This window comes from Phasianus colchicus, chromosome 1 (assembly GCF_987193195.1).
Source record: "Phasianus colchicus chromosome 1, bPhaCol1.hap1.1, whole genome shotgun sequence".
Lineage (NCBI taxonomy): Eukaryota > Metazoa > Chordata > Aves > Galliformes > Phasianidae > Phasianus > Phasianus colchicus.
The window spans coordinates 67,445,985-67,510,723 of record NC_143436.1 but is presented as its reverse complement, the minus strand read 5'-3'; the positions used below and the strand labels follow the sequence as shown (position 1 = coordinate 67,510,723).

At 38.4% G+C, this 64,739-nt stretch overlaps 1 protein-coding gene across 2 annotated transcripts; it reads left to right on the top strand.

Moving 5' to 3' along the window:
• The first annotated feature begins 19,815 nt into the window (after positions 1–19,815).
• ETNK1 (ethanolamine kinase 1) lies at positions 19,816–54,934 on the top strand. Of its 2 annotated transcripts, none has more exons than XM_031597135.2 (9): positions 19,816–19,979; positions 20,400–20,622; positions 34,558–34,817; positions 35,624–35,764; positions 36,575–36,717; positions 42,595–42,678; positions 44,638–44,798; positions 46,908–46,981; positions 48,192–54,934. In XM_031597135.2, exons 2-9 carry the CDS (start codon positions 20,467–20,469, stop codon positions 48,262–48,264), a joined length of 1,092 nt encoding a protein of 363 aa, XP_031452995.1. In that variant the 5' UTR covers positions 19,816–19,979; positions 20,400–20,466; the 3' UTR covers positions 48,265–54,934. The 2 variants fall into 2 exon arrangements, with proteins under 2 accessions (XP_031452995.1, XP_090002395.1); XM_090146269.1 differs by lacking the exon at positions 19,816–19,979 and adding an exon at positions 20,254–20,270.
• Positions 54,935–64,739: the final 9,805 nt, after the last annotated feature.

Below are 64,739 nucleotides of genomic sequence, written 5' to 3'. Positions count from 1 at the left end.
AAGCAACTTCTCTCAATAATACTTTTTAATCTTGATACTATAGTATGAAAAAATGAGGGTATCATAATGAGTTATCTCCCTGATGGAGTTAAACTGCCAATGTAAACTATTAATTGTATCACATACCTTACTTTTGTCCTGAATCTATTTAAAATAGTTCTCAAGCTAAGGGAATTAATTTGAGCTGACACTGGTGATATATGATAATATAGTCTATTCCTTTGTATTACACAGGGCTGAATGCAGAACTCATTTGATCTTTCAACGGTGACAGTATCTTGGAGTTGATTTTTAAAGTTAAAGATTGCCAAGAAATAAAAATACCATACTATTGATAGAACAGATAGTTGGATCCAGACAAATGTGCTAATATTATGTATGAGAAAAAGCTTACCCAATGAAAACTCTTTTCTCTAATTCCTGCAATTTCTAAAATATTATTCCTATTTATAGACCTAGTGAATTGAGTAAAACCTCTGTGTCCTTTGAGGACAAACAGATGCCAAGAATTATTTTCAAGACTTACTTTAAAAGGGTAAACATAAGTTCAATTATGCCTCAGACCAAAAATTGTATTTCCAAGTAGTTTATGTACGTTTGTTTCCTGGATATTAAATGAAAGTATTTCCTTTGGAAGAAAAATCTCAACTTTTTTTTTTTTTTTTTTTTTTTTAACATGACATTTTTTCATCAGTCAAATCAGTAACAATTTCCTGTTGAATTTAGCAGTTTGGGATTTGGTCCATATCCAGGAGTTTGTAACAACATTAAAATAATCTAACAATGTTAAAATTTTCCATTTCACGCTATTATTGCTGTGTGAAGCTTTCAATTTTCAGATAGACTTGAAAGAAATTGGATAAAATAAATATTCACTAACATGAGAATGCATGCAATTACCTACGGGGAGAATCAAACAACTGGAGCTGATGTCATATTCTCAGCTAGTAATTGGATATCATTTATCTTTCTTCTACTTCTGTAAGAGAAATAACATTGCACAGAGCTTTGTGCATTTTATGAGCAATGAGTGGCAATGGCATAACTGGGATATCAGTTCACAGAGATTGCAGCAGAGCCCTGTGTACACATGCTCTAGGAAAGATATTTAGTTACAAGCAGTACAATAATAACAGCTATTCAAAGTACTTCAAATGTACAAAGCTCTAGTTAATTAGTCAACACCTAGTTAATAATTTAATTAAGTGTAATTGTTAGCAGTAGCATTTATATCATTAGAAGATAATTAGTCCTTCAGTGACTTCCTCCTCATAAAGGTTGAGTCAAATAAATGTTTAATGCTTGTAATTTGTGTTAGACTTTCACAGTTATTAGAATTGTTAGATTTGCTGATTTTTTCTTGTCTTTAACATTGCTGGTATTTTGTCTTCTTTTTTCCTGTATGAATATAATAGATTTTTTTGGATGGGACCTGAACAGATAGAATGAAATACTAATGGACAGGTATATTTATATATTGAAATTGCTGTCAGGATCAAAGTTGATGGTCCTGAAAGGTTGGTTAATGCTTATTAGAGCTATGGTCCTTTCAGTAGCTATGGTCCTTGCAGTTTGTCTTGCCAACAGCTGTCCAGCAAGAAAGAGTCCACACATCCTCATCAAATCCTCCTGTCTTGGTGGAGGATATTTTAAGGACAGTAACCACTCAACTATCTGTAGTCTTCAAGATCCTTCACAAGATATGCAAGCTATTTCCTGGTGCATTAAAGAGATTAAATTGGATTACGAGTAAAACAGTAAATCTTTGTATTCTAAAACTTGGAGTGCATGCAGTTCTTAATAACCATGTGATGCTTTTGCTTCTTGTGTTCCATTTGGAATAGACATGATGTTGTGAGCTATTAAACATTAAAGTTTCTAACATATAAACAATAAAAACACAAATTCATGGAACAAACTTGCCAAGTTTTGTTTTCAGTAGCATGCAACATTCAGCTTCTTACAAAATTGAAGAATGCAGCCCTGTGCCTACACCTTGGTGTTGTTAATTTACTGTCAAAACAACTGACAGCAGCTTTCACCTTGTTTATTTTAAGAGAGTTTTAATTTTCGTGCCAAGCCAAAGGAGACAGGCAGGCTCCTGATCTGAATTCTCTCTCCCCTATTAGTACATAGGAAGTATAAAAACTAGGCTCCTAACTCAGGCTGGTGGAGTTAGAAGCTTAAACTGTAACATCCTTATAATTCACTTTCTACCAGCATCCAATTTGTTGTGAAAAGTATGTTCTACTGCTGTAGAAAATGTCGCTGAAGCTCAGCTTCACAAAGTGCTCATGACACATCATGTGAATGAGGAAGAGGGAACTGTGACCACTAAGAGATGGAGTACTTCACAAGCTAGACAGAAAACTTCTCTTCAGACTCGCTGTAATAAAGGATGAACAAACAGAATAAACCATCTCCTCTTTATTCAGAGCAGGCAGACAGCCACAACTAGAAGTTCCAAGTTCATTTTGTGTTTCCTACTGGAAACGGGTGCTGTATCTTTTGTGATATGGCAAGAGAATGGTGCTGTTGGTTCAGGAAGCAGAGCTGTATGGGCTTAGTGATAAAATCTTATGCTGTATATATAGTTACACAGAAGTTCAGCGCAGAAAAGATTGTTATCTGTGGCTGATGGATTATTGGAGTGGCCAAGAAGAATGCTCCTAAAAAAGCAATTTTCTGATTTATTTATCAGAATCTTGATTCCTATGTACATTCGTGCACCCCTCTGGGATGAGAAGGGAGAATCATAGATTCATAGAATCACCAAGGTTGGAAAAGACCTAAAAGATCATCCAGTCCAACTGTTCACCTGTTACCAATAGCTCCCACTAAACCATGTCCCTCAACATCCAGTCTTTCCTTGAACACCCCCAGGGTCGGTGACTCCACCACCTCCCTGGGCAGTTCATTCCAGTGCCTGACCACCCTTTTTGAAAAGTAATACTTCCTAATGTCCAGCTTGAATCTCCCCTGCCGTAGCTTAAAACCATTCCCTCTGGTCCTATCACTAATGACTCGAGAAAAGAGGCCGACCCCCAGCTCACTACAACCTCCCTTCAGGAAGTTATAGAGAGCAATAAGGTCTCCCCTGAGCCTCCTCTTCTCCAGGCTGAACATTCCCAGCTCCTTCAGCCTTTCCTCATATGGCCTGTGTTCCAGACCCCTCACCAGCTTTGTTTCTCTCCTCTGAACATGTTCCGGGGCCTCGATGTCTTTCTTGCAGTGAGGGGCCCAAAACTGGACACAGTATTTGAGGTGCAGCCTCACTAGTGCTGAGTACAGGGGAACAATCACCTCTCTGCTCCTGCTGGCAACGCTGTTTCTGATGCAAGCCAGGATGCCATTGGCCTTCTTGGCCACCTGGGCACACTTTCAGATTGATGTTCAGCTGAGCATCAATCAATACCCCCAGGTCCATTTCCTCTACGCAGTCCTCCAGCCACTCCGCCCCAAGCCTGTAACGTCGCCTGGGGTTGTTGTAGCCGAAGTGCAGGACCCTGCATTTGGTCTTGTTGAACCTCACCCCATTGGCTTCAGCCCAGCTCTCCAGCCTGTCCAGATCCCTCTGTATGGCCTCACTACCCCCAGGCAGATCCACACTTCCAGCCAACTTGGTGTCATCTGCAAATTTACTGAGGGTACACTCGATGCCCTCATCCAGGTCATCAATAAAGATATTGAAGAGGACAGGCCTCAGCACCGACCCCTGGGGAACACCACTCATGACTGGTTGCCAGCTGTATTTAACTCCATTCACCACTCTCTGAGCCCGGCCCTCCAGCCAGCTCCTTACCCAGCCAAGAGTGTACCCATCCAAGCCTCGGGCTGCCAGCTTCTGCAGGAGAATACTGTGGGAGACAGCGTCAAAGGCTTTGCTGAAGTCTAGGTAGACCACATCAACAGCCTTTCCCTCATCCACCAGATGGGTCACTAGATCATAGGAGATCAGGTTGGTCAAACAGGACCTGCCCTTTATGAACCCACGCTGGTTAGGCATCCCGCACATGCTGCATGATCTCCCTCAAGACAATACCCGGGTCTCAAGATTGGGAATCTTGGGAGTCTCCCTTCACAGAAAAATCGTAGAAGTGCAAGAGTTGCAGGATAACTGAAGCCCCACAAAGCACTCTTTTCAAAAATAAAAACAAATATCTGATGCAATCTTAGTGCTCGTAACTGTATTATGTGGTGCAGAAAAGAGAGAAGATCAATGGTCTCAGTACAGGCTTGTTATGTAACTGTGAATTAATCCAACTCATGCTCTTGATGACTAGCCATTGAAGCAAACACTTCATATTTGTTACTTAGCACCTGATTTCTTTAAGTAAAAACTTGTGTTGAGTAAAACCTGGCTAACTAAAAGTAGGATCCTGATCCCTGTCATCTGCGCTTGTTCTGAGTACCATCTTAATTCATTCTTGACAAGGTTGTGGCCAATGCAGCATTTGACCCTGTTAAAAACAATTTATGGAGCTTTTGATATATGAAGACAGAGTCTTGAAACTCCTTTCAAAGTACAAAAAAATTCACATTTGTCAAGCTTGTTCTGTACTTTTGCTCCTTTTATGTACAGGAGAATTATGATCATCACACTGGACTGTGTTGTTAGTTGAGGAAAGTACTGCTTTGATTTTATCAAGATGATTATGAACAACACAACCTGTGAAATATTGATAATTACATGTAATGATTTTTATAGAATCACGGAATATAATATCCTGAGCTGGAAGGAACACATAGTGATCATCAAGACTAGCTCATGGCTCTGCAAAGGAGTATGCAAAATCCAGCATGTGTCTGAGGGTGTTGTCCAAACATTCCTTAATTCTGACAGACTGGGGCCTTGGGGAACCTTTTCCATGCCTGACCACCCTCTGATGAAGAACATTTTCCTAACATGCAGCCTGACCCTCCCGTGACACATCTCCATGCCATTTGTCTCTTCAGTTCTACGACACAACTCAGCACAAAAGGAGACTAACGTCACTTTAAAACTACTGAATATTTTCCAGCGTGTGAAGGTTGAATACAGACCTTACTTAGGCATGCCAGGAGGTAAGGGTAACAACAAGGCAGGCAAAGACAGTGACACTACCCATCAGTGTGAAATCCCACAGCACCCAAGTGAGAATTGCTGAGTCCATGGGGTGCTGGTCTACATTAGCTAGGCAGGTCAAAAGTCGAGACAAGGCAGCAGGGTGGGGTCATGAGGTATGCACTGCAAGGCTGGATGCAGTCAGTTTACCACTGCTCTCAGGTGAAGGGCTAAGGGCCTGAGCCCAAGCCTAGCCCAGCTCCCAGACCATGGGCAGAAGCTGCAGAGACCCCAGGAGTTATTTTCAAGGAATCTCCATTTATATTAATGCTGGTCTTGAAGACTGGCAGCTAAACTTTGGAAAGGGAGGTGGAAAGGCCTGCACTGGGAGTTGACCACCCTGGGGAGGAACCTTCATAACCATCCTGCAGAGTAAAGTTACAGGCCGGTGAGTACAGTTCCATGGAGTCCATGGAACATAGAACAGAATCACAGAATGGCTTAGGTTGGAAGGGAATTGAAAGATTATATGGTTCCAACCCCCTGCTGTGGGCAGGGTTGCCAACCACCAGATCAGGCTAAATCTCCATCCTTTTAATTTAAAACTGTTTCCCTTTGTCCCATTACTATTAGACCATAAAAAGTCTGTCTCCTTGTTTATAAGCTCCCCTCAAGTAGTGGAAGACCACAATGAGGTCCTCCTGGAGCTTTCTCTTCTCTAAGATGAACAAACCCAGCTCCCACAGCCTTTCCTCATAAGAGAGGAGCTCTAGCCCTCTGATCATCTTTGTGGTTTCCTCTGAACCAGTTCCAGAAGCTATGGGTCTTTGTTGTGCTGGGGGCACAAGGCCTAGATGCAGTACTGCAGATGGGGCCTCATGAGGGCAGATTGGAGGGGGACAATCACCTTCCTTACCATCCTGGCCACCCCTCTTTGCAGCCTTCAGGCTGCAAGCACAATGCTGGCGCATACAGAGCTTTTCATGTACCAGAACCCCCAAGTCCTTTGCAAGACTGCTCTCAAAGAGTTCTCCCAGTCTGTACACATACCTGAGATTGTCACAATCAAAGTGCAACTTGCACTTGGCCTTGTTGAACCTCATTTGGTTCACATGGGCCTATTTCTCAAGCTTTTCCAGGTCTCTCTGAATGGCATCCCTTCCTTCTGGTATATCAACTGCACTCAGCTTGATGTCGTCCACAAACATGCTGAAGGTGCATTCAATACCACTGTCATTGATAAAGATGTTAAAGAGCAGCATTCTCAACGCTCATGACTGGCATCCACCCGGACTTAGAGCCACTGACCACAATCTGGATGATCTGCGACCATCCAGCCAATTCTTTATCCACTGAATAGTCCACCCTTCAAATCTGTCTTTTTCCAATTTAAAGATAAGGATGTGGTGCGGGACCATGACATAAGCCTTGCAGAAATCCAGGTCAGTGACTTGAAGAGTCTCTTGCAAAACATAGCTGTGATCTGTATGAAGATGAGGCCTTGAATTTTTGAAGGCCTAATTCTAGCAGTTTCTGATGGTGAAGAGTTAACTGCTATCACCTTTGCATCATATTTTATCTGTGGCCTTCCTTTCCAGTGATTTTCCGCTTATGTCTGAGATTATCTCAATATACTATGTAACTTTCAGTGCTTTAAGTCAACAGATAAATCATTGCAGCCATCACTTCATGTTGGAAGATTGTTTTGAAATTAAGACAGAACTAACGTTGTTTTAACCTTGTTATTGTTTGGATGTGTGGAGAAGAAGCATGATAGCATTGATTTCCAACTTTAAAAAAGCACAATCTGTCTCAGATAGTGTTTGAAACGTTTTTCTTGCGCAGGTAGTGCTTGTTTTTTTTTTTTTGTTTTTTTTTTTTAGGCATTCCTGAGATAAGGCAATGCAGAAACTATCGCAGTAGATTAGTTACACCACAGATCACATATTACAGCCCTGATATGGTGTTTGAAGTCAATGTGGTTAGAATACTTGTAGTCTGAAAGCACAGACGGTGGCCTGGAGTGAAGCTGTTGGAAGTATGCTGCTTGTTCTCCACAGGCGGTAATCCTGATGCATACATCATTAAGTGTTTGAGATGCACGCGTGCTGTGTGATGTACTCCAATATTCACTCGAGCCATATAGTGTTCATGAGTTCTTAGCTTGGTGTCTTGAACTTGTGGATGAGAACTAAAACGCTGAGGCAAAACTGAATGAAAAGTGATGCTGTTAAGCTAAGGAAACTACTAGAAATGTGTGCAAAGGATCTTGACTCCGTGTGAAATTTTAGATACTAGCCCATACTTTATAATTCACTTGGCATGAAATTTTTGAATATTTGGCAACTGTTAGATAAGCATACAAAACCATGCTTATGGAACTCTTTTGTCATGCATCAAAGGCATACCAGATCTGTCTCTCAGATGCATCCTTTGCAGCTATTAGCTCTTCCAGCACTGGATTGAGGCTTTATTGTCAGAGCTTGCTGTTATGAAAGTTTTGTTTTAAATCTATCTGTGATATTGAATGACTCCTAGAGGAAAAGGATCCTTTAGCTCATAAACCAGATATGCCTCACAGTTTCATTTTCTATTCTTGGTAGCTATATGCATTTTTTTTCAAGGAGTCATATAAAAGAACTTTGGTATGAGATAAAATGCAGTCCTCCCTCCCAGCTGTTACCTTCAGATAGATACATAGCGATGAACTGAATTAGATAGCTGAACTTTGTGCAGTTGAAAAGTAAGCTGGAAAAAGAATAATTCTATTTTAGCCATCTCAGAAGACCACATGCTCAGATGTGCAGAAGTACTAAAACTCATAACTAGTATTGGACTGGACCTCGAATGGGTTATGCTTCTGCACATCTTTTCTCACTCCAATCTGCCATGACTCCAAACAGCATGACACAGAATTCTAAGTACAGTTAACAAGCTGCTGTTTTCCAATTCTCACTCTGATCAGAATAAACCAGCAGGCAAATGCCTGGAATTTCTTAGAAATAATATGCTAATCTATATTTAAAGCAAAGAGCAAACAAACACACGCATACACACACAGAGTCACCACTGTTTTTGATCTGAGTGTCTAAGACAACAGATACCAAGCTTCTTGTGATTTAACTGTGTCTGGGTATGAAGGTTTCCTTGGCTGTTTTCAGATAATGTGTAGCTAGTTAACTTGTGAGTTAATTATTTATTTTATTATTATTACTTTTCTCCTGGTTAAAGAAGATCCAGTTAAGTATGTGTATAGAATACACTTAATCTTTGAAAAGCAACCACTGTGAAACATTCTTCTTACTTAGATTCAGGAGAGGAAAAATAAATCAGATACTTTGTCTTAATAGTAAAGTCAAGCTTAGCCTTAACTTCAAGACATTTCTTGTCCCCATTACTCATTTTTGAAGGCTTTTTCAGAGCATCAATACATAGTCAGAAATTTCTATCTGGAACACCAGTAGCAGCTTATACCTATTTTGTGCATACTAACATTGTCTTTTATCTTAAATAGGTATCCTAAAGGGAAAAGACTTCTACCCCAATACTTTTGTAGAATGTGACTCTACCCACATACAGACTTTATTGTACTAGATGGAACTTGCTAAGATCCAGACTCTTCTTACAAGGGAGTAGGGGTCTCCATTTACCTTGTCATGTTTTTATTCCTTATCCATACTTGTTTTAGTTTTTAACATGGAATCAGCACTGTACGTGGTCTTTCTGATGAGGTCTCAACAGAAACTAAAAGCTAATATATGTGTGTTCTATACATGCAGCACCTGTTGATACACGGCTATGCTTGTCTATGGGAAAACAAAACAACAAACAATTAAACAAACAAAACAAAAACAAAAACAAAAAAACAACCTCTGAAAGTTATGCAGAACTCTCTAAGGACCTGCATTTCCTCAGCAGCCCGTGAAGGCTCATTAGGAGAGAAGAAAGGCTCCATGGCAGAACTCCCTCTTTCTGTCAGATCTCTGTGCTGACGTGTGGGAGGATGTGTCCTGAATGTTCAATGTAGAAATGGTGAATAATTCTTACAATGCACCAGGCTAAAAAAATCAAAGCATACTAGAACTAGAATTTATGTAGGACTATGTGAATACTTGAATACAATCACTACGTATTTCTACATACATTTTAACATAAACACGATTCTCTCAGTTATGAGTGTCTGCTTGTGTGTTTGTAGAACACCAAAACTAATCTGATACCACATGGTATGGGCGATCCACCCTCCTGCACTCAATGCTATGCAAGAACCAGAGACTTTTAAAAAAAAAAAAAAAAGGTGAACATATTTCTAATAATCCATTAAAAAATATGCAGTGCATACTAAGATTTGAAAAATTCTTTCCTGACTTCTGACAATTTAGTTTATACCTGACAAGAATAAGATTTAATTACTCTTATCTTTATTATTCTTGAATTAGCATGTGCAGTAACTGCAGATATTATTATCAGTCATAAAATTAGTCAGCCACAACATTTAGGTAAAGCGCCCAAAGCACTGTTTTCCTTACTCCTATGACAGTTAAGAATGCTTTTCTTTTATTTATTCTAAATTCTTTTGACCTAAGTTTTATTGGAGTAAATTCCACGCTTTCCCGATAAGGGACATAAAAGTTGTGATTAGTTTTTCAAACATAGCCTATGGAAACATTTTATCTTGTTTTTGAACTGTTTGTACTGATTTTATTCACTTTGTGTCCACACAGAAACATCTTTTGCTCACGTAAAACTGCAATTAACTTCAGGGTTTTGTCAAATTGGGTCAAAGTCATACGAATTGCCTCTCCACAGCTACAGCCATGGCTATTTCAGCTGCTTCTTGAACTTCGAGTCTAAACCTCTCCACTATGTAGCTTTCTTATATTTCTTTCTGTTTCTTCTTAAAATTGTTTCCTGATACAGTATTCAACACACCCACCTCCAAAGAAAAGAAAAGAAAGGAAAAGAAAGGAAAAGAAAGGAAAAGAAAGGAAAAGAAAGGAAAAGAAAGGAAAAGAAAAGAAAAGAAAAGAAAAGAAAAGAAAAGAAAAGAAAAGAAAAGAAAAGAAAAGAAAAGAAAAGAAAAGAAAAGAAAAGAAAAGAAGCACACCACAGCTTACTACACATTATTTTCTAACCTTTTTCTGCAGCTTTCAGTAAATACATCAAAAATGTGCTTTGTTCTTCTTTTTGTGTTCTGCTCTGTGATCCTTCTGCTATGAAATTCAGATTTTGCCAAACTCCATTGCAAGGTACAACCTTTTAATTATGAGCTTTTCTTTATAAAAGAAGCCTCGCTCTTTTTATGAAAACATCTAGTGAATTATTACAATCAGATTCGAACAACAGGGTGAGGAAGGAATACTGAAAAACACCACAAAGATTTTCTTTCTGCTTTTTTGGGGAGTTTTTCTTTTGTGTTTTCTTTCTTTTTCTTTTTTCTTTTTTTTTTCAAAGGAAAGAAAAGTTAAAATACATCAGAGAAGAGCAGAAACACATAATATTTCTGGAAACAATTAAAGTTTGCTTTATAAAAAAGTAAGCAAAGGAAATGTTATTGTAGGAGAAAATATTTTCTGCCAGATGTTTGGTTTCTGGCACCAACTCTCATGTACACACAAGATTTAGAAGAACTTTTCCTTAAATACCATGAAAGTTACAGTAGATGAAAGGAAGGGAAAGAAAGAAAGAAAGAAAGAAAGAAAGAAAGAAAGAAAGAAAGAAAGAAAGAAAGAAAGAAAGAAAGAAACCCACCAGAACTACAAATATGTTGTGACCTCAAATTCATCGAAGTGTTTTAAAGTTAATTGCTTTTAAGTGTTCTGAAAGTTCAGACATTTGGGTTTATTCCATTTTCCTCCTTACAGGTCCATGTGTGGTTCTGGCTTTAAGATAGGCTGTGGCTGTGGTGAAGCTGTTCTGGGAACACTTAGGGATCACACAGAGGTTGACCTCGAGCCAATGATTTTGTGCAATTAAATTGAGCGAAGTAAAGCAAGACAATGATTTACTGAACTATAACTGACCGCCACAGAAGAGCTGTCTCATGACTTCTGCTTTTCCACTGTTAAGGATCTATGAAGGATGTTGCATACATATCTAAATTCTGAGCAGTTAATCCATGCAATTGCAGGATTGGCCAATCTACCTTGCAATCGTTCCTTCAGTATTTCTGCTTATGTATGCTTGTGTTTTTCTGCAGATTAAAGCTTCCTGTTCCAAAAGACAGTGGGAAACAGTTGTAAAGATAACCAGGGTCTTTAACAGTCATGGTAGAATAAGATTTTAGAAATGTTTTTGCAATTTACTCATCATAAAATGGCTGTAAGTGGTACATTTGATTAAATGATCAATAACAGCACAGTAATGGCTTCCCACTGTTTCCTTTCCAATGGAGGTATTTGATGTTGTTTCCAGAAAGATGCTCATAAAGCACAGACAGGAAGATACCTACCAGGAAAATCTATTAGAATGTAAACTATTTCAAGAGAAACTCCCCAGATATCTCTACTTTTTTATGTATTACAATATTACTTGTAAAATACATTCTGAAAAACCTGCTGAATTGCTGCTTTGCTTATTGCAAGCATTCTTTTAATTCTGCAGATTAAATACACTGTTACAAAACATGAGAAAAATGAAAAAGTGCTTTTTTATTATACAAATGTGAGTTGGATCAGGAAAAAAAAACATTCCCCTGAGAAGTATCACTTCCAAAATGCAGGGGAAAAAGAAAAAAAAAGCATCTCAAAATTAGTGATAATTAACAGAGCTCTCTGACGTGCAGTTCTTTAAAACTTAAAGATGTACAGCAGACGGAGACAGGATATCGAATATCAGTAGCAGAGCAGCGGGAAACTTTTTCCACTGGATGAAAGGGATAAAAAGAAGAAAAACAAGTCTTGGCCTCTCGCTGCTCTAACTGCTGACTAAGCTGCCGACATACCCAAAGCCAACTGTAATGAAAACCAGGGAAAACAATATCTTCTAAACAAAACAAAACAAAAATAAAACCTGCAACTAAGGTAGAAGCTTAAAGTCAACGCAAAAACGCAAATCTCGAGTAATATTGATGCAGGGGAAAGGTGTATCACAGAATGGGAGCAGAAGGTTGCAGTTGCAACCTGCCCGTGAAAGATGATCTGCGGTGCTTCAGGCTAACCGCAGCCTATGCGGTTTGGGGCTGGGAGGACCGGCTGACATAGAAATGCAAAATTCCAGCGTGTAGGGAAAAAACAAAGTCATTGCTCCTCTCCAGCGGTGATTTGCAGAGAGGGGGATGAGGCCGGAATGAATATTCGTTCCTTTTCACATGTTAAAAGTTCTGCTGATTGGAACGAACCAGAAAATTTGTCACATTTTCAAGCGTAAGGACTGCGGAGTCAAACCTGTTGTGCCAGCTAAGATACTTTGAGGCAAGACGGGAAAGAAACAATTCAGGAAAGCTGGTGATCATTAGGAATGTGTTTGTTTATCCGGCAATGAGGTTTCCGGTTCTCTTTCAAGGTGACTTGATAGAACTCAGAATGCTGCTTGTGAGACGCGATATTCTCCCAATAGCAACTTCTGTTACACTTCTCCTTGTTGCTCACCCTCCTGCCTGCTGCTGGTTGTCTGATCTGGCAGGAACCGGCGAGCCGTCCTCCTCTTCAGTCCTCTCTGCTGCTGCGATTGAATTCTGCAGCCCTACAGAGCAGAGCACAGACTTCCTCAGAAGTTGGCTGTGTACACTCAGCAAATCTTTTGTAGCTTCATTCCTTACTCTTCCTACTGCAAACATGTAGCTTTATTGTCTCTAAACTTGAGACTTTATGTTCCAAGCTCTCCCTTACCAAAGACATAAACAAAGCTGACTAACTTGACGATGTGCCATGCATAGCAGCAGATGTAGATAGGGAAGTTCATAAAAGACATTTACAACCTGTGATTAAATATCAGCCGATTCTGAGGTGCTCTTCCATCTACCGTTCTTCTTTGGCAAGCCCTCTAAGGAGTAAAAGCAATCTGTAAGTTTGTAATAGGCGATACTAAAAACCAGAAATCTTCAGGACTTCCAAAAGCATGTTAAGGTGGTGGCCTACAGCCTGTAGTTTCAGAATAAAAATTTGAGTCTGCCTCTGTGAAAGTCACATTTGCTTTCCTAGGTGCATGAATGGTCCTTTGTGGTCCCCTTGGCCAGGGCCTCACCTCCATCAGTCTCTGTGCAGGCTTTGGGTGCAGGGCCCTGGATGGCCCAATTGCCCCCAGGCAGCTGCCAGCCCCTGCTGCCCCCCACCAGGCCACAGAGGTGGAATTTGCACCCTCTTTGGTGGGGTGAGGGCAATGAGAGAGCAGAACTGTGAACTTTAATCAAAGTACATGTGACAGTACAGATGTACCAGTACACCTGCTCTGCTTCATTTGGCTCCCAGTGAGGTAAATGGTTGTTTTCCTGGTGACTGCGATGGGCACTGAAATTGGCTGTGCAAAGTTCTTCTCCTTGCACATAACTGATTTTAACCAGACTGTGCTAATCCCTATTGTGTTGGCATGCAACAAATGAAAACTGCTCAAAGGAGAAGACTAAAAGCAGAAAGGAATCTGGGAAAAAGCTGAGACAGTGAAAAGCAAACACAAGTAGCAAATGCAGAGATTGCAGGAAGAAAAAGAGGAGTTCCGGAGAAGGAAAATTACTATAGCACCACAGACTAATTTTGGGTGTTGATGTTTCCAAATCCATTAAGAATCCATTCAAATATGCATTATATTCTAGTAGATTATATAATGTACTAGAAAAACTTGTGGGGGGATCAATATAAAGGCAAAAGAAGCAAAGTCTGAAGAGGGGATACTAAATTAGATTACAGAATCTGATTTTATTCCAGAGTAACTGGGATTATGCACCATTCAAAAATGAAGAGAACTCTCCCTTCTACCCACTTGAGAAGTGGTAAAAATAAGAAGAGGAAAGTAAAGAGATGATTAAAAAAAAGGGGTATTTCATAAATTATCTCTCTTTCAGTGAGAAATAAATCATTTTTTTTGTATAATCTATTCAGTAATTCCCAAAATTATAGGATTGAAAGCTATGTTTGGGATTTAAAATCCCAGTGAAATTCTAAAGCTCCTCCTACAGTCATGCAGGGAGGACAGACACAAAGTCTGATCACTTCAAACTTAATCCTGTAGGAAATATCCTATAAACCCATGATGAAAGTAAGGCTTAAGAGAAATGATACAAAAAGAGAAACACACACACAAAGTAAAATTAAAATAAAGTATATATTCAACTTGGAATCTAGTAGACAGGTACCTAGATGTGCAAGCCATTAGAAATCTTAAAGAAAGGTTGTGGTGGTGTTGCCCCAGAGTCCTGTTTATCCTTCAGCTTGATGCAAAGGAGCTGGACAAAAGTGACAACACAGCACTATTTCTGCATAATTCCTATGATTCTTTGATCCTTGACTTCTTGAAACTACCAACAAGAAGGTCACTAAGAACAATGCCAGTTTATTAATTTCTTCTCTCATTGACACAGAATGACAAAAAATGACAAAAACTTCCTGCTCTTTGCTTTCCTTTCTCTCTCTGCATTCTTCTTTTTCCTTGTGTGAGTGTGTCTTTTTGTTACTTTACTACTGATTGTTCCTGAATTGGTACATTTGTATTTGATAACTGCACTCTTGGTCTCTCAAGACAAATCTGTAGATATTTTTTTAAATTGTTTTAATTTACTTCACCTAACTCCCACACATCCTTTTTATGCTATTATATTGATTTGAGAGGAGAGAAAACAATGGCATTTTTTAATAGTACCTTAAAAACAAGAATAAGGCATTCCATGCTTCTTTTGTAAGTTAACACAATATTTAAATGCACATTTGATATTGTCTTGGTTCACAGAGAATTCTTCTGTGCAAAGTTTCAAATTACCAAAATGTCTAACTTTTCCTTTGAGGAGGATGTTTGGTTAGTCAATAAAAAATTAGAAAAGCTTACATTTCTAAAAGATATAAAAGCCATTAAACTCCTCCTTTTATATTGCTCAGATGAATTTATTCTTGCATGTGAGGCATCATAAATACACCCAAGCAGACTCAGTTTGGATACCTATACAATATCTGTATTTGTTGCCCTTGAAAAAAGCATCACAATATGGTAAACCACTGGATGTGTGTACAGCCCAAGTTCAGATCAACCAACTTTTAATTACTCTTCAAATTTTAAAACACAGATTTTCCTATCTGTAAATAAACACATAATCTGGCCTTAATTATGATTTTGTGCTCCTTTATCTAACCTATACTTCTCAGTACAGTATGAAGGTTTTCTCTCTTTATATCCACAGAATATAATGTTTTTATAGTTCACCCCCCACAGGCACTGAGAAATCACAGAACCTCTTGCTGAGCAGCTCATTGTGACTTAACTTAAGCCAGTATTTGGCTCTCCTGATTTAAGCAGACTTTGTCTCTTCAAATAACTGTGAACAACTTAAATATATTTCAGTATTTTGCTTAGTTGAGGCCAGGTTTCCTGCAGGATGTGTGACTGGTAACTATCCACAGTGATTCAGCCTGCAGGTCACAGACTCAGAGCCAAGGAAGAATAGAAGGAAGATGTCTGTGCGCTCATCTGAAGCAGCCTTGGATGTAACAAAGCCTATTTTACAGATGTCCAGACTTCCACTAGCAACTGCTAAGGTTTCCAGGTGAAACCCTGAAAAACTGAAAGAGGTGGAAACCACTGAACAATTTCAGAAGAACTCACATCTGTTATAGAGATTAGATTATGCCCAGCATAACTCCCATAATGGAAAAAAAAACAGGGCTAAGATAGCCAGGACCTGGGTTATCGTGTAGAATGTGTCAGGTGTGTGTCACTAATTGGAAGGCTCCTAGAAATTAAGTCATAAAACTGTAACACGCACTGAAAGTTTTACTCTATCAAAATACTCTTTCAAAGTATGCTTGAAAAAGCTATAATTCATTACTTTGCCAAGCAACTTACACAAGAGAAGAGTTTTTTACTATATAAATAACATATTGAACTGTTACTATCTTAGAGAAATTTATAAACTGTCAAGATTTTTATAAAATGATATAATTCAAGCTAGTATTCACCAAGATTAAAATGAAATGTTTACAGAACACAATAAGCATACGATAGAACTATCAACTTTGTGTGCTGGGAGCTGATGCTGGTAAATCAATACAGCTGCTAGGGCAGTAGGCATTTTAAAAATCAATATAATAAATAAATAAATATGAGTTGACTTACACTTTAACACTGTGTGTGCAGAGATGCACTTCACCTTGACACAAATAATACATGTTGGATAACCACCAGAGATGACATTCTTTAAAGCACTGAAGAAATTACATGATCAAAGGACTGGACTGGAACTCAAAAGTTATTTCCAGGCCCACTGAGTGACTGATCTAATGGAAAGTTTAACCTTCTTATGACTCGGTTTTTCCATCTGTAAGATAAGGACACTATAAGAACAGTATTTGAAAACTCTTCAATAAGCAAACTATTATCAAAATTAACTATGGCTAGAAATGGTACATTTCTGACGATAGTCATGTTTATGCACTGAATTCTCCTGAAGCAATTATTGAATTATTGGGTTTGAAAAGCAGCCAGGAGAACTGCATCTGGGAAGTTGAAACTGGTTCCAAGCCTGTTATTTCTCTTTAAAACTCCTAAAGAGCTTACAGCGTATGCAGTGCTGACCTAAATGCAAGGTGAAAAATGTAGAAATAAATGAAATGGCACAACGTGGTCTCTGATTAGTAGAAGATGGAAAAAGAGAATGGCAGAAAAACCAGGATAAGCAGCTTAAACAGGCTGTAGGTAGCCAATGCCCAGTCTGGCTGGTGGAGACCAGCTTGGGAGAGAATTAATACATCCTGTTTTTTTCAGTTCCATGTTGAATGCATCTATAAGGTCAGCCTTAGGATGGCTTTAATTTAATATGATGTGTTTAAAAAAAAAAAATGCAGATATTAAGGGAAAACACATTATTCAATTAACTTCAAAGTCTTTACTTCATGTAATATCAGGTCTTTCTAAGAACAAGTCTGCAGCTGACCTGAAAGGTTTGTAGACTCTAAGGATCCCAATGGAGTTCTTAATAATGAATTGCAGTTTGTAGGGTATAGCTGTCAGGAGGAATAAAGAAAAGTAATTTTTTTTTTTTTCTAAAAGAAAAAAATATACCACAATTTACACAATATACACAAATTTAGTGAAAACTTTGAGTAAGATTCCCAGTCTTTAGAAAATATTTTCTGACATTTAATTTGGACACAGAAAGAATTTGCAGGAAAAAAGATAAAAAGATAAAGACAAGACAAGGAAACAGGGCTAGTATCTGGCTCTAAGTTACCCTGAACTGTTTTAAAATAGGAATGAAGAATATCTCCATGCACCTCGAGGACAAGCAAAAGGGATATACCTTTATATCACGAACTTCAAGTTCTGCTTCCTTAATTCTCAAACAATCTAAACACCATGACAGATCCAGCTTCTCCCCTTATGTTTAAAATACATTCACAGCCAATTTCTGGAGATTTAGTCAGATTCTGGCAAATTAGCAAAGTTTCTTGGAGTCAACAACTGAAAGTAATATGGCTTCTGGCAGGAGTAAGTATTATGTTCTGCATTAGTGTGATTGAATCTCTGTTTAGACCAGGTCATGCGGAAGATGGAGCATTCAACTTTCGACATTTTATTTTAACAAAAATGTCACTTTGCCCTTATTCCGTAAGCAAGTCTTAGTTTATCATCTACCTTACTGCGTGAGCAGAAACAGAGCACACTGTATATCACATCTGATCAGGTAGAGTGATATACTATGCTAGTATTAGTACTAGTGCTAATTTATATGACTAAATAATGTATAAATGATGAAGTCTGTAAATGTGTTTAAGGAAATATATATTTTTCAATAATAAAAAGAGTTTAAACTTTTGGTGTTCAAAGAAAAGTGCAGGGGACTAATGGAAAAAATGGGTAAGGCAGTACATATAAAAAGATAGATGCAAGATCACAGGAAAGAGTATTACAGAACTTGGAATAGCTTCTTTTAGGGAACAGATTTAAATAAAGGCAAGCGAAAAACATATTATTTCTAGAAATATACTGAAGCTGTAACATTTAGATGTTTACATTTTATGACACTAGTGACTCTAGAAATTTGATATAGACTCCATATCTTACCCTCTTACTTCTTGATAGAAAAAAAGGCTATTAATGCAGAATAACATTTACACTAGTAACACCAATTCATAAACATATTTTCATCTGAAATCAAACAGAAGGAAATTTTGCTTCCTGAACTCCTGCAAAGACAGATTCCTGGCTCTAGAGATTTTAAACATTATTCAGGAAGGTCTGAATGAAAGTCCAAGTAGAAGAGAACACTAAGAGTAATGATAACAAGGAGTAAGAGAAAAGAATATCTAAGAAAGGAATTATTTTTAGTTTATTGACCATTTCAAATGTTGAATTCTGCTTGAGTGGAGCATCAAACAGGTGAGTGAATGGAGAATCGTAAGATAAAGTGACATGTACAGTAGCAATAATGGGAATAGAAGTGATGGTAAGCTCTCTACTCAGAGATGCAAAACCTTTCACTGACAAGACAGCAGTTCTTGGTAAAGACAGGACGTCCCCAAGTAGATGGTGGCAGTATTACTGATGCACTGCAGTTCTGGAGAGGAATGTGTATCAAATTAATGAGAACTGAAACTGAAACTAGCCATTTCCCTCACAAACTGGCCATTATTCACCACACGGATCAGTACAAGTTAGAGGCCGACCTGCTGGAAAGGAGCTCCGCAGAGGAGAACCTGAGTGTCCTGGTGAGCAACAGGTTGGTCATGAATCAGTGGCATGCCCCTGTGGCCAAGAAGGCTGATGGTATACTGAGGTACATGAAAACAAACGTGGCCAGCAGGTCAATGGAGGTGGTCCTTGTCCTCTACTCTGCCCTGGTGAGGCCACATCTGAAGTACTGCATCCAGGTCTGGGCTCCTCTGTTCAAAAAATACAAAGATCTTCTAGGTCTAGAGGAGGGTCACAAAGATGTCTAAGGGCTTGTACCATCTCCCTTCTGAGAAAAGGCAGAGACACCTGAGACTGTTCAGCCTGGGGGCTGAGAGGGGATCTCATCACTGCTTATAAATATCTAAATTGTTGGAGTTAAAAGAATAGGGCCAGGCGGTGGTGGCGTGCAGTGACAGAACAGGGGGCAACAGGCACAAGCTGCAACACAGGATGTTCCATAGAAACACAAAGAAGAAATTATTTTTTGTGAGGGTGACAGAGCACAGGAACATGTGTCCAGAGAGGTTGTGGAGTCCCCTCTGGAGATATTCAAAACCCATGTGGACACTTTCATGTATGGCCTGCCATAGGAAGCCTGCGTTAGCAGGGGGTTGGACTCCATGATCTATAGAGGCTCCTTCCAACCCCTATGATTCCGTGATTCTCCTGTTCATCTTTCTTAGGCTGACTGAATAAACTTGATTGAGGAACTTCTTGAGTTTCCAGCGCTGCCTACAAAGGAAGATCTTGGAACGTGATGACAGGTGCAGGTACTTGTGGGAATATTATGGGTAATACAGAAGTGTTCATTTATAAAAATAGAATCATTGGGATTTTATTTTATTGGTAACATGCTGTATTTAGGTATAGCCTGGGCTTTTATTTTGGCTGAAGGCTAGATCACAAACTGCCTCCTAAAAGCCTGGGAGCGGCATTGTTTCCACGATAAAGGAGAGGAAAAGAGCAGGAGCTCTCTGTACCGCTTGTGGGAAGGGCGATCCGCACGGAGACGTTTGAACAGGGCAGACGCATAGCGCGGTACTTTCTCAGCGCCCACGGGGATGCAAACGACAACGCGAACAACCGGCTGAAACCGCAGTAAGTGGAGCAAGGCGGCGAGCAGGTAAACACCCGCAGGGAAAAACGAACGGAGCGCGTGAGGGGGGGGGGGGGGGGGGAGGGGGGAAGTCTTACGAAGGCTAGCACAGAAATTACAGGCTAAAAATTAACCGCGGTGGGTAACTCGGAGCCCGATTGCGATCAGCCGCTCGACCGGCTGCGGGCCGACCCGCGCCTCGGCCGCATTCCTTCACGCCCGGCTCGGCCGGGGCCGCCCTCCCGCCAGGAGCCGCCCATCGGCGCTGCCTCGCGGGCCGGGCGGCCGCTGAGGGGGCAGCCGGCCGCAGGCAGGCAGGTGAGGAGCGGCGGAGGGGAGGGCGCCGCAGGCCCCGCCCGCCCGCTCGCTCTCCCAGGCTGCTCCGCGCCGCAGCCGGGGGAGGTGGAGCCGCTTTATCGAGAGCCCAAGTGGAAATTTCCCCCTCAGTTGCCGGCTCCGCTGCGGAGGAGACATCAGACCGAGCTGCGCGTCCTTGCCGTTCTCGCCCGCCGCCATGTCCAACTACATCCACGTCCCGCCCGGCTCCCCGGAGGTGCCTAAGCTGGACATCACCGTCAGCGAGCGGGAGGGGCCCGGCTGCCGCCAGGGCGCCCTGCAGCTGCTGCGCCGCCTGCGGCCCCACTGGAGACCCGAAGAGGTGACGCTGCAGGTACGGCAGGCCGGGGCCGCGCGGGAGGGCGGGCGGGCGGGCTGGGGATGCGGCGTTGTGGGGCCGGGGAGGGAAGGGAAAGGGAAGGAAAGGAAGGGGGGCGGGCGGCCATTGTGCGGGGGAGAGCCGCCGCGCCGCCGTCCCCTCCCCCTCCTCTCCGCAGGCAGCCCCCTGCGCCGAGCCCCATTCGCTCGGCTGCTTGGCGGCGGGGCGTGGCGGCCGGCAGCATCCCCTGCCCCCTCCTCCGGCTCTCGTTTTCCTCTTCCTCCTTTCGCAGCCCGCACTCTGGAACTTGGTTGCCTCCGCCCCGCCGCCCGCGCGGGGCCGGCGAAGGAAGGCAGGGGATGGTTTGCCCCCGCCGTGCCTTCGGAGCCGGCGGGCTGCGCCTCCCGGCGCCCGGACGGCAGGAGGGCGGCGAGGGGCGGCCGCTGAGGTAACGGCGCCGGGGGCTGAGGCGCGCCTGGGAGCCATGGGCGGGCGCGCCCCGCGTGTTCGCGTGTAATAAACGTCAATAAAAGCCTCGGGTCGCTGCGTTTTTCTTCCGTGTCAGCGGTATCTCGGTAGGTATCTGCCCCGCTAGCGGCCTTGCTTGCCTCTCAGCCCCGAAGCCTCGCCTGGTGTTGAGCTAGGTGAGCAATCATTCATATTTATGATGAATCATCTGTGTGAGGATTGGTTGCTTTGTGCTTCTAGAATATACTTCACCTAGCCTTGCTTGCATCTTCACTATGTGCGTACAGCCGTGAGAAACAGCGGCTCACGTACTGCCTGTGCTCAGGTGGGCGCTTTGTGCCGTGCCCTTCAACTCTGTGACCCAGCAGTTACAGCGTATAGCGCTTGTGGATTTTGGTAAAGTTTCTTATTTCCAGAGAATTATTTCTCTTCAAACTGCTATAGCGAAACTGAGCACGGCTTGGTAATAACACACAAATTCATTTGAGTGTTTTGAAGTTCTGTGATGGTAGAAATTTGATTTGCACAGTCCAGTTAATATGAAAATGAATGTAACACTTCCAAGTAATTTCCTTAAAGGCTACAGCGATAAGTGAAGCACAGTCCCAGTGTAGGTAGGACATCTTTCTTCAGGGAGGTATTTTTTATATCATGATGTACAATGAAAATAGCTTTACAACATGAAGAAAGGTACTGAATAGAACCCTGCTCATGATTTTTGTTCTAGTTCAGTGATGGGGACACTTTCTAGCAAAATGTTCTTTCTTTCACGCACCCTGAGAAATGAAACTTTTTTTTTTTTTTCAAGTTTGTGTGGGATGGCTCTAACCTTTTCGGAAAGCTCTATTATGCATTATTATTATTTTTAAGGCTATACCTACAAAAACATGCAAAACCCAACCCTACTTCCTTCCTTCTTCCACCACCTATTTTGAAAGAAGGAGTAATGAGCAGTATAAGAACCACTGGTATCATTGGCATAGAACACGGACGCATGACTGTGCCGTAGTAAAGTGGTGGGCTGCTGTGTTTCAGTGTTCGTATGTTTAAAAAAAAAAAATCGTCCGATTCGTGCTTCAACTAAGTTACTTTGAAACTGAAATTTTTTTACTAACCTTTCTTTTTTGTTTTCTTTCTGTTAGCTGAGCAAGAGCATCCTGCTCACGAAGCTCTGCACTAGCCTTTTAGTTTCGCTCGTTAGTCCACTTTTAAAATTGTAAATGTAACAAGCAAGAATGCGGTTACGCATGTGTCGCATATAGTAATATGCTGAAATAAAATGTAGCTACCTTTGTTTCAAGTATGGTCTGCCCTGCATTCCCCCTGTGTAGTTAGGAGGGAGGTGAAACTGAGAATCATTTATTGCATGAAAAATACACTTGACTAATCTGAAACAGCAGCATCATAGCAAAGCAGACAAAAAACATTGATAGATGGAGCTTACTCTGGGCTGTGCAGTTAACTGCCTTTGCTCTAAGTCATTCTCAGGGCAGAAAGACAAGTAGGAAGTTGAAGAGTCCAGGGTTTGACTTAAAAAATTAATTAACTTTTATTGGTTTAAAAAAGAAAAGAAAAGAAATGTACCATTCTGTGTCAGACTGCTTAGCCAGCAACACAGTTCTGAGACAATGTAATTAAAACATCTTTGTTTAATCTTTTCTTTAAGTTTTGTAAGTTAAAATAATCATGATTTAATGGTTTAATTTTTTTATATTGTAGCATAGCACACAAGTAAGTATGGGGCAAAGGATGAAAATCTCTGTAGTGCTTAAACTAGTATTATTGCTTTATTTTTAAAATTCTAGAATCTGTACTGGTTGCCAGCTGCTTACTGAATCATAGGCGGTTAATTGTAATGTAACTCCTCAGTGTCCAGTTACATGTGAATGTTATCACTACAAAACAGCTTAGATACTCAGGCTCTTATATTTTGGTAAAGAAAAGCCAAGTTTTTCTGTCTGAACACTGACCTTCATGTGTTTTGTCTGTGCAGTTGTCACTAGAGGCTGTGCGAGGAGCTGCCTACAACTAAGTATTTTCTCTAAGTTCTTGAGATTTACTTTCTCTGCTTTATGATTGCAGAAAGCTTTGTCATTAAAACCAGTATGTGCCTTTTGCACTAGTAGCTTTTGATTTTATGACATGTGATTTTAGTAATAAAATCATAGGGTAGTTCAAGTTGGAAGGGGTCTCTGGAGGCTTCAAGCTCATGCTGTATGCTTGCAGCTTGCTGAATCCACAAATTGGTTATAATGAATTACAGGGAAGGATGTGTTTGGATTTCATAAAACAAAATGCCTTTCAAAACTCAGATGCTGTTCTGGATTAGTGAAAGTGAGCATGCCAATTTCTATATCCTTGCCAGTTTATTCTAAATTGTAGAGAGAATTGTGATTACATTCAGTTCTACTGCCTTAAAGAGGTTGTGAAAATACAATCATAGTTTACGAATTTTTTTCTCATCTCATGGAGGTGAAATTTTGTTTTTGAAGAAGAGTCCGTTTTCTGTTATAATACGGGAAAACTAGTGACCACTGCCATAAGCACAGACTTGAGGTTGTCTTATCCCAGAACCTATTAAGGGTTTTTTAGGTCAAGTCATAAAGAAGGATCAGTAGGCTAATACATGATTGTCTCTTTGTAGTGTAATGCTATGGAATGGGGAATACAGTCTTTATTTCTTCCCATTTTGAAGTGATCTTTATAAAGGGTGCCTGATCTTACTCTTGAAGAGCCTTAATGTTAATTTAGGCATTGGTTATTTGCATAGCATTATACGTAGCAAAAATTCAGCAGCCAGATTTGAGTGAAATAATTAAAATTACATGTAGCACATGGTGCTCATCCTTCCCTAAACCTAAGGGGAAGGAGGGGAACCTTTTTTTTTTTTTAATAAGGGAAATTCATATATTCAGTAAAATTTAATTTTTTATAATCCTGTAAGCATCTAACTTGGTTCTGTTTTGTGCCCAAATAAGCTTCACAATTGGTTCTCCCTCATATAATGAAATGTTGCTTAGGGGTTAAAAAAGGGGTTAAAAAGTTAGTACTTCTTTTATTACTAGGATGTACGTATCTTTGCATTTATCAGTGCTTCCTATATGTCTGCTTTTTCCTTCCTGTCTTGTGCTCAGTAGCTTTTCTGTGTTCACTATTTTCTGGTGGTTGCTTTCAGTTCTGTTTATGTGTGGGTCTTGCTATTTTCTTTGTAATAAACTCTGCGACTGACTTAAAATACTTAGATTTACTTAAACTGTATATGGAGTTCAGAACCCTGAAATAATTGAATGAAAATAAAATATGAGTATCATGGAAAATGATGTAAATTGTAACCTTATTTTTAAATCTCAGTGTTATTTTTTTCAAGAGTATTATTTTTATTGCTTGGCTGTTCTAGGACATCAGGATCTTTCAACAGTTGTGAAAGTTCTTACTATTTAGAGAAAGGATGACTGAAGGAAAACAGGAAAAAAATAGTTTCAAGAATATGCTACGCTGATGCATTGTGGTAAAACTAATCAAGAGGTCTATCTTGAATTCAATGTCAAAGTAGTTTAAATATTGAAGCAGTACTAGATGTCATCTGCTGATTGGTTTCTTCATTCTCATGAAGTGTCTGAAGTTTGATAAACTCAATCAGTTGTAAAAGAGCTTTTATTTTATCAGTGGGTGGGGCAGCAATCACTTTCATGTGGTGAGGTCTTAGTTTATTTGCCACGTCACTGTGCATGACATAACCCAGTGTGTGCTCTAGATGTGATGTATGCACCAATGATTCTGGTTCTAGTTAAAGATAATCAATACTTGCTTAGTCACAGCCTATGATCTGGCTATGTAATGGCACATAATTTGCTCTGAAGGTTAGTGATTATTTTGGAAAGGAAGAGGGCCACCTAAGATGTTCCCCCTTAGCCTTTGGGTTTTTTTTCTACTGCTAGACAGCCATTTCACATCAAAGCCTTCTGAAGGAGAAGCAGCAAATTCATTCTTGAGATCAAAACAAAATCTTAGACACCTTTTATGTTCAGTTTTTTGGTTTTTTTTTTTGCCTATAGCTTTTAGTCAAAATCATGAAGTCTCTAGAAAGATCTAAAGCAATTCACCTCTTCAGAAGTCTTAACTGGTTATTAGATGTTAACTGCCTTCTTGGGAGAGTATTCAGAAAGAAGTTAAAAAATGCTTTATTTTTCTTTGAAATTTATTCCAACGTAGATGATAACAGTTATTCTTGTTTAACTCATTTGATCAGAACTAGTCCTTGTAGAAGGTGATGCCTCTATAGTACACTGGTCACTCCAAAAGCAATGCCTCCTATTTATTTCCATGGAAACTGCAACAGTCATGAAGAGCACCATAACACTATTTGGTAGAGCAAACTCAGCTATGAAACACTATTTTTCAACCTAGTCACTACCATTAGCTATGCCGCCTTCTTGCTAGTGACGAACGAGAGCCTGCATGACATGCTTAAAAAAATCTGCTCCCGTGGAGGTGACCTACTGTTTCAGTGCTGACATCATTGCTAGGAAAATGTCCACACAGTCCATATTTCATTGGCCCAAGTAGCTGCAAGTAAGTAGGTACTAAAACTAGACTATACTGTGGACGTGTTAGGACAGTTGAGCCAAGATTGGCAGTGTGCTCCATGATCTTCAAACTGGTATGGGACCTGGTATTACTGTGTTGCAGGAGAAAGGTTGTCCTCCTCTCTGGCCCGACTATGGAAGTTTGAGCCTTCAGCGTTGTGATTTAGCGGTTAAGAGTTGATGGTTTATCTGGATTTAAAGAAATCCAGAAGAATTACTCCTGTTCCAAGAGACAGTGCACATTACTTTACCCACTGAGGGTTGGTTGCATCTTGAACTTTTTTCAGTAGGGAATTCCCATGTTACCACTCCATGCACTGCCCTTTTGACTCGGCTCATAGTGTTGACACCATGTCTCATCACCAATAATGATGTGATCCAGGAAACTGTTATCTTCAGCCTTTCATTGGTTTAATAGATCGTGATAAACTTGCTTAAAGTGTTCTTCCTGTTCCTGTGTGAGCATTCATGGGACTCACTTGGCACAAACTTCGTGATATTCCAGTGTTGTCACCATCATTTCTAATGCATTGAAGCTGATACTTAGCTCTGTGTACTGAGTTCCCTCCCTGGTTGTAACCTGCATATTTGTGTGAATGAGCTGATTGAGACTCTCATTTCATAGTGTGACAGTTATAGTTTGTCTTTAATATTGCTGATGCCACTACTGAAATACACCACCCACTACTTCACTGTGCTCACATCCACTGTTTGGTCTCAGAAACATTCAGCAAGCGTTGGTAGTTGTCACTGCCACTTTTTCTGCATGGAGGAATTCAATGCCATGCCTTCGTTTCATTTTCACTTCTGTGTCAGACACCCCCTCTGCTGCCATCTATCGCATAGCAAAAAAATGCAATGGAGTATTGGTTGGAAGATTCAATCTCTGCTGCCATATCATCAGCATCTGCCTTCTGAATTCACAGGCCTGCATAATAAAGTAGGAGGCATTACTATTGGAGTAGCCTTTGTATTTTAAAATAGGTTTCTGCTTATAATTTTACATGACCTTCATACTGAGAATGTGTAGGATGTGAAATTAAAAACCTACAAGAAAAATCTGAACAAACAAAAAACCCATCACCACAAAAAAAGAATTCTTTGGGCTTTATTGTTTGGTAGCCAAAGAGTGTTTATGATACTCTTAGTGTAGGAAGTAGTATTTCACTTTCTCTGTGCTGCTGTTATGGCTGAGTGCCATGAGAGATCAGCAGTTTTCCACTGAACTAGCCTGGAGTTGAACTGATAATGGAATGGCACTATTAATGTACTGGGTCCCTGTGAGCCTCAGTGTTTTTCACACCAAATCATGCTTGCTCCTGGTCAACTAAGTGTCCAAGTCAAGCAGACATACTGTCATTCAAATGTCAAGTGCAGTGATCAAGGGTGGTATTGCTCCAGTGCCTGGAGAGCTTCAGATGCTATTTTCCTTGAATATGTGGGACTTACGATCTATATTTTCCTGGAGTTCTTGGCTGATGTGATCTTCTGGATGTGTGTGTATGTAGACTGTGCAATACAGATTTAGTGCTTTAATTTGAAGAAGCACATAGTATAACTTTCTGAAGATCTTATAGTTCATTTTGGGATTCAGAAGCAGAACATCATAGAATCACAAGGTTGGAAAGGACCTACAAGATCATCTAGTCCAGCCGTCCTCCCATTACCATTGCTACCCCAAGCACTAAATCGTATCTCAGCTCCTCGTCCAGATGCCTCTTGAACACTGCCAGGGATGGCGACTCCACCACCTCCCTGGGCAGGGCATTCCAGTGCCTGACCACTCTCTGAGAGATAAAGTTTTTCCTTGTGCCTAAAATCCCTGCTTGTTTAAGCTGAAACTTGACATCACTTCTGTTTATACAACTTCACAGTGTTTCTTTCAGTATTTCTCCTCTTACGGAGGAGTTCCATGAGATCATAATTTAATTCTCCTTTTTTTTTTTTTTTCCTATGAGCTCCTGAAAGAGTAGGATAAGATATATTTTTGTCTCGCTTCTGTATACGCGAGATAGGAATGTATCCAGCATATGCCCTTATCGGAAATCTAATTATCTGATCATTTCTTAAACTAAAAGTGCTTTTAAAGTCTCGGAGACATTTCTCTGATTTTCCTGGACCCGTTTGGTTTGTCATGTTTCTGTCTGCTGCTTTCTGTGAGTGCGCTTCAATATGTTTTCTGTATTTTTCTTATATTTGCTCTCTTCTTTTCTTACGTTGCTTCAGAAAGTTGTTTGTATTTGTTCCCAGGAACTAGAGAGCCTTACTTAAAGCTCAGTCTCTTCCTGCCATTCTTGCCCAGATGGTGGTGCAATATAAATATCATTTCCAAGAATGTTGTCGGAACTCAGTTTTGGTGTAGAGTCACATCAACGGAAGGTGCATACCACCATGTGATATGTATAGTGACATTTAAATTTGTGCAGGCTACTGGAGGGCCAGAATCTTGGTTTTGGATTGTTCTGCTCACTCAGTTGTCTTCTCTGCTGCTATTGTATTGCATAACCCAAGTTTGGTTAGGTTGTGGTTGGACTTGATGATCTTCAAGGTCTTTTCCAACCTGAGCAATTCTGTGATTCTATATTGGCTCTCCGTATTTCTTGATCTATACCTGGTGTATGTAACATTTTGTAGGCTTTTTCCTTTTTCTCCCAGTTGAGAATTTACTGGTTACTTTTTCTTATCTTTGTAATCAAGGTCCATTCTCTGTTCATGCTTTTGTTAAAGAGCTGCTGTTTTGCCCTGCTATGTTTCAGGATAGACATTCTAAGCAGATTTTTTAAGTGCAGCATTAATGATGTTCTGAGCAAAAGAATAAAATATTACGTTATTTTACTGCTAGACAACATATTTTTATACTCCATCATGAAAAAAATCATCTGCTCTGAATGCTGTCACTGGAAAAGTAAGCTAACCACTTTTTTAAGAAGCAATAAATAAAGTGCTCCTGAGTGTAAATAATTATTTGGAGCAGCATGTTACAAATAGATGCTAATAAGAAGTAGCGTTCCTAAATTATCAGTTGAGGGAAGCCAATTTCCTTCTTGTAGTGATTTTCTTTTGTTAACACTAATCAGGCTTATTTTGGAGGGGATAACAGATCTCTGCAGTGTGACAAAAGCTGTACAGCTGCCAGAGGTTTGTTTGACCCGTACAGGGAAACTTCAGATTCTTACTTTGTTTTACATGCTATTGCTGTTTCTCATGACTTAAAACCTGGTTGTCTACATAATATGTTCTGCATAGAGGGAAAGGCAAGTTTGATTACAAGGTGTTTTTTGTTTTTTGTTTTTTTTTAATGCTAAGCTGCTCTTAAAGTAATGCTTCCCATTTTATTATGTCGTGTTTTATTATATCATGTCCTTGATGCGAGGGTGGATGATGATAGTATGGCAGTAGAGGCTGAACTTTCTCACCAGTATTTTGTGACGTGTTGTTCCCATGTGACAGATGGCAGCAGAGGGGCAGTCTGACAAAGGTGGTTTCTGACATGGAAGTGTGTATGAAGTGATATAGAATTGATTTCTTCCATGTGAGAAGAAAATTGCACCAAGTGACATTCAAGAACTCTTGCTGAATGTTGATGAAAACTGAACAGTGACTGTGAGCATGGTGAAGCAGTGGGTGGTGTGTTTAAGCAGTGGTGACAGCTAGAGTGGATCACTTTTGCTGATGCGGATTTAGCCGAGTGCAGCATGCATGCTTTTGTTTTTCACTGGTAAAAATGTGTATCTAATGGTGGTGGCCATGTTGAAAAACAGTGTTTTCTAGCTGAGAATTTCTTGTCAGGTAGCGTTATTGTGCTCTTTGTGCTATTGCGTATAGACAAATTGGGGTCTCAAAACTGGGTTCTTGGTGGTTTAAAAACTTCTTCCTTGGCAGTTACAAAGTGCTTAATTATAGAGCACTGACTGTTCTATTCACCTAGACCATTTGTCTTGCGTGCTTGACTTTGGACTCAAGTAAAATTTCTTACTTATGAGTTTGACTTTATCTTACAAATAGGATCAACTTTCCAACTACTTTCTTGTAGCAGGGTTACATTTTTTGCTCCTCTATCAGGAGTCTGCCCATTCTTAAAATGGGTTGCCAGGGATGATGCTCACTTGCTACTCAGGCAAGCTGATAAGTTACTAAAGAGTGGTTTTTCAGAGTTTGAATATGATCTTTCTTTTATCACACAGGAGTGTCAAGATAATAGTGTAACTTAATCCTTTTCTTTTGCTGCTGAGGATAACAAAATGGTGCCCAGAGCCACCTTCTGCTCCTGAGCTCCATCTGTGGCAGTCCAAAGTATCAACCCTGTGCTTAGCTTTCTGCATCAACATCTGTGGCTTAATTCTGCCTCCCTATGTTCAAATTCTGCCTGACCTTTGATTTTTGTTTGATGCTAGCTGAGATGTTGATATACCTGTGCAGGACTAAGACCAGAACTGAGTCCAAATGTGAATACCTACTGGGGAAAAAGAGTGGGCAAAGAGAGATGTTATTTCACTGGATCCGGTAGAGGTTGGTCAGGATATGTGATGTGTGTATTAAACACCCTAGCACTAGCTGTAGTTCTGGAATGCACTTCCACGAGTGACCTCTTTACAGGGGCAGGGGTTATGACTTGCTTTCTCAGGGACTTCCAGCAGGGGTGTGATTGTTAAGAGGTTGTGCAACCTGTTTCAAGGTACTTTGTGGGACAAATCAAGATCTGCCTATGTGTCAGGTGCTCATGTTTATAAAACATTAATCCTTCTAAGGTAAAAGTCTTTGCCCTGATTTAGTAAACTTACTTTATAGGTGGATGTCGCTAAGTAAGTTATTTTTTCTGAGAACCAGACACCTACTTGCCTTAGCTGAATGCTACTTAAGAGCACAAAGCATATGTTTCCAACATCAGTATGTTTCAGAAGCAAGTAGCTCTAGGTTATGGTGGTTTGAGTTAATTGTATTCTAAAATATGTAGGAATCAGTACTTTGCTGATCACAAGAAGTCCCTTTTGACCTAAACAGTTCTGTAATGATTGGAGGGAAAAGGTTGTGCATTATAATGGAGTTGTTCATGGCTTGAAACACAAAAATAATCTGTGTGGACAAATCAGGTAATCTTGTTCAGTAGCTCAGGCACATCTTTCTTATCTTAGAGCATTTGTATCATCTGCATGAGAATTACGCAAAAGAACAGAGTGATGTTAGAGTATAAATGTATTCATTTTGCTGTAAAAATCAGTAGACATGGTGCTAAACCTTTTTTTTAGTTCCCTAATAGTGCATTATTTTGCTGTTTCAAAAGACTGCTAAAGACTGTCATTCATCTCTTGTAATGGATTATTAAAATAATAGGTGCTAATAAGTGTCCATAAATTGTAAAGCCCTCATTTTTGAGTGAATTATATGAGTAGTCTAATTTAGCTTTATGATTGGCCTCTGTACATGTAGATGACAAGCATGATTTGCTGAATCTATTTGTAAAAGTTTGAGTGTTTGTAGCTGTTTAAGCAAATAGAATGCCTTCATATCTTCTGGCATTCTGTATTTCTATTTAGGGATGCTGTGCTTTTTTTTTTTTTTTCTTTTGTCACTGTGATGAGAAGTTGATTCCCCACTCTGTTTTTACTTTGTCTGAGCTTGTTTGCTTCACCACATAAAGATTCCGAGGAAAGCAAGGCATGATAGTTTAAATATAACATCTTTCTTTGTGAAGTCTTGTCTCTCCCTCCTGAATAGTGGACTTGATTACAGGATCTTTTCTTTAGGATTTAAATTAAAAAACATATATATAATATAAAAATCAAACAACTGTTCCTGATACCTGATTTCTCCAAATCCATGAGACTTGTTCAAACAAGTGGTAGTTTATTTCCAATACTACTATGTTTTTCAAAATTAGGGCCACATCTTGGATGGGGTGCCGTCAACAAAAGCCAAAACCATCCGACTTCCTCCTGGAGGGAGAGGAAATGCGGCAGTGGTGACGGGATAGAATCTTGAATGCATACCATTAAATAAGGAGCTCAGACTGTTTCTGTGGAATACTTCTTATTCTAATTCTGATAAATAGGCTTCAATATTTATCTGCTTTTCTGGCTTTCATTACAATTATGAATTTCTGAGATTCCTCAGAGTCTACGAGTTGCTTTTACAGGTAAAGCAAAAGCTTCTTGCAGCTAAGTATCTCCCTAGTTTGAAAATGTTCAAATACAGGTAGTTGAACCGTGAATCTGCTTGTATCTTATGTGTGCCAGATTTCACTGAATCACAGAATCACAGAATGGCCAGGGTTGGAAGGGACCTCAAGGATCATGACCCTCTCCAATCCCATTGCCACATGCAGGGCCACTAAGCTCCTTATTTAATGCTAGACCAGGTTGCCCAGGGCCCCATCCAACCTGGCCTTGAACACCTCCAGGGATGGGACATCCATAACCTCTCTGGGCAGCCTGTTCCAGTACCTCACCACTCTCTTGTTAAGCAACTTCCCCCTGACACCCAACCTAAATCTTCCCTCCCTCAACTTAAAACCATTTCCCTTCGTCCTGCAGTTATCTACCCTTTCAAAGAGTTGATTCCCCTCCCCTCTGTAGGCTCCCTTTAGGTATTGAAGCCTTCTTTTCTCCAGCCCAGCTCCCTCAGCCTGTCCTCACAGGGGAGGTGCTCCAGTCCCCTGATCATCTTTGTGGCCCCTCCTCTGGACCCTCTCCAACAGCTCCCTGTCTTTTTTGTACTGGGGCTCCATACTTGGATGCAGTACTCCAGATGGGGCCTCACAAGCGCAGAGTAGAGGGGAGCAATCATCGCCCTGTCCCTGCTGGCCACCCCTCTTTTGATGAAGCCGAGGATAGCATTTGCCTTCCGAGCAACAAGGGCACACTGCTGGCTCATATTAAGTTTTTCATCTATCAAGACCTCCAGGTCCTTTTCCACAGGGCTGCTCTCACGGACCGCTCCTTCCAGTCTGTAGGGATGCCTGGGATTCCTCCGGCTCAAGTGCAAACCTCTGCACTTTGCCGTGTTGAACCTCATCACGTTCACCCGGGCCCACCTTTCTAGCCTCTCGAGGTCCCTCTGAATGGCATCCCTTCCTTCAACCGTGTCAACCACACCACTCAGCTTGGTGTAGTCAGCAAACTTGCTGAGGGTGCACTCGATTCCGTCATTGATGTCATTGATAAAGATGTTAAAGAGCAACAGTCACAAGACAGACCCCTGGGGACACCACTCGTTACAGCCTCCACCTGGACATAGAGCCATTGATGACCACCCTCTGTCTGCGGCCTTTCAACCAGTTTCTTATCCATCAAGTAATCTACCCACTGAATGAGAATTAATGATGAATGGTGCCACCTAAAAAAGGAAGTTAAGTTAAAGTTAAAAGGTGCACACCAAAGTAGAAATAGTGTGTATCTATATACATATGTTAACCAAATTGAAGCTACTTTCTGGTCATTTATTCTAGTGGAAGATACTGAAAGGTACTTTTGCACTTTACTTACTTCTCATATTTAAAACAGCAGAGGGCTGTTGAGTAGTCATGAAAACACTGATGCTTTTGCTTGTGCCGTTGGCTGTTTGAAAGTGTGCTTGTCACCTGAAAATGTTAATGTCTTCCTCTTAGTCACGTACTTAGAAGTCAGAGTTAACACAGATGATGCTCATCCAGCAAGAACCCAGTCTGTGTTGACAAGGCACAAAGTTTCAAAGCACCGAATACCTATTTTCTAAGCTGGTAAAATTCCTCAGGTTGTAAAAGATGAGAGAACTGCTAATTTCTTTTGTGTTGCTTTCAAATGTTGACTACATATAACTGTGTGCACAAAGCTTCTTAGTAACTCTGGTTTTAGCCAACTTACCTGGTAGCATTGGTAGGACTCAGTTTCTTTTAGTGACTAGTTTAGTCCCATCATCAAATACTGAAAGGAGAAGCAGTAGTTAGTGTCAGTTTTTCTTTCTTTCTTCCTTTTTTCCATAGCTGGGAACTTAAAGCAACCATACCTCCACTGTTACTTGAAGAGCAAGGAATAGGTTGTCATTAGATGTAAACCTGTAATGTTTTTACTTATTTTTGTGGAGGGTCGCTTGCCTCACCTCTGTCTATTTAGGCATCAATCCCTAGGTTGGTCTCTGAATCAAAAGTAAATTGCAGGGCTTTAAAATTGCTTTTGTGTGCATCTTTATCATTAAAGACTTATAGTGCTTGTTTGTCTCCTGAATGGAATGAACCAGTTATGAAGTAGAATGATGAAAAGAGTGAGTCTTGCCAGAAGCTCTTAAACTTGGAGTGGTACCTGAGGCTGAAAACTGAGGTCTTGAATTCAAAGTGCTTTTTCACATTTGTAGAGGAGCCAAAGTGACTTTAGGACTTGTTCTCAAATGGTAATGGTAACTTACTGGTAGTGGGAAGGTAACACTGAACTTGGACTGTGTCTTACCTCCATTCCACTTTGTTAAAGGGAATACTTGAGAACTCCAGGAATATCTTTTTTCTGTTTGTGCACTTATCAGAAAATAGTGAAATTCTGAAGAGCATCAAAATTGTTTGTGCTGCCTGTGTTCACAATACAACAATTTTGGGATTGCTACCTTGTTCAGGCCTTGATTTCAGCCAATTTAAACTATCAGTTTCAGAGTGGTTATGTGAGAACTTGTTTTACAACATTAAACATTCATCTACTGCCTTTTACGTGTAGTGTTTTTGTAGTCACTGCAGCATGTTCTTACACTGGCCTATTTTCTTTTGGTGTGTTCTATGGAAAAACTTTGCAGTTTTCTTAGTGATTTTCCTGTGTTTTAAAGATTGATTTTCTTTAAATATCAGGTTTCTGAGCCAAAGAGTAACCTTGCTTGATTCTTTTCTTGAACCATGGAAATAAAGATGCAAAACTAAGCAATGTGTTATTTTACTTTTCAGCTGTTTACTGATGGAATCACCAATAAATTAATTGGCTGCTACGTGGGTGACATAACAGATGATGTAGTTCTAGTTAGGATCTATGGAAACAAGACTGAGCTCTTAGTCGACCGTGATGAAGAAGTGAAGAGTTTCCGTGTGTTGCAGGCCCATGGCTGTGCACCTCAGCTATACTGTACGTTCAACAATGGCTTGTGCTACGAGTTCATGCAAGGAGAGGCTCTGGATCCTGAGCATGTATGCAATCCTGATATTTTCAGGTAAGCTTTTTACTTAATTATTTTATTATACAAGTTCTGTGATATGATGTCTTGTCAAATCCAAGGGATCTCAGGCTTAGTTTATGAGCAGACAGAAAGTGAATGTTATTCTAAGCCGTGCGAAGCTGACTTTCAAACTTTTGGTGGTTCACTGTTTTTGCGTAGTAAATCATGATATTTCAGATGTGAAAAAATGATCCTTGCTGCTCTCAAAGAAGACTTCATACACATTAGAGTATTACTTGTTGTGAGTGTCCAGTGCTTGAACGTTGCTGTTTGGGAAATAATTTAACGTGGTGCAGTTAGAAGGGCCGGGTTTCATTAAAGTGAATCCTAGCTCTATTTCTAGTACATTTCACTTGAGAATAGATTCAAAATGTTTCACTGAGACTTTTTTATATTAGCAGCGAATAGAAAATGCTGATGTTTTCAGGTTTGTTTTAGCTTTTTATGTGTGCAGTGAAATGTATTTGATACCTAAAAGCTTAAACTAATTTAAGTCAAGTCTTCTGAAGATGTGCATTTCAAAGAGTAGACATGTCAAATATACATGGTGTAGCTGAATTCCAGTTTCTCTCCTCGCTAGTGCTTCACACATGGTACTGCTTAAAGATGTTATGAGTCTTCAAAAATGCTACCCTGTGGGCTGTGCTGCTCTTATTTATACTCTTGTTGATTTCTTTGTTGGATCTCTTATCACTTTTCTATTAAATGTTTCTGTTGTCCTGTCTTCTTGCTGGAAAAGATAAGAACTGTCTAATGATGAAATGTGAAAGTAACATTAATTTTAACTTTTTTTTTTGAAGACTCATTGCCAGGCAGCTTGCTAAAATCCATACTATCCATGCTCACAATGGATGGATCCCGAAATCTAACCTGTGGCTGAAGATGGGGAAATACTTCTCTCTTATACCCACAGAGTTTGCAGATGAGGAAGTGAATAAAAGGTAGGTATTTGATCATTGTGTGCTTTCCTGACATTACATTTTTTCAGGGCAATGGATGGAAGACTATATATATATATTTTTTTTCTCAAACAAATAAATAAATAATTGGTTTGAAATTCAAAGTTAATAAAAGGCTGTTCAGAATGACAGGGAGGCACAGTCAGACTTTAAAGCTAAAATTGTAATTTGAAGTTGTATGTATAGTATCATCAAATTTCCTTAATGAGTAGATTCCAACCTAAATGCTCTTTATAGATAAATGGTTATTCTAGAATTTGTTGGATATCATTGATACGAAGTGCTTTTCTCTCTGCATTGTAAATGGCAAAGTTGTGGTTTTTTACAACAAAATTCTCTAGACAAAAGTAATTGAAAAATCTTAAAGATGTCAACCTAAGTATATTTACTGTGATTAAAGAGGAAAGAAAAAGGAATTTTATTTATTTTGGCTAGATGAATATGCTATGTGCAGTTGTATATTGTAATGTGAGAAACAAGTGAATGAAACTCATGCTGTAAACTTTTTATCTTCATAAATGTGCAGGATTGAGTTCAAATTCTATTCGTGAGTAGACTACTGTCATGTTTACAATAGATAATCTATAGAATTTCTTGGGGGAGGGCAGAATAGAATATTGTCATAATTTGTCTGTAGTGGTGCTAGGGGAAATAGTGCCTTAGTTTGAGAGAAATCTGTTGAATTATTTGAAATAAGAGTGTAGAGGAAAATAATTAAGTTATTTCATTACAGATGCTTGGTATGGAACACACTGCTAAAAATTAACTCTCAAACTTCTTACACCTGAAAAGGTTTCTAAGTGAAATTCCAAGTCCTCAAGTTCTTCAGGAAGAGATGTCCTGGATGAAGGAAAGGCTGTCAAATTTAGGATCACCAGTGGTACTCTGTCACAATGACCTGTTGTGTAAGAATATTATTTACAACAAGAAACGAGGTAGGTAGTGAGCTAAGCAGTAAGTAGTGGCTTAGTTTGTTTATTCTGTAGTTTCATTTGTGACATCAGTGGTGTCCCTTTAATGTTGGTAATGTTGGTGAACTCAATTTGAGCTTTTAAGACTCCATGTAATGGTAGTGATACTGGTGTAAATACTACTTTGTTGAATTGTCATACATGTTACTGTACAGAGAAAAATTTGCTATTTGGTTTTATTTAATTAATTAGTTTTTCTATAACCTGTCTGCATGACTAGGTTTCAAAGTCTGTCATTGTTCATGATACTTCTATTCCAGTTGTATGAAGGAGAAAAATTATACAAGTGTAAAAAAAAAAAAAATCTGAAGACATCTCCTGTAATCTGTGTGTTGTTCTGGTTTGATTGTGTTGCTGCAAGGAAAGATCTTCATGACAAAGTATTTCAGTGATACTTAGCACTGCATTCAGTCATAACATTTATGTTCTGCATGAGATACTCAGGCATCTTAGGTTGCTTTAAATACATACTTCATTCAATCAGTTAAAGGCAAAGGTCTTGGTAAAGATTAAATACTTTTGTTTGTATTATAAACTAACTCAAAATAATTTTAATAAAGAATGCCTCAAATAGAATCTGTAAAGCTTCTGTATAAACTCAGTTTGTTTTATTGATTTGAGGTTCGGTTACTAAATTAATCAATTAAAAAATAAATTAAACAGAGAAGGCAAACTTCAAGATGCTAAAATGATGTGGTAAAATTGGTTACATTTGCACAGCTTTCCTCCCATTTAACGTAGCTGAGTTCAGTAAATTCGTCAGGTTAGATATTCAAGATCCTTCTGAAATGAGGATGACTTGATCTTTTTAGTAACTTCATGTGTTTGCAACAGTTCAGTAACTGTTGGTATTTCAGTCAAAATTGTGTGAAGTGAGTGACCAGGAATAAAAAAATCAGCGTGTGATATTACGCTGGAGTTGTGATATAGTACCCAAACCAATATATTGTTCTTGTGTAGGTTTTTTCAGTTCTGAAGGTACTTGGGGTTTTAACATTCCTCAATCACCCATTGAGGTAAAAAGTAGTTTTTAGTCACTTTTCATAGTAGAACCATGATTCAATGTGAAATAAATCAGGAATTCCTCTAAAAGGCTCGCTGTCACGGTCAATAGACTTAAAGTTCCTACTTTAAAACAACTGCTATATGCTTTTCTTTTTATAAACAGAATGGAGGAAAAAACAATGCGAACAGTGCATCACTTATGAGCAATCCTACAATAACCAGTGTGTGAGTGTTTAGTGTTGGGGACAGGGTGGGGAGGAGTGGGAGGTGTACATTAAAGCACTTTGGCTACAGGCTGGCTGGGGAAAAAAGACTTGGAAATCTGAAATAGGTAGATTGTTACACTTGTTTGCATGTTGCACATGTTGTAAGACTTCTGCAGTCTAGGTACAGCAGATACCTTTTTATAGTAACCAAACCTCAATGCCAGCTGTAGTATGTTTATATCTGTCCTTTGATAGCTCTTTCTTATAGTGCTCTTATTGCAGAGCAAAAGCTTAGTGAAGCTGTTTGCCCATCAGTGCAATCTTATGGAATATTGTTTGTAGAAGTGGAGGAGCCTCAATTATAATTCTACATTTCTTTGCTGGAGTTCTGTTAAGCACTGCAAAACCTTATGTTGTTATATACAGAACTTCATGAGCACAAAATAGAATCTTTAAAGATTGCACTTCATTAGAAATGACACCTGGCTGTATGAAGGTAACAGCTGTGATGATGCTGACACTTTACTAGATTTGCTTAATCATCTAGAGAGACTTGTCAGCAACATCTTGGCTTACCCTAAACTGGAACTGAGGAGAGAGACTCAGTGTTCTAGATTAATTACTTAGGTTTTTTTCCTCTCTCTTCGTTAAAGATTGAGTAGTGCCGGTAATGTTTATCTAGCTTTTCAGAAGCTGGCACAAAATAACTCACTGGTTTTAATAACACTGTATTTGTTGTGTTTGTAAATGCTTAGGTCATCTATTCAATATGTTTTTGTTTTTAAACTACAGGCTGACAACAGATGTTAAACTCTTGTCCAGTGCAGTTAGAATGATAGTAACTTATCCCAGTGCCTTGCTTTTAGGCTTGGACTCTGGATTAAATTAATGTTAAATTTTCAGACTTGGAAGAAAAATTATAATTGTCCTGCTGCTTCTGAGAAGAATCAATCTCATGTCCTTACATTTTATTTATAAGACTGGAATAGCATGTTGAATGCTATTTTCATTTGCTGGATTGTAAGTTATCTGATTTGAATTTGCTCATGCTGTGACTGAGAGAACTTGGCCTCTTCTTGCTGCTTTGTTAATGGCCATTCTCAGTTGTTCAGGATATGAAATTAGTAAGTGTTATTTTACATAACTCATAATAATTATCAGTGCAAATTACTCTTTGAAGGATACAACTCAGAATTCTTGTTGCTCTTAATTGCAATTTGGACATCTAGATAATCAAAATGTGCTTAATAGCACATTTATAGAGTTCCTGTTCTGATGGTGTTCAATTTTTTTTTTTAACATAAGCTGGAATATCCAAAATGTGTTCTAAAAATACTCAAATCTTGCTGTTCAAAAAGACCAAATACCAGTATTCTTTTGTCTATATCTGTGTTCTTTTTGAATGTTTTAAATTCTTCTGCCAGGAAGTTAAGTGTGTAGGTAGATGGCTAGTTTTGTTCTGTTTATTCCCTCTGCCTACCCAATGTTTTCTATGATCTTTGGTAGGAGTCTGTGGGTGCTCAGTGCTTCTGAAGACTGAGGTATGTTTAAGGCTTCTAGTTTTGATCTAAAAATCTATTTTAATTTTGCAAAGCTATATTGGGTATTTATAATTAAAATTATTCTGTGGGTGTATGACCCTATTTTGTTATTTTCAGAAAAGGTAATAGCCTGGATCACTGTCTTCTCTGAAACTGTCTTGTAGGATGTCAGGGGCTCACCTGATGAGCAGGATAGGAGAGAACTTTTGATATGTCATCCTGCTGTAGTAACTACAGCTAGTATTTGCTTGTTAAAGTGTTTACTTCATTAAACCATTGAAAATGAAGGGCAGCTACAGAGAGGTGTCTTCACTCTCCTGCCTTTCAGTTCCCTGAGGAGATCAAACAGATGTCCTCTTGATTACCTTTTCTTCTATTTGAAAACTGAATTGCAGGTGTATAAAACACAACATGGATTCCATTTTGTATCTTTATACAGTTTTCATAGGTGAGATTGTGTTGCCTACTGTAGTAGGCATCCTTTGAAAAGGATATATTGTGCTTGAAAAGCAAATATTCTTCAACACCTTTATTTCTGTTGGTAACAGTAGCTGCTCCAGAGAGATGACAGAGCATAGTTCTAAGTAATGTCTTTCAATAAAACACGGATCTGCTCAGACTACTGTACTATTGGTCTCCCTGCTCACATTGATACTGGTGGGATGTACAATTCACTGTGTTTCTTTAAAACCTCGAAGGAAACTGATTAACTATAGTGTAACCATACCTTTAGAAGTGGCTTTGCAATATTAACTGCAGTGAATCTTAAAAGGAAATTTTAATACTGTGGATATTTAAACAATGAGAATGATGCTTCTTCTAAAGGTAGTTAAAACTCCATGCTAGCACAAGTCTGAAAGAGATTAATAAGAATGCAGGATCTTTTTACTTTGAAGTTTTGTCTTAATCACATATGAGTTGCCAAACTTTCTTCATCTGCTATGGATCACATGTGCCATTGTTGCTGCCTTGTGATGATATGCATAGTGCTACATAAGTGCACTGAGCAGATGTTTTCTCGCATCGCTTGTTTTTGTGTGCCTCCCCATTGGAGAGTGCCCGGTAACAGCATCATCTGTAGCTTATTAGATTCAATTTCTTATCTCATAAGACTATTATTTATGGTAAAAATTAAATTTTGGCTACAATTGAAAACATACATAATGGCACATACAGGTATGTTCAAGATGAAATTTAGACACTGAAGAAATTTTAAGGTATATCTTATCCTGGTACTTTACAAGCAGACTTTAAGCTGCTATGTTTTTATCTAATGTGGGGAAAAGCTGAATACAGTCAGTTTCTAATGATGTTAGGGTGGGGGGCATCAGGAGGTCAGTTGTGTTGCGGAGCATTAACCAGGGTTGGGCGGTACGGTTTGACTGGCTTGTAACTTACAGGTGTTTGTTTTTAAAAGAAGTGCTAAAGAACCAATGAGAAGCACAAGCACATGCAAGTGTATGAATCTGCCAGTCAAGTAGAGGCAGAAGTTGGTCTGTGACAGTATCATAAGATCTTGGCTGCATCTGCTGTAAAACTTCTTGTCCCTTCAGACCCTTCAATTTTCCATTGCCAGCAAGATTTTCCTGGGAGGAGCTTGCCACTTTGCATTCTCATGTTGGTTTGTCAGAGCCTAAAAGGTTTAACCTCATAACTTTGGTAAGCAATCCTCTTTTTCTGTGGAAGCAAGGGTAAATCTGACTTGGAGGATTGTGACTAAATGATTTTGTTAGTGTTTTGGGGTTTAACTTCTATTATAAGTGCTTAGACAAGAAGATGGATGCATCTGGAAAAGATAGACGTGTTATTGTTTCAAACATGGTAATGATGAACTGCATAGACAGAAGGAACACTTCTAACAAAGTTGTTCTGTGTTAACTTGCTTGGGCTGTTTGCCTGATATAGCTATTGTATTTGATATGTGCAATATTCATAAATCCTTAGGAGGCATAGTATTAGATTCTTAATCCTTAGCCTAGAAAATGTCTAGCAGTTAACTTTTAAAGTGATTCTTAATTTGCTTTTTTGATAGAGATATAATAGCAATAGTATCTATAAGATTTTTTTAAGTGATGCTAACAAGATTGTTCATTGTAATGAGTATGTTTTTATAGAGTAAATATGCAACTAGCCATTGAAAGAATGAGCATAGAGAGGCAGATGAGTACAACTGTGAACGTTAGCCATTTCACCACAGTGTGGGAAATGTAAGCTTTTACATTTTAAGGTTCCACACTACTTCCCTTTCTGTTGCTCCCTTTAAATAAAAGAGCTCTAATTTTATCTAGTTATTCAAATTTGTTGATGTCTTTAAAGGTTGCTGTGATGTAGACCTGCTTGAGCAGGTTCAGTGCTGTGTTACATCTTTGAGTGAAGCACTTTTCCTGGCTTCCCAAAGATAACTACTGACTAGTAAAAAAATTAAGTAATTTAGGAACATTTGGGGCTGATGCCACTCTGTTAGTTCTTATTTACATAATAGTAGGTAGCTTCATTGTTTTGAGTATTGTCTTATCGGTATCTTGAAAGTAGTTTAAGCCAATTTAAAACAAAAAAGGGGCAACTATTAGAAAAGTCTTGCTTAATAAGTGTGCTTGAAGAAAGCAGGGAATATCAGCATACTAAAAGGATTTCCTTTAGTAACCTGTTGCAACATGTTAGTCTGCCATGGTTGCACACTTGTCTTAGAATAAATAGGACTGTAATTTTTTAAGTCAGGGAAAAAGTGATCTGTGATTTCTACGTAAAGCTTAAACTAAGGCTTGTCCACCATATTTCTCATTTTGAAGGTAATTGATGCCCTCGTGTGGTAGAAATTAAAATTCTTCTAATCAAAGTTAAAAAAAAAAAAAAAAAGAGCATTTTAAGCTCTGATTATTAAGAGAGATCTCTTGAATGACTATTCAAAGAAGACTCATACCTTAAAAACAGTTTTGCCTTGTAAAATCTGAATGCACGCAGCTGGGTACAAATAAGATAGAAATGTGCTGTTTTTGTTTGTTTCCCTAAAACTTCAAAGGACACCAAAGGATTAGGGCCATGATTTCATTTAATGTGGACTCTGATGTTGCTGCTCTTGTCTCACGTAGGTGATGTGCAGTTCATAGACTATGAGTACTCTGGATACAACTACCTGGCTTATGACATTGGCAATCACTTCAATGAATTTGCAGGTAAAAATTGGATTTATGGGTAAAGTGGACACAAAAAAAAAACTTTGAGTTGTCATTCTTGTACCATGTTCTGATTTTCTTTCTATATCTAGATACGTGCATGTAGCTACTAATCTAATGGTATAAAAATGTGTTAATGCCTCTACTTGCAGGCCAGTTATGTCCTTCCTTTACAGCTCTGAGGTTTTGTTCTGTGAAATGACACAGCAGAGACTCAACACACTAATGAAATACCGTGGATGTATCTGCAACAGCTCAAGTAGTTATTTAATAAATAGAATATGCTGTGTGATCACAAAGTTAGAAATGGCAGACTTTACATTTTTTTCAGTGGTTTTGCATGTCTTTGCTAAGTACTGGCCCTTCAGTTATGTACTAAAATGAGAAGTAGAGGCTAAGAATGTGGTTGGAAAAAGTGTCAGATTTTAGCATTAAGTTGTGGATAGATTCATTCATTTGCTCCTTGAGTTTCTTCTGATAAATGCCCCTTCCTTTCACTTCATAAGAGTGAAATAACCTTATTTATGCAGTGCTACTTTAGAAGATGGAGTGATAGGGAAAACATATATTATTAATATAGGTGGAAAGTACAGTATGGTGAAATTAGGAGCCTTTGTTTATGTACCTGTCATTGCTTTTCAAATCTCAAGTTCAGATAACTTAACCAAGTATACTCTGACTTAAAAGTTAAATTCTTCACAAAATACATCTGAAAGCTTTTGATTAATTTCATCTGGAACTTTTAAGAGTCCAAGTACATCTTCAGGGAGCTAGGTACAGTAAGAAGTCTTTTGCCACTGAAGAGCAGCTGTGTGTTACCTTTGCTATGTTTGATAGTCAGACATGGGAAAGAATTTAAGTGCCAGGAGATTGCAGTGGTCATAAAATAGAACTGAAGGAGAATTAGGTATGAAAATGTCATTGTTGTGGACACAGATGTTAGTAGTATGTATGGCCACAACCATCTGGCCGTAAGTAGTAGTGTAGATTTGTGGCATGTAATCTGCTGAGGTCAAGCTACTTACCCTGTGCAAGAAAGCTGTGTACTGTAACCTCTTTCCTGATGCACTTGTACAGTAGGTCTGACACTTTGTTAGTATTTTTCTGTGTGTTATATCTCAAATCTAGAGCTTCCAGAGTAGAGTGGTTCTATTGCATATGCCTCATACTACTGATTGCAAATGTGCTTTCTCAGGAATAGCATGTTTAGAATCTAGTTTACTGAGCATACATACTGCTTTGTCTTCTGGAAGGTTAAACAGAGGAAAGGAGACCAAGAGTATTTTTCAAAGGAAGAAGTGGCGTGGCTAAGAATGACTTTGAAATAGGATTAAAAATATTTTTCACATCTTCCAGGCAGTGATCGACTGTGATTCAAGTCTTGGGATTCCTGGTAGATTGTGTGGCCTGCTGTTTAGAATGTCTAGTATAGACAAATTTGGAGCTCTGTGCTAAGAACAATATGGCAGAAGAGAATAGTTACGGAGATAAGGCTTGTAAATTCTACGTATGGAGGGGCAGAGTAGACTACCCTAAAGGTTTAATCTTACAGAGATGAGCTGACAGCATGTACGTATCTGGATTCAGCTTTGGATAATGTTGCAAATGAGCTACTATTTGATATGCAGGGAGGGTTTCTGCTTTGCAGTGCAGATTTTTTTTTTTTTTAGATTTGTTATAGCTAAACTTGTTGCATTTCAAAAGAAATGGAGTGTGCGTGTGGAAGAAAACACCACAAATCTTTCTGCATTGAATGCTGTGTGATTCTTGTGTGAGAAATTCTTGCCAGCAAGTACTGATAAAATCGTATCAAAGTAAAAGTAATTATGTCTTTTCACGTCAATTTATGTGTTTGTATTTGTGGGGGGAGAGAGGGAGAAGCAGTCTATGGTACTGTGATTCTAATGGTCTTTTTAGATACTCTATGATTCAGATCTTTTTTTTTCCCCCTCCCCATAGGAGTAAATGAAGTAGACTACAGCCTTTATCCCAACAGAAAATTACAGGAACAGTGGCTGAGATCTTACCTTGAGGCCTACAAAGAATATAAAGGATTTGGCACAGAAGTCAGTGAAAAAGAAGTTGAAGTTCTATATGTTCAAGTCAATCAGTTTGCACTGGTAAATAACAATCTTTGGATATGAATGTTAAATGCTGTATTTTTTCTCTGTGGGCAAATAACTGTCAGTTTCTTAACCTGAGTGCTGTGTTACATAAAGAAAAACTTCTTAGCTTGTTCTGTGAACGTTTTCACCACTTTGTGTGTTGGCTCCGAGCAAAAAGGGCAGTGAGTATTCAAAGATGATGATGAATTTTTTTAGCAAGTATATCTACTGGCTGGCAAGCCCCTGTTTTGGCAAGAGCTTATGGTGGGTCTATGCTAAACTCCCTGTAAGACAACAGGAAAAACAAGGTAGAACTCCATAAATACATGTAAGTCTTCTGATCTAAAATTTTTCCAAAGATAATTTTTTGTTAAACTAAAAAGTAAAACTAGGATACTTCTGACTTTTTTAACAAGTGATTAGACCTCTTTTTAGAATCTTTCAGTACTACCATAATTCTTTCCTTGCCTTCAGTGTTCTGGAAAGCTGAGTGATTTAAACTGTAGCAAAATGCACATGTAGTCTTAATGATCCCAGGGGGTTTTCTGAGGGCTGACTGTGTGAGTCTGTTCCCCTCTTCGTCTTCTATATTGTGTGTCATACTATCTCCTGTCTGTTGTCAGTCTGCCTTCTCAGACTTCAGATGTAAAAGCTTCATTTTGCTTTCTCCTAAGAGTAAAACATGCTAAACTATTCTTAGGCTGACTAAGGCTAAAACGCCTATTTGATTTCTCTTTCTCTCTTATTTTATTTCTCTTTCTGACTAATCCAAGCTTACCTTTATACTGTAATACCTTCAGTTTTCTGGAAAGAAGCTAATGGCAATAGTGAAGAAATACAGATCCTACTCTAAGAAGATGGTATTTTCTAAGGGCTAGTTTAATACCAATTTGTTCTTCTGTTAAGATCTCTATAATCTACTGGATTCGTTAGTCTCTTTCATTTAGGAAAGTTAGATTTGCAGTTATGTTGGCTGGTGGTCTGGTGTCAAATATACATAGCATTAGTTTTGTCAATTCTAAATCACAGTCATACTAATCTTTAAGAGAAAATAGTGTTCTGTTTAGAGAACAACTTAAGATGTGCCTTAAGGCCACACACAACGCACCAATAGTGCCAAATACAAGTAGGTGTCAGTTAATGTGGGAAGCTTTAGTAACAGAAAAATTAATGGATGCTGATGTAAAGCTCCAAACTGTTCACTGTCAGGTAAAGCTATCAAAACTCAGAGATGCAGGAAGGATTCATGCTTGCATATAATGGTTGCTGTTTTAAAGTGTTTTCAGGCATACATGCCTGAAGCTGTCTTCTATACTTCTGGTAAAGAGTTATGTGCAAGCTCTGGGAAACAATTTATTATAAGCAGTTACTAACTGAATAGAAGTCAAAAGTGTATTGTATATAACCTGAGTGGTCCAGAAATGACTTCAATAAGGTGATTATCAAGCTCATGTCCATTGTGTATATTTGTTTGAAAGTTCATTATCAGTCACATCATTCATAGTAGTTTCAATCCATGGTTTCAATCAGGAATTGAGCACAGGCCTCCAGGCTGTTTTTCTGGACTAGTAAAGCAGTCATCGTTGAAACAGGTTACAAACGTGTAAATGGTGAGGAGCTTCTTTTCCGTAGCTACAGATCATGCTTTTGTCCAAGTCAGTAGTGAAAGTGAGTTGTGGTTCTTAAAACCTAAGGGTGTAGTCAAAGGTTCAAACGGAACTCTCTATATACATTTGAAGTTGAATATATGTAGGATATTAACAGAAAATTGTTTAAAAAGTAACAGTAGTAGCAGTTCTATTTCTATTTACTTGACATGATGTATGTAATCACACAACAATTTACTTAATAGATGATGAACTCTTTCACAACTGCAACATTATTTTTCTTGGGGGGGAAAAAAAACGCAACAAACGTGTCTGGAGGCCAATAAACTTACTCTGCCAGTAGTTTTGTAATACTTACATATCAGTCTCTTTGATGACGAGATATTAAGGAAGATTACAAAAATGGATTTAGAGGGAGTTGTCTTGTAGATGTTCCTTTTATTTCAATGTAAAAATGCACTTATATATATGCTTTTATACAGTACTAATCTTTCCTGATCTTTTTGTTTTCCATTAGGCTTCCCACTTCTTCTGGGGATTGTGGGCTCTAATTCAAGCCAAATATTCCACCATTGACTTTGATTTTCTAGGGTAAGTATGCTTGCTTCATGTAATAATGCAATAATTGAGATTGGAAGGGAATTTTGGGGCCATCTGGTTAAGTATCCCAGCTATCATAAGCTGTGAGGTTTGAGGTGTCTGATCTGTGTGGTTGTACTGTAACTTCTGAACTGAAAATAAGTATAGACAGCTTTTACAGTCTTTTTCCTCTCTCCTGAAAACTTTCTAAATTAATGCATGCCTTTGGTCTAAAATAGTTAGTGTAACAAGGCAAGGCTCTTAACTAGAGGAGCAAATGCTTTTAAGGATAAAAGGCTAAGGATAAAAGGCTTTTCTTGGAGAGACAAAGGCACAGAAGACCAGTCATTGTGCTGTGCTAGTTGTCAGAAGAGGTATGTCCCCAAGAGTCAGGAAATGGGCCTCTTGTATGAAGAAGTTAGCTTACATCTTATTGCACAGAATATTGATCTTAGAAATTCTGAACATTTTGAAAAGAACCTCTGTAATGCCAATGAACATTAAGTTCTGCCTACTGAAACAGTGGCTAATGGTTCTGTTTCAGGTCTTTGGCATTTATTTATTTATTTATTTATTTTAAGTCTTTCATCACAGCAAGCAGTAGAATATATCTGTCTTTTGTTGGAAACTGGCAGAAGTGATAAAATCCATCATTTCACTTTAGCATGAGTTTCTGTTTCAGCTTAGGATATTTTTTCGTTAATGACTAAGCCAGTTTACTAGGCTTAGTTGTGCTGCTATGTAAATGATACCAATGTGAGTTTCTTCTGTGGCTTGTACCTGGTTAATTCCAAGGAGAAGTGCTTATAAGTAACCGCTAGATGGTGCAAAAAGCAAGAAAAAGCACAAGTGAGAAAATCCAGCCGTGTTGCGGTTCAGAAAAATAGCATTCTTCCAATGAACAAGATCTTTTTTTTCCTTTTTTTTTTGGGTGTAGCTTTCAGTTGTAGGACACTTTATTAAGAACTTTAGGCATGAAGATGGCACCTTTGATACACTCAAAATAGCATTTGTTTTGCAAACTCTAGCAAGCTGGTAGGAGTGGCGGAGTGATGGTGTTGAGGAAGTACCATAGTATGGTTATTCTGTTCTTCTTCCTTTGGTAGCTGCTATGAGTTAGTATTTGAAACAAGCCTCTGGGCTAGGTGGACTTCTGAGTGGACATAGCCTGTCTGTTTCTCATTGTCTGCTCTTAACTTCAGATCTTTTTCCCTTTAAATAGGTATGCAATTGTTCGTTTTAACCAGTATTTCAAAATGAAGCTGGAGGTCATGATGTTAACTCTCCCAGAGTAAAGAAGAGGAGTAAACTTACCAAGTGGATAGAGAACCCCTGAATCTTTTCTGAATGGATACTGGAAAAAAAGCTAAACATTTGTTGAAGTTCTGTAATGCTCACTTGGTGGTTCTTGCTTTATAAATAATGCCTCTAAACAGTCCTTCAATGTTAAATTTAATATGAAGAGCATACGTACTGCTGTTGATATAAAATGGATTAGAAACTTGCTAAATCTGAAAAACTTGTAGAAATGGCAATTTAATCCTTTTTTGTAATTTAACATGTTGTATGTGAAATATTTATTATAAGTTTAACATGATTCCATTGCTGCTTTCATCAGTTTTTGTAAAAGTTGGGTGCAAATGGTGAAGTTTTTCCAAAGGATTTGTTTAACAACTTGTTTTATTGAGCTGCATTAACTTATATTAGGGATCTACACAGTCAGAGGATATCAACCTTTTAGATCTGTACAGGCAAAATGAGAGATACTGGTCACAGGTATGTAGTAACTAGGGGAAAAGGGTTAGGATGATCTTTTTAATTTTTTTTAATTTTATAAAGAAAAAGGTAGCTTTCCATGTTATGGTACTTATCTTTTGTATAAGAATCAGCCTTCTTGCTAAAATGATAAATAATGTTTTGACTTTCTTTTCTTTGTGTTAAGCTGTAGAAATGTGAATGTTCTGTGGCCATCAAATTCTTTTAGACTCCATACCATCACAGTGTTAGATGGGGAGTGTACCATCTCTAACTTCTGTGGGAAAGCTGCTGCTTATTAAGCAAACTTCTTAAACAATAGACCACTGTTCCAAAATTTGAATTACTTTTTGAAACTTGATTCAAAATTTGAACACTATTCTGGTCTCTGATGTGCTTCAGCAGTATCTGACGTAATGGACTATTGAACTGCAAATTAGTGAGCAGAGATCCTGTTGCACTGGGGAGCAAGACACTTAGGTTTACAGTTTGTTATATTGTATATTGTCTTTCCTTCTGCTTTGTCATCATCTAACCTTGGATTCTAGTCTTAAATGCTTGGTCCTGTAGTTGCAAATTCTGTGAGTCTGTTTTTCTTCTGTGGCAGCGAATTATGTTTCAAAATCTCCAGTTTGAAGGATAACATGAAAAAGTATGACTTGAACAATGGGACTTTGATAGTCACATGCAGCTTTTTAAAGCTATTATACCAAGAATGGTCTGGATTACAAAATGTGAATTGAAAAGAAAATGTTTACTTAAGAAAACCATATGTAAGCTTAAATGGAAAAGAGGCTTTAAAACTCTTTTAGAAGAGATAGGGAGAAACAACAAAATAAAACCAACAAGGCAATTTGGAGTTGGGCAGGCATATACTCAGCTCTTGGGTATACTCTGAAAAACTTTGCACTTTGGTCACTTAAGTGCCCACATGTACAAAGTCTGTGTGTGCATATACACATGCAGTCACAAACTTAACTGAAGAGTAAATATTATGGGGAGAAGCTCCAGCAAAGATATTTATTCTAAATTGCTTTGTGACATACTGTTGTGTGTGTGTGTATATATATATACATATAAATAACATATACATACATGAGTGCTTTAAAGCTTTTTTGATTCTTTCAAGACAAAGAAGGTTGATGTGAATGAAGAATTTTCACCTTGAACAACCATTTTGAATGGCATTCTTTTTTTTTTTTTTTACAAAAGCAAGGGTTGGGTTTTTCCCTCTTGTTTATATTCATCTCTGAAAGTTTTCTTTTTTTTTTTTAATTATTTAGTCAAAACCTTAACTGTAACGCAATGGTAAAACTGGGCTTTTTTTTTTTTCTATAACTTGAAGTTGGATAACCCTTTTTGTTAGCATTTGCTAGCTGGAGGCTAATATACTGGACAAACTATCTTGGTAGTTAAATAGAAATGAATAGCTAAAATTGACATTTATATTTTCTTTTGTAGCGGATATAGAGGATGTTGCTAGAGCTCATGAAAGCACTGAAGATTCTTGTTTTCTGTAGTTTCCCCCTGTAGGCATGATTGACATATATTGACTAATAACCTGCTGTCTTTGTAGTCCCTTCAAGTATGGCATGATCTCTTTGGAAGTAAGGTTGATAAAAATTTTAGAACTTGATTTTTTGTTTATTTTCTTCAAATGGTGTCTTTATTTCTGACAATGTTTCTTTGTTTTTTAAAATGTGTAAGAGGCTGTGAAATTCAGTTGGTCTTGGGAAATCCAGCACTTGACAGATCCTGTCTAACTTTCCCAACAGCTTGCAACCCACATTCCCTTTTCAAGTACCAGTTCTACTTAAGTTTGGAATTAGTGTAACTTTTTTTCAGTAGTACTTTGTTTATATAGTTCAAGTAGCAATAACTGTAGAAGTGGAAACTTAGAAACTCGCTTCTGCAGAACCAAAGCTCTTTGTGAATGCAGCTCAATCTCATTCTTATGGAGTTAATTTCCACTGAATCTCCCATAAAAGCACTTTCAAGCAGATAGTAAATACTGCAAGCTTTTTCTGAGCCACTTTGAAGAAGCACAAGGATTATCACAGGTTATAGTGGTCAACTTTGCAGTACTGATAGAGGCTTTCATTTTGCATGTTGAAGTTCATTTTACACACTTTAATACTGCTTTGCATCAGCTTTCTTTCAAGACAAGTACAGAATAAAACAATTCCTGATATAAGGTTTGGAGAAAATACTGTAAACTTTTCCAAAATGAAATGCCAGTTACCTTGATTCTTGTACCACATTACATTTAGCCAGTAGCACTCAGATATTCTCATTTGCAACAGAATATCTACAGATGTATTAAGTTTGAAGCAGTAGTTTTTTCAATAGCATTGCAAATATTGAGGTAGCTCGAAACTGTGAATACAGGACATTCTGAATGTAAGTTAGGTACTAAAGCACCAAACTAGAGAATGTGTACTTGTTCTGATTAGTTTCTCTCAGTCTCTTAATAGCAACTTTAAGATATTTGAAGGAAGGCAAAAAAGACTGAGCTCTAGAATCATCCTGTAGTAGTTTTGACTGTGACTTGCCAAGAAGATACTCTGTTGCCTTTATGTTAAGCTAAGGGCATAAATGCCAAAATTAATAATTCTTACTGTAGTTAAACCTGTAATGTAAATATAAAGAGGATTATTAATAATGGCATTCTTGCATAAATAGCATCAAGTCAATAGACCGTAGTGGCCTGGTTGCTTTTGTAAAGCAGAATAGTGTGAATTTTTTTCTTCTCATTTCTGCAGTCAGATCTGGCTAATCAGTGCTTAATTTTTTAAGTCGTATAAGCATTACAGATTTCTGAGTAACTGATCTGTTCTTATATAATTTTAAATTCATTTATATGTCTTGATTTGCATTTTAGAATTACTAAATTTGTATTAACCAGATCTGACTGTATATGTATATAAAACAGTGTAAATAACCATTTGTAAATTAGTGTGAATTGTAATGTACCTTGCTTTTATGGACTTGTGTATTGCATTGTATTCTCTCCTATTTTGTAGAAATTTTGATGTAAAGAAGAAATCTAACTCTGTGTGCTGACTTCTTTTGTTAAATTTATCTGTAACAAATCATAGTAGTTACATTCAGGTATCCATTTATAGCCTTGGACACCCTGTGTCTTTTTTCCCTGCTACCTTTTTTAACATCTTGCTCTTGGGAATGATTCTGGGAAAGAAAAGTAATTCATATAATGCTAAAATGAAGAGAAAGTCTATACTGATAGGGCAAATGGTCTATCAGAGGTACCTGTAAGTACCTACGGTATAGGGAAGGCTGTTAAAATTTAAAAAAAAAATTCCTATACATTCTTGAATGCTGGTGACTTCTAAACCATAAGCATGTTGAAGTACTCTTTAAGTGTGCGCTCCCGTGGTGACAGCAATTGAGTTAGTTGTGATAGAAGTCTCCGAATTTAAATGTTTTTGGTGGATATAGACTTAAAATAGGATTAGTTGCTAATTTGTAAATGCTTATAATAACCCCCTCAACCTCAGATCGCTCAAGTGGTTCTACCAGTCATTTTCGTTCACACTAGAATTATTGTTAGTTTCTTTAGACTATCTGAGACTTAGGGGAGGAGGTGTGCACTGCTCTCTCTCTGCAACCCCCAAACCCTAATTCATTAGGGGAAACATGATTATAAAAGCTTCCTTTCCATACTTAATCCATATTTTTTGACTGAAATTGTGTTCTGATTTGTTACTATATGACTCCTCATCAGAATAATTTTGTATAAAGTCCCTTGCTAAAGAGGCCTTTGACCTTGGAAGTGAAGCATAGGCAGTTGTTGTCCCCAAATGGCCAACTGTGTCTCATTACTGTTGCCTTTCAATACCAGTCTTGAACTGCATGATGTCTTTCAAGCTGTTAGTATATTCTTGTCCCTTGTGTGTTTCTACTGGAAAACACTTGTGTGTGAATCTTGTTGTCCATCTGACAAATTGATCTTGATACAGTTTTCACATGTTGTCAGCTCTACCTGTGGTGGATGAAAAGTACACATGCTTATCAGCATTGACTCTTAAGTTACTGAGGGTTGTGGGAAGTGAGCTGGTCATAGAAATGTTTGTCAAGAGGTGGGTTGGGCTCAATAAATATGGGTAAAAGGAAATCCAAATGGAAATGAGAACTTGAACTTTCAACATAGCAAGTTATTGAATATGCCTATTGCATGGTGTAAGGACAAGAGCAAATGGGTTAAGTTTGTTTCAAAGTTAAGTTAAAATTTATTTTAAAACGTTTGCTAGCTAGAAAAGACACAATTATTAACTCCTGCCAAAAGGAATCTTAAGGTATCTGCTTTTCTAATTACAGCTTTGCTCTGTAGCCCACTGTAATATAATTTCTTGCTCGGGGTAATTCTCCCTGTAGCTAGTAGAAGAGGTTGACCTTATCCTATCTATATTTTGTTTTGAGTTAGCTATCTGTTCTTTATATTGTTTTTTTGTATTTTTAAATGTGTTCACAGATGCATGTGAACATTGTAGGCTTCGTGCTGAATGTTTTCATCAGATTTAAGAGATGAAAAGCTATGACCTTTGGTCTTGCACAATATAGGTTTTCTGTTAGCCAACCACGTCACTTAAAGGAACTGTTGGCAGTGAGAAGCCACACAAATTTAGGTGGGGTATATCAGAAGAAGGCAAGGTATGTGGCCTTTAGACCTCTAGAAGGGAAAGGAAAATGTACAAATTGTTTGCATGTGCCAGTTGTGTGGAGGTGCTTTCAGTGATGTGGTGAGATGCCGGCTGATTTTTTTTTTTAAGTGACTTTTCTAAGTGATCTATCTGTACAGTTTAATTTGCTGTAACTAGAAACCAGCCAAATTAAGGGGGGCAGAGAGGGAGGAGACATTCTAAAAAATGACCTATGTGTTAAAATCTGTCCACAGTTAATTTGCAAACTTTCAGGTGCATGTTGGGCCTTTTCATTTATTTAACAGTGTAGATAATGTTGTGCACCAGGTGGTTCAATAGTAGGTTTTGTTATCCTTGATAAATGTCAGAAAACTGACTGAATGTGGGCTGGGCCTGAACTCAGAGTGTAGTCTGACCTTAGAACAAGTGGCCAGGCTTTACCATATTAACTCCCTTCTGATTCATAATTTTACACTGTTTGCTTCTGTAGTCTTCTGAAAAATTTTGGAGCATTTGTCTCGGATTCCCTGTTGTGTAGAATTTTAATTAACAGCCCCCCAAAATACGTGATGCTTATGGACCTTGGGAAATCCTGGTGCTGGTTAAGTCATGTGAACATTTAGAAAGCGCATTACTTGAAAATCTAATGAACGTTAAAAATAAATGATGAAATAACTTCAGGTACTGCACTAGCCTTATGTTCTGTGATATTGCAACTGCATTTTTTTCATGATGTAGTATTTTTTTTCCACATGGTAGAGATTCATGCAAAGTACAAGATAAAGGAGACCACAGAAGAGAAGCATTAAAAACTGTTATATGCAATCCCATAAAATGCAGAGTAGATTGGGGAAAAAAGTTTCCTAGCTTTTGGTGGTAGTAACTGTCAACTGTTATAAAAAAAAAAAAAAAAGAATAGGTGTCGAGTCTTAAGTGTGTGACAGACCTTTTTTTAATTTTTTTTTTTAATAGGTAGAAATGTTCTTAACATTTTGTATCTCAAGTACAATCCGTGGTAGTCAGTAATGCTGCTTTGTACACAAGTGCTTTGAATAGTCTCAGCACCAAGAATGTATCCAATCTTTAATATAACTTAGTTAGATTCTTTAGTTCTGTCTCAAGTGTCTCAATCCAGCTGTCTAAAACCCTTTAATTACTTGCAGAAACAGGGCCATAGCATAGTAGGGGTATATTCCTCTTTGTGTCTCTTTTTTTTTTTTAAAAAAAAAAAAAACAACTGAATATTTGCCAGTGTTCTTTTAAACATGAGTCCATTTATGTGCTGTGAATAAGTTAAACTTAAGAAGCAACCTTTATCTTCTGGCATTGTCATCGCCCCAAAAGTCCCCATGACCCTTTTTGTATGTTGTGGAGTTTAGGTGCATCACTTATCCATTGGAGTGAACTGTATTTCTTTTGAACTAAATGTTATTGAAGCTCTATTATAAGGCCTTCTACCACTGATTAAATGAAGTAATGTACCTTCGAAAGAGATTTATATTGTGTAAATAATTTCAAACTGCAACAATAAAGTTTGTTTCTAACTGCACTGTTAGCATGTATTGTGGTGACTTTACTTTTCCCAGATTTAAAAAACACTTACTGTGGAATACTTAAAGAGTTGTTGTTAGGCTTTTGACTTCTGTTAAAATGCGTACCTCTTTCTGGGATTAATGACCCATCTGAAAGTGAAATGCTTTGAGCTAGTGCTCTGCTTGCACAAAGTTGACTCCTAAAATTTTTGCATATTAAATAGCCTTGGACATTAGCAACTAAAATTTTTACATCTGGGAGGCAGGACTTAAGTGAACATGGCTGTCAGTAGGGATCACTACTGAGGAACTGGGGGGGAAGAAGTCCATCCTGCTATCAAGTTCTACTTGTGCACAGTAAGAGCTGTGCTTACTACTTAGGTCCTGTTTTACAGGTTCTGCTTCCAGTGCTAGGGGCACTATGTTAGACGGTTGCTCGGAGAATGTATAATGAGTATTAGTAAAATTCTGCTGCCTTCGTTTTGTTTGTGCAAATGTAAAGACAATGATTTCACCAAGGCAGATACTATTTGGGCTTGAGTACGAAGACAGGCTGAGGGAGCTGGGCTTGTTCAGCCTGGAGAAAAGAAGGCTGCGGAATGACCTCATTACAGCCTTTTAGAACCTAAAGGGAGCCTACAAACAGGAGGGGAATCAACTCTTTGGAAGGGTTGATAACTGCAGGACAAGGGAAATGGTTTTAAGTTGAGGGAGGGAAGATTTAGGTCGGGTGTCAGGGGGAAGTTGCTTGACAAGAGAGTGGTGAGGTACTGGAACAGGCTGCCCAGGGAGGTTATGGATGTCCCGTCCCTGGAGGTGTTCAAGGCCAGATTGGATGGGGCCCTGGGCAGGCTGGTCTAGTATTAAATAAGGAGGTTGGTGGCCCTGCATGTGGCAGGGGGGTTGGAGATTCATGATCTATGAGGTCCCTTCCAACCCTGGCTATTCTGTGATCCTGTGAATAACCTTAAGCAATTGACCACTATGAATTTATTGAGGGAGACATTGAGTCAGAGTTTGTATCTGTGATGGATCTTCCCTCCTTCTCACTGAAAATGTCTTTCCTACATACACTAAATAAAAAATTTTAGTTTTCTTAGGTATAGTGGGCTTGATTAAAGAGTTACCAGTCATTGTGTATGCTGGAAGGTATGGATAGAACAAGCAAGTTCTGTTGAGTGCAAAAGAAAATGTATCATTGGACTTAAGAGAAACCATTAACCCTGCTTTGTAGGATACTTGAGATCCATGCGTCTTGGTTTAAGTAGATTTTTTTTTTTTTTAAATATAATAATTCCTTCTTAATTTGGGAAGCCTCTGCCTTTTAAACTTACTGATTGTTTTCCTTTAGTGCAGTCATACAGTAATGTTCCATATGCACAGTAACTGTTGCCTGAGTTTCTAAAACTTCGAAGCATTACTGACTGTCACTGACCTAAACCTTACTAACTAGTGTCTTACTAACACTAGGCTTTTTGTCAAGGCACTGTTTCTGTTACAGGATGGGTAAGACCAAAATTGTTTTTCAGTTTAATGGAAAATATTCAGTGACAGGAGACCTAGGGTTACTCATCCATGCAGAATTACTGCCTGGAACAAGGAGCTGATGTTTCTCTGGAGTCTCTGCCTTGGCTTTACAGAAAATGCAGAGCAAGCTCATACTTGACCTAGAAGTTGTCAGTGGGGAGTAATACAGAGTTTTTTGAAGGCCAGTCTAGAAATCAAGATCTGGAGTAGAGTATTTTTCTCGAGATTTGTAACAAACTACAAACAAATGATAGGGAAAACAGTAGTGTATGTACTGAACTTCAATACAGTATATATTGACATATCAACCGTATAAAACGTGCACCTGTGGAAAACAAAGGTTGGTCTTAATTTTTAAGTTTCTGTCAGATTTATTAAATAGAAGCCTTTACTCCCATTAGTACAGCAGAGTCAAGCTGCACAGGAGTGTGCTGGAATCTTCTGTGCACGTCAACATGTGTGTCCTACCAACAGCCTCATTTTACAACCTGCCTTTTCTACTGAATGGGTAAGGACAGCTTTTCTCACTTTAAGTCTCACAATGTGTTTTTACTGCTAGCAAGTAAGGACAGAAACATTTCTTTCATCGGGTACTAGCTTTGAAATGGGAAGTGCAACCTTTGTCTTGTATACTCTTGGAAGTCTTGCTTAAGCTGCTAACCATAACTTGTTTTCTTCCCATCCACTGTTCATGTTCCCTTCAATTAGGCTGCAGTTCATCCTTACCTTAGTTTCTTGCAGTGCTATTTAGAATAATGCTACTTGTCAGTATTTCAAAGTTTCAGGAGTGTGAATAGAACAGCGCATGGAATTGTTCAAATGGTAGCAGTTACTTCAAAAGCCAAAGGTGGTGTCTCCTTCAAGTGACTTCATGACTAACTGGGCAAGTCAGATGCACAGCTCTTTCTTTATTGCAGTTATTTTCTGTTGACACCTTTCTTTGTGTCCTGTGGAACAGGAGGACAGACTCCAGCACTTACCCGCAGGTGGCAATGAAGCTGCAGGTTGTGTCTCATTGTTCAAGAAGCATTTCAAGACAGTTTATTTCTGTAGTATAGCATGCCATACATTGAGTTAAATGGAGAAAAGGGTGTTCTTTTATCTCTCGATGAGTTGCAGCCAAGATCTGTAATTGCCTTGCTCTTAATGTTGCATAACTGTTAGCAAGACTCAAGCCAAGCATTAATGAATTTCATCAGAACTTCATTTTTTAATGAGCATCATTAATCGTTAGCCATGCGTGCTGCAACCTACGCTTCTCTAAAGTGGGGATTTGCCAATCGTCTTGCACTATAAAAACAGCAGCATATTTTCCCCAGATTTTATCAGTAAAATAACAGCATGAAAAGACTGGAGCTAGGGAGACAAAAAAAGCGCCTCCTTTATTTGAACGTTTAAATACTTGAGATGCTCTCTGAAAGTTAGTCTGCAATTTCTGCTTGTGAACAGCTGCTGCTGCCCAGCTTTCTTCTCTACAGGCTTTGATAATACTGTGAGAGCTGGTAGGGATCTTATATACCAAACTTGAGAGATACACCTACCATGGTTTCTTAAGATGGATTCACTGGTCTTCCTCTAGCTCTCGTTACAAATTCCCATAAGTTTTTTAAGGCAAACCTTCTTTCCAGCTTTGGAAAAATGACAGCTAGTGATCCATTGTCCAGTATTTATTCTTTCAGCTTGTGCCTAAAGGCCACAGAAGGAACATCAGCTTCCTGACTGCTTCGAGCACTTGTCTGGATTTAGCAATTCAGGTGACCAGTCAGTGCCTGTTCTGATTCACTCTCCCATCCCACTGGAGGAGGGCAAGTGAATGGCTCTTTAACCTGCAGTTAAACCACACCAACAGCAATACTTTATTTGCACTGAGCTGCCTTATGGCTCATTCATACTCCTTCTGTAACAGAGTGGAGCTGACTACTTGCAGAGGTGGGTGAATTAAGTTGTCACGCAGATGTCACCGTGTGTGTTAGAGCTTTATGAAAAACAAAACCTTTTTCTTGTTGTGAATACTAGAGGGAGTATGATTGCACATATCTCTAGCCCATATAGTGCAACCTCTCACTAGAGATAGACGCTGGTTAGTACCAAAATTTCAAAAGCAGATTAAACAAGCAAAAGAGAGAGAACTGCATCTAAGCACTGCACAATGGGGAAAAAGTCTTCTCTGCATCTTGTGCCTTTGACCAAGGAAATGCATTACTCTTATCTTAACCGATGTGGATACAAATGTTTGTGGCTCAGATGGCAGAGTAAGTGGTGTGTAGAGGGAAGAGTAAAAGAAGGGATCTTCACTTCCAAGGGATCATAATGAAAAGTGCTCCTGAGGAGGAAAGAAGCACCATGGAGAAGAAAAATGAGGGAAGAATGGAATACAGATGGCAAAAGAGAGCAGAGAGAGAGATTAATGAAAAGGTATACTGACATAGAAAATGGGGACATGAAATAGGGGGAACATCCAAGATGAGAGAGAAAAGACAATGAACAAGTGGTGACAAGATTTGCTATGGATAATGAGTTTGCAGCAGAGCAAAAAGGAAAACCTCCTTATGAAAGTGTCATAATAAATTTATTTTATTGTTTCTCTGGCATGTATTATGAAAAGCGGTTATGATTTTGTATTTTTGATTTTGGAAATACCCAGCTGGAGACCCAGCAGTGTTTAGGGTTCTTTTTGGCAGTATCACCAAACCAGTTCTACTTATAAGATCTGAGCTTCATGTTTTGGAAGTACATGTATTCATTAGATGTAGGGTTAACTTCCACTTCTTAGGATTTTCTAGGTGAAAAAATGGAGAGGAAAAATACAAATATGTGCATGAGATATTCTCCTGGGTGGTCACACATTTAATGCTACAACTGCTCTTTGAATAAATCTTAATTGCTGCTAATTATATTGTGGTAACAAGAACATGGAGGTTTGTACCCAACCTTTGCCTAGCCTGCCTGATTATTCAAAATTTTGTGGAGGAAATAGTAAGGGACAACCCTCACACTCCTCCCTCCCCCCCGAAAAAGCAACCAACCAACTAAAAAAAAACAGGTACAAAATAAGAATATTTGGGGTAAAAATGTTTATCTCAGTATATAGTTGGTCTCACCTTCAGGCGCAGAATAGTTCTGCTATCTTCTGTGGCTAAGATCAGCAAATCCTGCCACACATGACTTAATGTGCTGTGAATTAGAAAGACTGAGATGTTAGTAAGGCATTGGCTGTTGTATATTCTGATGTTTGTATGTATGTGTGTGTGTGTGTAGTGAGGATGCTGTAAATACGACACCTGACTTCATGTAACCTGGTCATCAACAAGGGAGATGCAAGAAGAATGACAGTGAGATCTGGCTGGGAAATTCATCATACAATAAATGATATATGGATTGCATCAATGAATTGGTGACTGAAACTACTGAGATCTCTTTTCTGTGCCAAGTATTTAAGTCATTCAATGTTCTGATTTATAGCTGCTTCATGGGAGAACTATGTGCTTGTGTTAGGGTACTGTAAGTGGAGAATTACTTTGAGTCCCAAAATCAAGGGTTATTATAAGTTTTGTCACTGAGTAATATTATTTTGCCATATTATATTTCATAATGCTGGACCAAACAGGGTAATACTGCTGTTTCAAATATTCCTTTGGGTTATGAACAAATGCACACATCAGGTGGAATCATTGGCATGATTGTGTATCTGTTTGGTTAAAACCTTGCTCTGCTATTAACATGTTAACTAACCCAATCTAGGCCATCTACCTGTGTTCTGAATTTCCCTTTTCACACCATATTTGCCTAGGTCTTAGATTTATCCTAGATACTGATAAAAATAAGTCAGAGATGCAAACACCTACTACTAGCACAATTAAACAAATCCTTTTCTGTATATATATGTCTGTATAACTAATATAATACAATTAGTGCAAATAATATAAATAAATTCATGAAAATCGCTCCTGCTCTAAAACCAAAACAAAGTCTTCTGAAACTGAAAAGCATGATGAGATTTTGAGAGCTGAAAATGCCGTGAGCAGATAGACGACAGTGTTCTATCACTCTGTCAGTTGCTTACACATGGTTGTGAACAATCTTCTACCAAAACCATCAGTCCTAACTGCTATCTATTGTGTGTACACTAAAGAGAGCAAAAAAATAGCTGGCTGGCAGATATAATTTCCTTGTCAAGGGAAATGATCTGAAATTGTAAAATGTTATCTTACTGTAGTATTGTTCTACTGAGAAAAACTTGGCATAAAATAATTCCATTTCTTTGAATAATTCAATATTTATTTAAATACATAATATCCGGGTCATGGATAACAGATTATATCTCTGAGTTGCAGTTTCTAACTGTTGACTCTATTTTTTTAAATAAAGCAGTAAAAAAACAAACATTATCTATGCTACGAATGAGCTTAGACAAGCAAAGCTGTTTTGCTTTTTACTTTGCATGTAAATATACAGAGAGAGAAAGAGACAGTCTTCCACTCAAGGACCTTGCAACAGAAATAAAGGTAAAAGAAGGTCGTATTCCCTTGTGGAAGTATAAATTACAAATCCAGCTTTACACAATGGCTTTGGTAACATGTGCCAAAATCAAACACAGATATTAAATGGATCAAGCTTTTCAAATGTCTCCTTTTCTCCTGAGGAGAAATGGTGCTCACTGAGACTCAAATGTTCCTATGGTTGTGTTCTATTTACTGAAACTTTCCTGAGATCTGGAGTGATGTATAAGGCCTTGATGAAACTGTCTTTTCAATTAGGAAGGCAAGCACATATCTATCCTGTATGTGTGTGTGTCTCCTCAGCAGGGGGACGGTTCTTCTAGAAAGGCTCTCTCTTTGTCACCCTCTTAAAATCAAGGTAAAAAAAGACACTCTTGTAAGAGACAAGAGAAAAATTTTGGAAGTCCAAAATGCTTTTGTGAAATAATTTCCAGGACATTATTGTGCTTGTAAATCCAAAGATCCACCTGCAACAATTGTTAACAACGCTAACAAGTGAACGATATTCAGTGTAATTTAGGATCCCTTAACAATTTCCTGGCTATCCTTTGATTATTTGCCATGTGCAAGTAGCCAGTCTTGACTTGAAGGGAACCTGAAATGGAGAGTTCTCTGTGTGGGCAGATACCGTGTTCTTATGTTCAGACTATGTGTGAATTAATTTGCTTTAAATTCCTTGTGCTTTTCTGTACTTAAAATTTTACATTGCTGTTCTCAGAACCATAAGGTGCACTCCACTACTGGCCCTCTCTGTGTGTCCTCCTTGCTTCTCCCCTGCATTCATTTAGTTATTTGTTGATATTAATTGATTAATAATCAGTGATCTGTTCCACCAAGGCAGAGTTACCATAAGGCAGCATCTCTGTGCGCTGGGACAAGATCTAGATTTCCTTGCACTGAAACCCATGGTACTCGAGTCACTGAGTTCTCAAGGTGATCCTGATTCCAGTATGATGGCCCTGACTGCTCTGCCAAACTGCTTGTTGCCTAGAAATTGGTCAAAAACACTTTTATATTCATGTTAGAATCACAGATGGCAATAGTAAATAGCAGTGGGCCGTGAACTGTTCCCTCTCACCAGATATCTGACAAACAGTAATAATTCACCACTGACAACTATTTTTTGAGATCTGTGATTTAGCCAGTTTTTAATTAGAGCTCACTAAAACAATTCTTCTGTAAAAAGAATTCTGTTTGTCAAAATCCAAATGTTTTGCAAGTATGTGTCAATTCTGACAAATATTTTTAACAAGAAAAAGTCAAAACATTTCATTTTTACTTTCTTGATTTATTTTAATAATATCGAAACATTTTGTTTTGATATAAGATAAAATTGTTTTGACTTCATCCTGTTTTCATTTCATTTTTTTTCTATATAAAAGTATCTTTAACATGCTTCATATTAAATATACCAGCTAACACTTCATATTTGACATAAAGAAAAGCTCAAATGAGATGGATAAACATTATCCAAATTAAGTATTGGAAACATGTTGGTAGTTCTAAATCAGCTTGGAAGCAATTTTTAACCCATTTTACTCTGATTTGGAAACTGTCTCAGCTACTCCCCAGCATTGGACATGCTCCATGACTGATATCTAAAAGGGTAGAGTACAAAAATACTGGTGTGTCATTGACATCTCACCCTACGTCACCTCTCCAAATGTGTGCTCAAAAGTCTCACAGGGCCAAATGAAAGGCTTCAGAATCATCTTGCGGCTCATAACCAGGTATTATGAGGCATGGATGAGAGGATAGTTTGCTGTTTTTCCAGAGCCATGACAGGCTCTGTGGTGTCTTTACCCATGCACTATATTGGATTCTTGATTCAGCACCTTGGAAATAAACTCTCAGTGAAGCCACTGTGGTCCCAGCAGTGCCTATGGTCGCTGAGGAGGAGGTGGCAAGGAGATGCCATGCAGCCCAGTGTGGGCACAAAGTGAAGAGCAAAAAATGATAACAGAGCTGATTTAAAAAAAAAAAAAAAAAAAAAAAAAAGCAGTCATAAAGACTTTTCTCCTTCTGCTTGTGTGTAGAAAAACAACCACTTGGTCAAAATGGAAAATTGGATGAAATGGGCATTCCAATGCGAAATATCAGCCTTCAGTTCTGTATCCTCCACAATGACTTAGATTAATCAATCTAAGTTTTGTTTTTCTCAAAAAAAAATTATAAAAAGCTTTTTATTCCCAAATTGCAGCTAAACTTTTAAACTTATGTAGTAGCCACTAAGTCTAAGCATGTGAAATATTTGGCTAAACATTACAAATGCTATTTTCATCTGCAATGTTTCAGTTTGTCCATGTCCAACACTTTACAGTTTCAGATTCTGGAAAAAAAAAAAAACAACAACCAAAATCTACAAAAAACTTATTGAAACAGAATAGCCTTCCCTGTCAATATTTTATATTGCCAAATCTATGCAACGGATGTCCTTATGAAGCAGGAAGAACCATGAAGCCCAGAAATATACATCCCTTACTGTATAGTGGGGATGTTCCTGGCAATTACTGACCTCCACTTGTAAAGCCAATATCACTTCTTGAGGAAAAACAATCTTGATCCAGGATACTTCAGAAATACAAGCAGCTGCAGTGATCCCAAACTCCCTGCAGGCTTAGATTCTTAGATCTAAAATACCACTGGAGTTGATGGGGGCAAATTTCAACTCGATGGGGGTGGATACTTTTTGGTGGTGAGAAGCAATAAAACAAGGAAGTTCCATCCAAACATGAGGAAGAACTTCACTTTCAGAGTGACGGAGCACTGGAACAGGCTGCCCAAAGAGATGATGGAGTCTCTTCTGGAGATACTGAAAACTCATCTGAATGCTTTCCTGTACTACCTGTACTGTTTCTTTCCTGTACTTCCTCTACTGTTGCAGAGAACCTGCTTTAGCAGGAGGGTTGGTTTGATGATCTCTAGAGGTCCCTTCCAAACCCTAGGATTCTTTGGTACATTTAGTAACTATTAATTCATTAATTAAATGAATAAAAAAGCTCTCTGCTAATCAGTAGATCTTCTGTCTCTTACTGAGTCATATTCTGAGTGTCAAAAATGTTTATTTATTTATTTAACATGTTTTCTGCCACTAACGCTGCAGAGAAACTGTAGCAATGAGTGATCTAGATGTTCTTTTGCATGAGCAAGAGAATTATTACTGAAATTTATTCTATTTCTCCCATGCAAAGTCATTAGAGGACATTTCTAATAGAGAACTTAATTTTGTTTGAAGAACCTTTAGTTCCAGTGATTCATAAGGAGGCTGCTTTTATTTAGAGCACTCTGGGCATAAAAAATACTGATTTCAGTTTGGGTTGAGATTGCTGCCTAAAATCTTGGTCCTTCATAGCTAACATATATCTTCATCACAGCTGATCAGCCCAAAGCTTGCTTTTCAAGCCATATTTTCCAGAAGTAAGCAAAAATATACTTCAGAATACTCCTGCTCAATTTGCATCCTCTAAAGAAATACCTAATGTAAATAAAGCTACGTAATGTAGCTAATGTAAATAGAGCTACAAGCTCTATTGTTTAGTAGCTTGTGGTAGTAATAGTAATGGGAGGATCCTTGGACTAGATGATCTTGTAGATCCTTTCCAACCTTGTGATTCTATGATTCTAAAGAAGAAGTAAGAAGGAAGAACAAAAGAGAATTTTTTAAAAAAGTAAACAAAACAAGATATATATCAAAGAAATATTTAAGAAAGGCAGTGCAAACAGCAAGATTATATCAACAAATAGAAGCATTACTTGTGTAAAATGCACATGTACAACCAAGTTTGTTTTTTTATCC

What these genes read in the sequence shown, in the direction of transcription:
- ETNK1 (XM_031597135.2), top strand. Translation starts at nt 20,467, where the DNA reads ATGTCCAACTACATCCACGTCCCGCCCGGCTCCCCGGAGGTGCCTAAG. An exon ending in CCGAAGAGGTGACGCTGCAG is followed by an intron (nt 20,623 to 34,557) that starts GTACGGCAGGCC and finishes TTTACTTTTCAG; the next exon opens with CTGTTTACTGATGGAATCAC. An exon ending in GATGAGGAAGTGAATAAAAG is followed by an intron (nt 35,765 to 36,574) that starts GTAGGTATTTGA and finishes ACACCTGAAAAG; the next exon opens with GTTTCTAAGTGAAATTCCAA.